At 51.0% G+C, this 53,998-nt stretch overlaps 1 protein-coding gene across 1 annotated transcript; it reads right to left on the bottom strand.

Annotated features, from left to right (window-relative positions):
- Positions 1-12,338: 12,338 nt before the first annotated feature.
- On the bottom strand, positions 12,339-20,992 carry UPK3A (uroplakin 3A). Its single transcript, XM_040234556.1, has 6 exons — positions 20,886-20,992; positions 19,761-19,916; positions 18,703-18,982; positions 17,084-17,166; positions 14,658-14,790; positions 12,339-12,705 (listed from the first exon to the last, which is right to left on the bottom strand). Exons 1-6 carry the CDS (start codon positions 20,935-20,937, stop codon positions 12,546-12,548), a joined length of 864 nt encoding a protein of 287 aa, XP_040090490.1. The 5' UTR covers positions 20,938-20,992; the 3' UTR covers positions 12,339-12,545.
- Positions 20,993-53,998: the final 33,006 nt, after the last annotated feature.

A 53,998-nucleotide genomic window follows, 5' to 3' on the forward strand; every position in this document is an offset into this window, starting at 1 on the left:
GATGGTGATTGCAGCCATGAAATTAAAAGATGCTTACTCCTTGGAAGAAAAGTTATGACCAACCTAGATAGTATATTCAAAAGCAGAGACATTACTTTGGTGACTAAGGTCCAGCTAGTCAAGGCTATGGTTTTTCCTGTGGTCATGTATGGATGTGAGAGTTGGACTGTGAATAAGGCTGAGCGCCGAAGAATTGATGCGTTTGAACTGTGGTGTTGGAGAAGACTCTTGAGGGTCCCTTGGACTGCAAGGAGATCCAACCAGTCCATTCTGAAGGAGATCAACCCTGGGATTTCTTTGGAAGGAATGGTGCTAAAGCTGAAGCTTCAGTACTTTGGCCACCTCATGCGAAGAGTTGACTCACTGGAAAAGACTCTGATGCTGGGAGGGATCGGGGGCAGGAGGGGAAGGGGACGACCCAGGATGAGATGGCTGGATGGCATCATGGACTCGATGGACGTGAGTCTGAGTGAACTCCGGGAGATGGTGATGGACAGGGAGGCCTGGCGTGCTGTGATTCATGGGGTCGCAAAGAGTCGGACACGGCTGAGCGACTGAACTGGACTGAACTGCCCTTAAGGTCCCAGGCCCCAGCTTGGATCTTATAAACAGGACCTTGTGGGCTGGATGTGTCAGAGGTCAGACCCAAGGTTCAGTGGGGTCCTGGGCAGGGCGTGACAGGGTGGTGGAGCTGGAATAATCAGTTCAGCTCCAGGCAAGGCACAGGGTGGAAGTTCAACCCTCCACCAAAAAGCTCAGCCAGGAAGCCTTACCTGACTTCCCCTTGGCTTGGGGCTTCCTGTTGGCTTGACAGGTAAAAAGTCCTCCAGCAGTGCAGGAGACACAGGAGATGTGGGTGTGATCCCTGGGCTGGGAAGATGGCCTGGGGAAGGGAATGACAGCTCACTCCAGTTTCAGTGTTTTTGCCTGGAGAATCTCGTTGACAGAGGAGCCTGGCTGGCTATAGTCCATGGGGTCACAAGGAAGGCACAAGAAGCCTTACAAGGACAAAGCCAGCAGAAGGGACACCTTGGGAACCTTGCCTTCTCCTCCCCTCCCCCGTATCCAGGGGACACGCAGCTTCTCTCAAGCTGTGGAAAATCATCCGGAGGCCCTGCTGCCCGGCAGCTCTGCACACATTCAGGGCAGATAAGGCAGTGGCGGGACAGGGAGGCAAGAGGGAGGCAAGGGGCCGGCACGGCGCTGAGTGAGCACAGTGTCACGTGATGTGGGCCCTGTGGGGTGCGGGACTCCGCATCCGGCCTTCCTCATTCAGCATACACTGAACACAGGAGTGAACACATGTGCATGTGAAACCACGACGCAGCTCCCCGAGCCCCTAGACTGACCCCACTCATCTGCGTGCTAATGGTGCTCTCCTGGGCACACAGTAGGGGCTGCCCGATGGCACACCAGTGTGTCTGCAATGCACACGCTTTTGCGTGAGTGTGTACACTATTGTGAACCGTGAACTTCCAGATGTTCAAGCTGGTTTTAGAACAGGCAGAGGAACCAGAGTTCAAATTGCCAGCATCCACTGGATCATGGAAAAAGCAAGAGAGTTCCAGATAAACATCTACTTCTGCTTTATTGACTATGCCAAAGCTTTTGACTGTGTAGATCACAAGAAACTGTGGACAATTCTTCAAGAGATGGGAATACCAGACCACCTGACCTGCCTCTTGAGAAATCTGTATGCAGGTCAGGAAGCAACAGTTAGAACTGGACATGGAACAACAGACTGGTTTCAAATAGGAAAAGGAGTACATCAAGGCTGTATATTATCACCCTGCTTGTTTAACTTCTATGCAGAGTACATCATGAGAAATGCTAGGCTGGAAGAAGCACAAGCTGGAATCAAGATTGCTGGGAGAAATATCAATAACCTCAGATATGCAGATGATACCACCCTTATGGCAGAAGGTGAAGAGGAACTAAAGACTCTCTTGATGAAACTGAAAGAGGAGAGTGAAAAAGTTGGCTTAAAGCTCAACATTCAGAAAGCAAAGATCATGGCATCTGGTCCCATCGCTTCATGGGAAATAGATGGGGAAACAGTGGAAACAGTGTCAGACTTTATTTTCTTGGGCTCCAAAATCACTGCAGGTGGTGATTGCAGCCATGAAATTAAAAGATGCTTACTCCTTGGAAGGAACCTATGCTATGACCAACCTAGATAGCATTTTAAAAAGCAGAGACACTACTTTGCCAACAAAGGTCCATCTAGTCAAGGCTATGGTTTTTCTAGTAGTCATGTATAGATGTGAGAGTTGGACTGTGAAGAAAGCTGAGCGCTGAAGAATTGATGCTTTTGAACTGTGCTGTTGGAGACTCTTAGGAGATCAGTCCTGGGTATTCTTTGGAAGGACTGATGCTAAAGCTGAAATTCCAATGCTTTGGCCACCTCATGCGAAGAGGTGACTCATTGGAAAAGAGCTTGATGCTGGGAGGAGAAGGGGACGACAAAGGATGAGATGGCTGGATGGCATCACCAACTCAATGGACATGAGTTTGAGTGAACTCTGGGAGTTGGTGATGGACAGGGAGGCCTGGCATGCTGCGATTCATGGGGTCGCAAACAGCCAGACACGACTGAGCGACTGAACTGAACTGAACTGAACTGTGGTCCATGTGATTAGATTGGTTAGTGTTCTCTGATGGTGATTTTCATTCTGTCTGCCTTCTGATAAGAGGCTTATGGAAGCTTCCTGATAGGCGAGACTGACTGACAGGGAAACTGGGTCTTGTTCTGATGGGCGGGGCCACGCTCAGTAAATCGTCTGAGCATTCTGGTGGCCTGTGGTGGTTTTGATTCCCATTTCCCAGTGAGAACATTGAGCATCCTTACAGGTCATTATTTGCTGTTCACACATTTTCTTTGATGAAACCTGTTCAGATATTTTGCTCAGTTTTAGAAAACTGGGTTGTTCATCTTATTATTGAATCACGAGTTCTTAGCATATTCTTGATGGGGTCCTTAGCTGGATATGTGTTTTGCAAGTTGCTCCCAGACTGTGTCTCATTCTTTCACATTCATGGTAGTGTCTGTCTCTAACCCAGCTCCCCTTTTCTTTACAGCCTCCCCCCTACTCTGACACGGAGTTTACCGCCTGTTTCCCTTCTACATCGTCAGCTCCATGAGGGCAGGGCTGTTTTCCTGCTGTGTCCTCAGCTCCTAGGACAGTGGGTGTTCGTGCCGTCCCCCTGGCTTTATTGCTCAAACTACCGCACAATTGCACTCATCTCACATGCTAGTAAAGTAATGCTCAAAATTCTCCAAGCCAGGCTTCAGCAATACATGAACCGTGAACTTCCACATGTTCAAGATGTTCCAGATGTTCAGGCTGGTTTTAGAAAAGGCAGAGGAACCAGAGATCAAATTGCCAACACCAGCTGGATCATCCAAAAAGCAAGAGAGTTCCAGAAAAACATCGATTTCTGCTTTATTGATTATGCCAAAGCCTTTGACTGTGTGGATCACAATAAACTGTGGAAAATTCTGAAAGAGATGGGAATACCAGACCACCTGACCTGCGTCTTGAGAAACCTATATGCAGGTCAGGAAGCAACAGTTAGAACTGGACATGGAACAACAGACTGGTTCCAAATAGGAAAAGGAGTCTGTCAAGGCTATATATTGTCACCCTGCTTATTTAACTTCTGTGCAGAGTACATCATGAGAAACACTGGGCTGGAAGAAGCACAAGCTGGAATCAAGATTGCTGGGAGAAATATCAATCACCTCAGATATGCAGATGACACCACCCTTATGGCAGAAAGTGAAGAGGAACTAAAAAGCCTCTTGGTGAAAGCGAAAGAGGAGGCTGAAAAAGTTGGCTTAAAGCTCAACATTCAGAAAACAAATATCATGGCTTCTGGTCCTATCACTTCATGGGAAATCCAACTGCTTCCCTGGTGGCTCAGAGGTTAAAGTGTCTGCCTCCAATGCGGGAGACCCGGGTTCAATCCCTGGGTCAGGAAGATCCCCTGGAGAAGGAAATGGCAACCCACTCCAGTATTCTTGCCTGGAGAATCCCATGGACTGAGGAGCCTGGTGGGCTGCAGTCCACGGGGTCACAGAGTCAGACACGACTGAGTGACTTTACTTACTTAGATGGGGAAACAGTTTCAGACTTTATTTTGGGGGGCTCCAAAATCACTGCAGATGGTGATTGCAACCATGAAATTAAAAGATGCTTGCTCCTTGGAAGAAAAGTTATGACCAACCGAGATAGCATATTAAAAAGCAGAGACATTTCTTTGCCAACAAAGGTCCATCTAGTCAAGGCTATGGTTTTTCCAGTGGTCATGTGTGGATGTGAGAGTTGGACTGTGAAGAAAGCTGAGTGCCGAAGAATTGATGCTTTTGAAGTGTGGTGTTGGAGAAGACTCTTTAGAGTCCCTTGGACCGCAAGGAGATCCAACCAGTCCTTTCTAAAGGAGATTAGTCCTGGGTGTTCTTTGGAAGGACTGATGCTGAAGCTGAAACTCCAATACTTTGGCCACCTCATGCGAAGAGTTGACTCATTGGAAAAGACCCTGATGCTGGGAGGGATCGGAGGCAGGAGGAGAAGGGGACGACCGAGGATGAGATGGCTGGATGGCATCACTGACACAATGGACATGAGTTTGAGTGAACTCCGGGAGTTGGTGATGGACAGGGGGGCCTGGTGTGCTGCGATTCAAGGGGTCGCAAAGAGTCGGACACGACTGATCGACTGAACTGAACCGAACTGAGGAAGCAAGACCCTTGACTGCTGAGTGGGGAGCAGCCTGTTGCAAATTTTCCAGGCCTGTGGGGATGAGGCCTGAGCTGGAGCCGGGGTACAATGGGAGGATGGAATGGCAGAAAAGGGGGGCCAGGGAGACTTTTCCATGGCGTTTCTGCTAAGCTCCCCTCCTCCCTTCTCCTGCCAGCAAAGCCATCCAGCCAGACACACATACCCCGCCTGCTGCCCCGGGCTAGCATCGCAGTCCTACCTGCTAGTCTACCCAGACACAGGTATAGCACCTGGAGTTTCTACGGGAAGCTAATGTAGGGGGAGGTGTGGGGAGGATTCAAAAGGCTCGTGGTTGTTCAGTGGCTAAGTCATGTCCAACTGTTGGCCTCTTTTCCATTTGAATGTCTACAGCAAGCATGTGTCATAAGGCAATGTGCCCCCAGGCTGAGGGTGTGTGCAGGATGTTACCTATGCAGGGTGTGGTCCAGAGGCACAGACATGCATTGTTTGTTGTTGTTTAGTTGCTAAGTCCTGTCAGACTCTTTGCCACCCATGGGCTGTAGCCCACCAGGCCTCCCTGTCTATCACCAACTCCCGGAGTTTATTCAAACTCGTGTCCATTGAGTCGGTGATGCCATCCAACCATCTCATCCTCTTTCGTCCCCTTCTCCTCCTGCCCCCGATCCCTCCCAGCATCAGGGTCTTTTCCAATGAGTCAGCTCTTCGCATGAGGTGGCCAAATTACTGGAGTTTCAGCTTCAACATCATTCCTTCCAAAGGACACCCAGGGCTGATCTCCTTTAGAAAGGACTGGTTGGATCTCCTTGCAGTCCAAGGGACTCTCAAGAGTCTTCTCCAACACCACACTTCAAAAGCATCAATTCTTTGGCACTCAGCTTTCTTTATAGTCCAACTCTCATATCCATACATGACTATTGGAAAAACCATAGCTTTGACTAGATGGACCTTTGTTGGCAAAGTAAAGTCTCTGCTTTTTAATATACTGTCTAGGTTGGTCATAACTTTACTTCCCAAGGAGTAAGCGTCTTTTAATTTCATGGCTGCAATCACCATCTGCAGTGATTTGGACCCCCCAAAAATAAAGTCTGACACTGTTTCCACTGTTTCCCCATCTATTTCCCATGAAGTGATGGGACCAGATGCCATGATCTTAGCTTTCTGAATGTTGAGCTTTAAGCCAACTATTCACTCTCCTCTTTCACTTTCATCAAGAGGCTTTTTAGTTCCTCTTCACTTTCTGCCATAAGGGTGGTGTCATCTGCATATCTGAGGTTATTGATATTTCTCCCAGCAATCTGGATTCCAGCTTGTGCCTCTTCCAGCCCAGCGTTTCTCATGATGTACTCTGCATAGAAGTTAAATAAGCAGGGTGACAATATACAGCCTTGACGGACTCCTTTTCCCTTGTCTAACTGAATGAAACTGTGAGCCATGCCGTGTAGGGCCACCCAAGATGGACGGGTCATGGTGGAGAGTTCTGACAAAACGTGGTCTGCTGGAGAAGGGAATGGCAAACCACTTCAGCATTCTTGCCTTGAGAACCCCCTGAACAGCATGAAAGAGCCAGTGTCTTTGGGGAGGAGTAAAATTGCTTCACCATGTTGCTCTAGTTTCTGCTGTACAATCAAGGGAACGTCCAGATGTACGCACACATCCCGTCCCTCTTGGACTTCTCTCCCTTATCCCATGCCACCCCTCTAGGTCATCACAGAGCGCCTAGTTGAGCTCCCTGTGCTATACATCGGCTTCCCACTAGCTAGCTATTTCACACACGGGAGTGTGTATCTGTCAATCCTAAGCTTTGTCTCACCCTCCCCTTCCCCCTCTGGGTCCACATGTCTGTTCCCTATGCCTGTACCATTTTTCTAGATGCCCCATACACGCGTTAATATACAGTGTTCTCTTTCTGACTTACTTCTCTTGGTGTGACAATCCCCAGGTTTACCCACGTGTCTGCAAATGACCCCGTTTCAGTCCTCTTTCTGGCTGAGTACTGTTTCGCTGTGTGTGCGCTCCATGGCTCCCTTACCCCTTCCTCTGGTGGACATTTAGGCTGTGTCCATGTCCTGTCCATCGTAAATACCGCTAGTGTAAATATAAGGGTGCATATGTCATTTTGAATTACGATTTTCTCAAGATACAAGCCCAGTAGTGGGATTGCTGGCTCATACGATAGTTCTGCTTTTAGTTTTTAAGGAACTTCCATACTCTTCACAGTGGTCGTATCAATTTACATTCCCACCAAGAATACATGAGTGTTCCCTTTGCTCCACACCTTCTCTTGCTTTTATTGTTTGTAGATTTTTTGATGATGGCCATTCTGACTGGTGTGAGATAATACCACTTTGTAGTTTTGATTTGCATTTCTCTAATAATTACAGACAGTAAAGGATCTGCCTTCAGAGCAGTAGACTTGGGTTCAACCCCTGAGTCAGGAAGATCCCCTAGAGAAGGGAATGGCTACCCATTCCAGTATTCCTGCCGGAAGAATTCCTTGGACGGAGGATCCTGGCAGGCTACGGTCCATGGGGTTGCAAAAACCAGCTAGCACTTTCGCTTTCAATAGTTAATGATGTTGAGCTTCTTTTCTTTTGCCTCTTGGCCAACTGAATGTCTTTGGAGCGAAGTTGATTTAGATTCTCTGCCCATTGTTTAATTGGGTTGTCTGTTTTTTTGATATTGAGCTCCATGAGCTGTTTGTACAGAATAGCCAACATTTAAAAGCCTGACCGTACCAAGTGCTGCCAAGGAACTCTCACCCCAGCGGGTGGGAATGTGAAGGTGTACAGCCACGGCACACCTATCAGAGTGGCTAAAATTTAAAAAAGATATTCACACCAAGCGCTGGTGAGGATGTGCAGAAACTGGTCACCCGTACACTGCTGCTGGCACCGTAAAATGGTTTCCGGCTCCTCTGGAAGATAGTTTGGTGATTTCTTTCCAAAGTAAACATGCACTTCCCATACAATCCAGCAACAGCACTTAGGTCTTCATCCCAGAAAAATTAACGTTATGTTCAAGTAAGAGCCTGACATAAATGTTCGGAGCAACTGTATTCACAGCAGCTAAAAACTGGAAACAAACAAGCTGTGCTTCAAGTGGGAGAACAGAAGCACCAACTCTGATCTGTTTACATCACGGGACAGGATTCAGCAATAGAAAGGAATGTGCTGTTTATACCTGCAACAACCTGGACAGACCTCAAGTGAATTATGCTGCTGCAAAAAAGAAAAAAAATTTTTTTTCCAAAAGGGTATATGCACTATGATTTCACTTATACAGTATTTTTTAGAAGACAAACTTGTGGAGTTGGAGAGAATAAATCAGTGATTACTAGCGGTTTGGGGGGAGGTTATGAATGGGGTAGCAGGAGAAAGCCTTGTGGTGATGGAGGTGCTCTTTATCTTCTTTTTTTTCTTTTTTAAACATTTTATTTACTCCACGCATTTGCTTCTCGGCTGTGCTGGGTCTTTGCTGCTGCACGCGGGCTTTCTGCCTCACTGGCAGGCAGGGGCTGCTCTCTTGTTGCGGTGCTCAGGCTTCGCACTTGCGGAGCATGAGCTCCCGGGCGCGAGGGCTCAGCAGTCGTGGTCCCTGAATTTAGTTGCCCAGAGGCAGGTGGGCTCTTCCTAGACCAGGGATTGAACCCTGCACTGAGAGGTGGATTCTTAACCTCTGGACCACCAGGGAAGTTCTGTATCTTTTTTTTCCCCCTAATAGGGGCTTCTCTGATAGCTCAGTTGGTGAATAATCCACCTGCAATGCAGGAGACCTGGGTTTGATCCCTGGGTTGGGAAGACCCTCTAGAGAAGGGAAAGGCTACGCACTCCAGTATTCTGGCCTGGAGAGTTCCACGGACTATACAATCCAATGGGTCGCGAAGAGTCAGACACGACTGCGCGACTTTTGCCTTCTTTCTGATTTACAATATTCACAGCTCTGTACACTGCTTGTGGTAAGAGTGGCACAGATCCACACAGGGGATAACATCGCACAGAGCACGCGCACAGACACATACGTGCTTGTGAAACTGGGCTGCTGTGAATCAACTCTGTGGATTTCCCCAATATCAACTTCCTGGTTTTGATATAATGATGCTATTGTTATACAAGATATTCACACTGGGGCTAACTGGGAGAAGGGTCCACAGCTATCCCCTGTATTTCTGTGGCTTTGGGGCAACTTCCTGTGAATCTCTAAGGGTTTCAAAGTAAAAAGGCTTTTCGTGGTTCCACCCCTAGGGATTTACCCAGGAGAAGTGAAACAAGTGTCCATGCAGGAACTTGTACACAAATCTTCATCACGGCTTTAGTCATAACAGTCCCAAACTGGGACAACCAGACGGCACATCAACAGGTGAAGGATGGATCCGCAAACTGTAGAATATTCACACAGTGGAGTCCTCTCAGCAGTTAACAGGAGCCAAATGCTAGTACAAGCTGCAATATGGTGCATCTCAAAATAATGTTTGGGGTGTTTATTTAATTATTTTGGCCGCATTTCTTAGTTGTGGCATGTGAGACCTTCCAGCTGCATCATGCTAACTCTTAGTTGGCATGTAGGATCTATTTCCGTGACCAGGGATAGAACCCAGGTCTCCTGCATAGGTAACGTGGAGTCTCAGCCACGGGGCCACCAGAGAAGTCCTTCAGAATAATTATTCTGAGGGGAGCAAAGCCAGACAACGAGAGACCTTTCTATGTGGTTCCATTTATATGAAATTATAGAATGTGCTATAGAAACTTTAGCATCAGAAAGCACAATCAGTTGGTGGGGGAGTGGCAAGGAGGGACAGGAGAGAGGCTGTACAAAAAAGCAGGAGACTTCCGGGGGGGTGTCCGTCATCTTGATCGCGGTGGTGGTATCACGGGTTCTGGGGAGGGGCTGGAAGGAGACCGAAAGAAGCACTCCCAAGAAACTTGCAGGGGACCAGACTGAGCCTCACCAAAGAGCAGCTTAGCCCCTTCTCTCTTGTCAAGCAGACTATATGCGCCACTGCTTGCCAAATTTAGAATTATTCAGTTAAAAATGGAGAAACAAGAAATATATATGGCATTCCAGGAATTTTTTTACTCTTTAATGAGCACCTATCTATCAGGGACAGGGCATGGAACATGACCTCTGGCCTCGGGAGCTCTGGGTTAGAGACAGGACGAAACTGAGAAAAAGCACCGCCTCCTCCAAGAAGCCCTCCTGGCTATGCTTGCCCTGGTTGGGTGGGGAGGGGCATCCCACCTCTGGTTCTTACAGCATAGCCTGACCTGTGTGTCCAAGGTCAGACCATGCTCTGTCCAGGGTCTCCCCTCTGACAACTCCTCTGTGCATTTCTATTCTGACCAGATGGGTGACTCCAAGCTTTCCTAAGCTTGGGGCTCAGGGTTTGGGTGGATTTAATTGAATGACATTCCCTTGGGATTGATTATATTTCAGAAAAAATCACCTATTTTGGAGCAACCTTCCGAAGCAGCCTGGCTTTCTATGCACATAGGCAGTCAGAGAAGCGCAGAGAGGGTATATCCGTGCCCCCAGTCACACAGCCTGTCTACAGCGGTCGGAGGGGAAGCCACATCTGTGCAGAGGAGGAAGACTCAGCGCGGAAGCCCTGGCCTCTCAGTTATGGGAGGATGGGCTCCTTCAGAATCTGAGATGTGAGCCAGAAAAGTCACTTCTGTGGGTATGTATCATTAAACGTTTCTGGGAAGTCTGAGTCCAGCCCAGAACCCAGGCACCAAGCCCAGCCTCTCCTGCCCACCCCCACCCCCCAGCTTGGATTGTTCTGCTGATTAGTTAGAACTGGCTAGAAGCTGGCACAGAGAAGGCAATGGCAACCCATTCCAGCACTCTTGCCTGGAAAATCCTATGGACGGAGGAGCCTGGTGGGCTGCCATCTATGGGGTCGCACAGAGTCGGATATGACTGAAGCGACTTAGCAGCAGCAGCAGCAGCAGAAGCTGGCAAATGCTTGACCTCTGCCCTTGAATCCAAGCTCACTGCCCCAATCCCCAGCTCCCCAAAGATGGCTTACCCCTTTTCCACGGGGGCCTCCTGCCTTGTCAGCTATGGACCCCTCTGGTGCCTCTGGACACGTCTAGCATCCGTGGCCCTGGAGGACGGTCCACTGTCCTGAGAGCACCCCGTCAGCGCAAGGGTGCTTTCTCACGGTGTCAGGTAGCTTCTTGCTTTAACCAAACCTGCTATGACAGAATTCTTCTTCTCTTTTTTGGCCACCCCGTGGCACATGGAATCTTAGTTCCTCGCCTAGGCATCAAACCCCTGCCCGCTGCATTGGAAGCAGAGAGTCTTAACCACTGCACTGCCAGGGAAGTCCCCTGACCAACCTCTTCTTCCAGTGATGGGAAGTAGGGCTGGCTTGTTTTGCAGACCCCAGAAAGGGAATCAGTCTTGCTACCTGGCTCAGAAGACAGCACTGAGTCATCTGAGTGGAGACCAGAGACTGGGAGGGCCCGTCCGCCCCCCAGAAGGATTCGGTGCCCCTCCCCCGTGTCACCTCTGGGGAGCTCCTCAGAGAAAGCTGTGAAGGGACCCAGGTGTGCACGGCCCTTAAGTTAACTGTCTACATCAGCCCATTTGCAGATGAGGAAGCTGAGCTCCAGAGACAAAGAGCTGACCGGGGGCAGAGGGGAATGTGATGATAGGATGAGCCGCCCATAGAGGTGCACCCTGGGCCCAGGCTGGTTTCCAGGACCTCAAAGCCAGCAAACCCCAAACAGCATCTAATAACCACACGTGTACCCCGTCTGGTGTGTGTGCGCGCTTAGTTGCTCAGTCCTGTCTGACTCTCTGAGACGCCTTGGTTGCAGCCCGCCAGGCTCCTCTGCATGGAATTCTCCAGGCAAGAATACTGGAGGGGGTTGCCACTTCCTCATCCAGGGGCTCTTCCTGACCCAGGGATCGAACCCGCGTCTCCTGCATTGGCAGGCAGATTCTTTACCCCTGAGCCACCAGGGAAGCCTGTAACACCCGCCCCAGCTGGGCCAAACCTCCCTGTGTCACGTGACCTGGCCCTCGAGGAAGGGAGGGAGGGAGCGGGCGAGGATGGGGAAAATTATTAATCCAGTGACCTGCTCGTGTCTGGGGAGAATTTTCTTTCTTTCTTTCTTTCTTTTTTAATTTAGACTTATTTATTTTAATTGGAGGCTAATTACTTTACAATATTGTATTGGTTCTGCCAGACATCAACATGAACCCACCATGGGCATACACGTCTTCCCCATCCTGAACCCCCCTCCCACCTTGGGGAGAATTTTCTGAGTGACGGCATGAGTCTGCTTGCCCAGGTTCCCTGGAGGACCACCCCTGGCCCGCCCGGGGCCCACCACTTACGCCAGTCGGTGTGGATGGGGTCTGACCATAGGGTCTGGTCCTGTACCAAGCCCAAGGACATATCAACCGGGATGTACTTGAACCTGTCATAGGCCGGCCCCTAAAGCTCCCGTGAACCCATCCATGGGGGCGCTGATTTCCCATCTTCCAGAGAAGGTATGCCACCAGCCCTGATCTCCTTACCCTCTGCACCCTCGCCTTGACTGAAAGCCCTGCCCCCACCCCCTGGAGAAACAACGCAACCCCTCAAAATGACAGCAACTCATTCATTCACTCAGCATCTCAGTCATTCATTGAACTCAAAATCTTGGGAAGGTTTTATTAAGCGCTTTCCTGTAGTTGGATCCATAGGTCTGTGTTTGTCGCCTTGGGTGGGGTCCGGATGTGAACACTGTTCCCCACAAACCCCCGGGCAAGGCCCTTGGAGGGACTGTGGCTGCCCAGAAGAGGCACCCGGGCTCAGTCCTGGAGCTTGCTGGCATACACCTCGGCCCTGTCCAGGGGTGGCCCCCGGTTCACAGACGTGTATGAAGGCTCCGAGGTCCCCAGGGACTTCGGGACAGCCTCCTGTGTGATCTGGGAGTCGTGGCTTGTTGCCCTGTCAGCATCGCCCCTGTCCCTGACAGAGGAGATGAACAAAGCCGGGGTTAGGGGCGCAGAGCTAACCACCCCCCTCAACTGGGCAGGGACCTTTCTACTTAGACGTGGCTCTCACAGAGGTCACCTTAGGCCTGCATTCAAAAGACCAGTCTTTCTGGACTGTTTCCTGTTTGCCAGGCCCTGTGTTAAGGAAAGTGTAACTCTTTTGGAACTGGGTGGACAATTTACAAGTCTTACTGAGCTGGACAAATGTCCCCAAAGAGCTAAGATTCTATGGGAGACAGATCACAGCACACAATGACCAGGCAGGGTGGACAAGTCTGGTGAGGGAAGCCACTGGAGGGCTTCCTGGAGGAGGAGGCAGTTAGTCTGGCCTTGAAGAGAGTGGAAGCACAGAAAGGCATCGCAGGCATTTGATAGGAAGGCCTGGGGTGTTGTCTGGGGCAAGAATGGGGACCTGTGGGCAGCTGGAACTGGGATGCAGGAGCTAGGAGAGACCAGTGGAAGAACCAGATGGAAGTCAGATAACAGGACCATGGTTAGGATGCTGTCCAAAGGGAGGGAGGGAGGTGACCACATCCCACCTGCTCCCAGATCTGGTCAGACGGACCAGTCCCTTGGTGGCTAGTCTCATCTACTATTTGTTTTTATTAACCTAAATGTCAGAGAGCAATCTGATTTCCAAGGTCACTGCCGTCTCCCTACTCTGTCCTTTACCCACCCCACGTCTTTAAATCTGCCTGTCTGATTTCTACTTTTCCACTTAATTTCACCCACTCCAAGAAGCTTTTCCATCCACCTTCTCCACTCACACTGGGACAAGCATCCCCCCTCTCCTTCTTTAAAGCTGCCTGGGTCTCCTGCCTCTCTTGCTGAGATGCGCACCCCACATGAATTTTCAATTCATCTCAGTCCTGATAAGAATTTGTTCCTGCTGTCCCTTCCTCTAGGAAGCCCACCCTGATACTCCAGGGAGGATCTGCACTGCTCTCCTCTGGATTCCCACAGCACCTGCACCCATGGGTGCCTTGACTCACTCCCTGCTCCATCCTGTGACTGCATGCCTGTCTTCCCATCAGGCAGCTCTGTTAGCTGCTCCAGACACCCCAGGGGACCCCTCCAGTCTTAACCTAAATAGATGCACATCAGAGTTGTCAGTGGACTCAGGTGACTTGGGAGCTCCGGACCAGCTCTGTTTTAATGGGTTCTGTGACCTTGGGCCTCTGTTCCCACCACAGACCTCAGTGTCCCCATCTTGATAACAAAAGCTAAGACCTGTTTAGTACTTGGATTCCGTCCTGACACTGGAAAAGACCCTGATGCTGGGAAAGATTGAGGGCAGGAGGAGAAGGGGCCACAGGGGATGAGATGGTTGGGTGGCATCATCATCTCAATGGACATGAATTTAAGCAAACTCCGGGAGAAGGTGAAGGACAGGGAGGCCTGGCGTGCTGCAGCCCATGGGGTCACAGAGGGCAGGACACGCCTGAGCGACTGAACAACACCGCCTGAGGGCCCAGTAGGCCGTATAGTAGAAGGACTATTTCACTTATCCCTTGCACCTCCATGGGGCAGACAATATTGATCAGAATCTCCATTTTCCAGAAGAGGACACTGAGGCATAGAAGGATAAGATATCGGGTTGGCCAAAAAGTTTGTTCGGGTTTTTCCATAAGATGATACGAAAAGCCCGAACGAACTTTTCGGCCAGCCCAATCCTTGCCCAAGATGCACCGCTGTGTCGCAGCTGGGGATGGTCCTACCCACAGGGCCTTGGCTCTAAGCCCCTCTTACCCAGCTGAAGACTTGAGTTGGGCCTCCCCGGGACCCTTCTCCCATCTCACTGGACCCCCCCACCCTACCCAGAGCAGAAGGCAGCTTTACTCCCAGGATCTCCCCACCTCGGAAGAGTTCCCGTGGGGTGTGTCCCCAAGCACCGCACCCCCCACCCCCCAGCTGGCAGATACTCACACGAGGCTGAGGACGATGGCGCCAGCAAAGCCGACGAGCAGGAAGAAGGGCAGGGAGCCCAGAATGGACGTGATGACGATCATACCCCCGCTCCGCCGGCCCGGCCACGTGTCTATCGCCGAGTATGGGGTGACTATGGGAGGCAGGCGGTCACTCCCTGGACACGGCATCGCCCAGCCTCCTCCCAGGGATTGGGGGTGCCTGCCGTGGCGGCCAAAAATCTCAGGGATGAAGCAAGGCCAGGCCAGTGCCTCCCCCTGGGTCTGAGGCGGAATTAGATTTGCCTCCGTATTCCACTCCCTGGCTTTGTCTTGCGTGTGTCTAGGCTTCTTATCACTGCCTTTTTGTATGATTTTAAATGATAAACGGTCTCAAGTCTTCCAGTGAAGACAGGATACAGATTATAAACAAAATACAGGCAGAGCAAAGAAAGCTGATCGCTGAAGAATTGACTCTTTTGAACTGTGGTGTTGGAGAAGACTCTTGAGAGTCCCGTGGACTGCAAGGAGATCCAACCAGTCCATCCTAAAGGAGACCAGTCCTGGGTGTTCACTGGAAGGAGTGATGCCAAAGGTGAAGCTCCAATACTTTGGCCACCTGATGCAAAGAACTGACTCATTTGAAAAGACCCTGATGGTGGGAAAGATTGAGGGCAGTAGGAGAAGGGGATGACAGAGGATGAGATGGCTGGATGGTATTACCGACTCGATGGTCATGAGTTTGAGTAAACTCTGGGAGACAGTGAAGGACAGGGAAGCCTGGTGTGCTGCAGTCCATGGGGTCACAAAGAGTCGGACATGACTGAGCGACTGAACTGAACTGGGAGGTCCCTAATTTAATGAAGCCAGGGGACCGTGGCCTCCCTCTGCTCTGACCAATGCCACCCATTGGAACTAAGTGGACAAATCATCATAGGTCCTCCTGTGAGCTGGCCACTTCCCGTCCAGTGTCCCAGGTAGATCCCACGAGACCCTGTTTTGCAGATCGCTTAGTGCAGCTTAGGGAGATTGCGTGCCTGTTCAACGGGACTCGGACTCCGGCCTCAAGCCGTAGGTCTGTCTGGTCCCCAAGGGCACGCTCTCCACGTGGACTGATCCGTTAGAGCGCAGGGCCTGAGGCTTTCATCTGGACTGCTCAAAGGAGCCCTGCTGGGGAAGCGGGGCAAGGATAGTCCTTCCCATTTCTCAGATGGGAAAACTGAGGTCCTGAAGGGCTCACACAGCAGTGAGGCTCAGCGGCTGGGATTGAACTTGGGACTCTTGGTCCCAGGGCAGTGTTGATCCAGTGGGACCACAGAGCATGGCCGTGTCACCGGAGGATGGGACGGAACCACCCAGTCACACCCAGGCCTGCCCATCTGCACCCTCACTGGCCCTGTGATCTCAGGCGACCTCGCCATGCCCTAATTGACCCACAAGATCACTGTGAGTGGCAAGGGGGTTCTTTGGTGTTTTTGGTTGTGCCATGCAGCATGTGGGATCTTAGTTCCCCGAAAAGGGATTGATTCTGGGCTCCCAGCAGTGAAAGCGCGGAGTTCTAACCACTGGCCCGCCAGGGAAGTCCTGGGAGGTCTAAAATTAGGGTCACGGGTCGTCAAAATTATTCTGGGAAATCGCTTCTGTTGCCCCTAAGCTTCAACAGATAAGGTTCTGAATTTATAAACCTCAGATCTGTGTTGAGAACACGGCTGGAGGCTTGAGGACAGACAGGCAGGATCATGGGCAGATGCTTGGGCCTGCAAGACACCCACATTAGAAGAACCACAGGGCTCTCCAGGAGAATGGCACCCTGCTGCCTCCAGGGTTGCTGCCCCTGTGGCTGAGATGCCTCCGGAACCATCTTACGTGATAATGATGCTGTCGTTGGCAGGGTTCAACAAGGGGGTGGGTTAGGGTCTGAATGCACGATAACCTCCCTGCCCTTTAAAGGCAAATGCATCATCAGGGCTGAAGATGCCCACTGATTCTGTCTCCAGTTATGCCTGTCCAGCTGACCAGTGCATGCTTAGTCGCTCAGTCCTATGTGACTCTTTGAGACCCCTTGGACTGTTGCCCACCAGGCTTCTCTGTCCATGGAACTCTCCAGGCAAGAATACTGGAGTGGGTTGCCATTTCCTCCTCCAAGGGATCTTCCTGACCCAGGGATCGAACCCACATCTCCTGCATTGGCAGGCAGATTCTTTACCCCTGAGCCACCAGGGAAGCCCGTAACACTCGCACCAGCTGGGCCAAACACCCGAGAGTCCTCCACCTTCCTGTGTCACATGACCTGGCCCTCAAGGAAGGGAGGGAGGGAGCGGGTGAGGATGGGGAAAATTATTAATCCAGTGACCTGCCCGTGTCTGGGGAGAATTTTCTGAGTGACAGCTTGAGTCTGCTTGCCCAGGTTCCCTTGAGGACCACCCCCGGCCCACCCCCACCACTTACGCCGGTTGGTGCGGATGGGGTCTGACCATAGGGTCTGGTCCTGTACCAAGCCCGAGGACATATTGACCAGGACATACTTGAACCTGGAAAGAAGTGGAGCGGGGATGACTTCTATCCATCCTGTGAGCCTTGGCCATGGGGAGGGGGCGGGATTGGGGGTTTGGGGGCAGAACTGGGACTTGTGGGAGATGAAAATCCAGGTGGCCACGATGGGTGGGGTGGCAGGGGGGTATTCTGGCAGCAGGCTGCTGCTGGACTTTGCGTCGGCATCACCTTCCCCCTGGGCGGCTTTCCCAGCTCAGACACCTCCTCCATGAAGCCCTCAGAGCCTGCGCTCTCCCTCTGGGAGCCCCTCTGTTTCTTTGTCACTATATCACACTCATAGCTGACTTGCGGAGTATTGACCCGTTTGTCCTCCTGCATTTTTGCCTTCCTCTATTCCTAGCCTGGTCCTTGGTCTCACAAAAGTGACTGAAAAAAAAAAAAAAAAAAAACAAGGAAATGCTTTCTGTTGCAACACCGCTGCCCTCTGACAAGGGCTAACTTTATAGGCAGAAAAATCCCAATCAAGTGTTGCAAATCATAAAGGAAGATCAGGTGACCAGTACAGAATACCCATAGCCTTAGGCCTTCTTCACCTTCCGTTAAAAAGGATGAATGTTCTGAGATCAAAGAAATCAACAGCCTCTAGTTTGACACGTAAAAAAAAAGAAGACGACCCTTAAAATCTTCATACCATCCAGGATTTTGCTTAATCCCCTGCTTCGACAGGTTTGAAGATGGGAATTGCAGAGGCTGGGATGAGTCCCCTAGGTAGGGTAGGCTCAAGCAGGAGGGAGAGGTTTTCTCCCATGAAGAACAAGGTCAGAGGTAAGAGTCGAGGGCGGGAGTGAGGACATCAGGACTCAAGTCCTGCCTGCTGGCCGAGGTGAGGGGAGGAGAGGGCTGTGTGAGAGGGTGGAGGTGAGTGACGGCCTGGGTCCAGATGTGGCCCAGAGGCTACACAGACCCCCGTCCAGGTGTCTCCATGGGAACTGGAGTGGGTGTAGTCAAGGCTTGGCACTGGGTAAGCCCCCCGGGCCTAGGTCACCGTTGAGCCCCCAACTCAGCCCCGAGAAGATGCTCAGGACACAGGTGTGAAAATGAAGCGGGGGCCCTCGGCTCTGGGGTGGGCCACGATAGGGCACACTGCAGAGCAAGGAGAAGCCTTCACACCAAACCCCAGCTTTTGCCACAGTGACCCCTTCCGCTTCTGGACCACTGTGCCTTCCCTGTCAGACAAACTGCTACACGGGTGATGGGCCAGGATCAGGTGTGCACTCTGTGGGGCCCGGTGCAAAAGGGAAAATGTGGCCCCTTGTTTAAACATTAAGGCTTTCAAGATGGTGATGGCAGAGTGTTAAGCCAAGAGGGAGTCCCTCCGAGCACAGGGCCCTGTGCACGGTCGCCCGCCCAGGAAGCCAGGAATCCTTCATGGTACCCACGACGGTCCTGGCACGTGGTAGGCTCTGAAGGAATGTGGCCTCTGATGCTTCACCCAGCTCTAGGCAGCCCTCTTCCCCCACATCAAGTCGGGGCTGGGGCTCACCTGCCGTCTTCCAGCAGCTGCTCACACTCACCTGTATTCCGTAGCTGCGGACAAGGGTGGGTTGCAGAGGCCCTGGAAGTTTGGGTCCGACAGGCAGGTCCCGTTGGTGCCCACCCTGATCAGGTAGGCATTCAGGATCTCCGAAGCCCGGGATACATCCCAGACAGCATCCAAGCTGGGCGAGTCGCTGCACGGGGTCAGGTCAAAGGCCGCAGTCTTGTAGGGCCCTGTCCTCCCCCCCTTGGTCTGCTGGAATGTCGAGCTGAGAGGGGTCTTGGTGTGGTCCTGCACAGAGGCGTTCCTGAAGCTAGCTGTGGAGGCAGTGCCGGGCTGAGTCACTCACTCAGTCATTCAACAAACGTCCCTAAGCATCCTCTCTGCGCCAGTGCCAAGCTGGGTCTTGGGATCTCTTCCTTACTTGCTGGGTGATCTTGGACCACTCACCGTATCTCTCTAGACCCTTTGTGAGACGGGAGGAAAACACCCCGCAGTGCCCACAGACTGGGACTGGGCATAGGTAGGCAGTCAGTAAAATCAGGGCCCTACACGAACCACTATAAATGGCTGAAAGCTAAGAGGCAGTCATCGGGTTCCTCCTCTCGGACCCCAGGGTCTCTGCCAGTGAACAGGTGGGGCTGGCCCAGAGCCAGCACACCTCCCAAACACCGATCTTGCACCACCTCGGGAAGCCTCGGGAAGGACTTGAGCTCAAGGACCAGAGACCCTGATTCGCTGTTCAGCTCAGGAGCTCCCACGAGTCACTCTGCCTTTCTGGGCCCCTGTGTCGGGCATCCTAACAGACACCTTGCAGGCAGGTTGTGATGATCAGCTCTAAGGTCTGCGAAGCCCCAGGCAGGATGTAAGTGCTCCGTGATCGACACTGTTATCTCCCCCTCTAGACTCGATGTCCCTCCAGGTCAGATGTCCCCAGCCCAGGGCTGGCACAGAGCAGATACCAGAGGTGTCAGTGAGGCACCTGGGGTGGTTTGATTGCATGGATGGAGCACCCCTTGCCTTGGCTCCTCCCCTCCTGCCCACAGACAGGTCAAAGCCACCTTCCGAGCAGCCCGAGGGCAGCAGAGCCCTTACCCGAGTCGATCAGCACATAGAGGTAGACCTCGTAGGTGCCGTGGAGGGCCACTGAGCTGTCAAACGTGCAGAGGGGCTTCTCCAAGGCCACCGTGGTGAGGGTGGGGTTGTTGGTGGCAAAGGTCACACTAGCCAGTTGGGGCTGGAGGTTCACACCTGGAGGAGGCAGCAAGGATGGGAGCTGACCCCCGGCAGAACTGCCCATACCCACAGGCAACCATTTGCATGCCCACACGCGCACGCCTGCGGCCAGTGAGCACCCGCTGGTGCCAGGCACTGGCTTTCCCTCTCCCACAGGCCATCTCAGGAGCTTGTCTCAGACGCGGGGAGAGCCCCTGTTCCCCTCCCCCCACCCAGCCATCCTGAGCAGAAACCGGGCAATCCGGCTGAACTGCTGCCCTCTCGCTACCCCCAACAGAAATCTGGTCGCCAAGAACCCCACGGCCCCTCCCACGCATCTCGCTGGTTTGAGTCCACTTTCTTCACCTGGACCCTAGTAACCAGCCCTCCCCCACTCTCTGCTCTCTGACCTGCAAAGCTGACTGCAACCCCTTACTGCTGGGCCCCTTGGGGGCTCCCCACTGCTCTCCAAAGCGATCCAGCCTCTCTGAAGGGGCAGTGAGGCCCTGAAGCTCTGGGCCTTACCTCATGGGTCCCCAGCCTGACTGTATGCTCATCCCCTGACCTCACGCTCCAGCCACACCGATGGACAATGAGCGGGAGGTTCCCAGGGTAGACCCTGACAGCCGCCTCCTCCCATGCTGCTCCTTCACCTAAAAATGTGCTTCCCCTCCCGAGTCAAAGCATCACCATGACTCTAGTCCAGACCCTCCCCTGCTCTCCAGCAGCTCCTGTGTCTTCTAACAGCCAGCACAGAGCCCTTGAATTCCCATCAGAGAAAGCTTAGTAATCAATGTTACCTATTAGTAGTCCTATCTGGGTCCCCAGAGCCTGCACAGGGCCTGGCGCAGAGCAGGGCACCCAGGCCTATTCCTGGAGTAAGTCAAGTTCCCATCCAGATGCCTTTCAGGACCCTTCAGGAGAATCAGGGGATGCAGGACACGCCCCGTCCACGGTGGGCACAGACCCTCCCCCCCCTCGCCCCGCTTCTCATTCTTCGCTTACCGGAGCCAAGTCGCAGGCAGCCCAGGGCCAGCACTACCCAGAGCGGAGGCATCGCCTGGGAGAAGCTGCGACAGGACGGGAAGGTGGTCCAGGGGGCGATCTTGGACCGCGCCTGTCCCGCCGCGCGCACCTGTCGGCCCTGAGCCAAGGGCACGCCCCGCCTCCACCCGAGCCAGCCAATCCTCAGCCTCCTCGCAGGGTATTTGCATAAACCCGGCCCGGGCCTCCCAAATCTATCCCCACTGAACCTCCCCCAACCCCACAACCCCTCCCCGCCCCACCCGCCCCATCCGCCCCACCCGCCTTGCGTCCCCTGACCAAAGCGCTTTGTACTGAGGATGGAGCGGTGTTTTCAGGGCGTTTCTCACCTAATGAGACCTTGAGGGCAAACCAGCCCCTCTCTGAGCCTCAGTTTCCATACTGTAAAGAGCCCCGTAATTCCTCCATGGAATTCTCTCTATGGAAACCCCACTCTGTGCCACTCACTGGGCTCTTGTGAAGGTGAAACAGGTTAACGGGGTGAAAGTGGTGTCGTGGAAACTTTGAAGTCCTGGGTGCGTGAGCTGTCCGGAGACCTCTGGTATGACTCTTTCAGTTCACAGGTGCAGGGCCAAGGTCTGGGGAGGCCAGGGACTTGCCAAGGCTGCCGGTGGGCCTGAGGCTGACGGAGCACAGGAGTCCTCCCACCCAGCCCAGGGCTGTTTCGAAAGGAATGGAGCAGAGTTTTAAGGCCTGCTTCGTGGGGGGCCTTTGACAGTAGTGTTGGGGACATCACGTGGACCAGTGTTCCCTCTAGAGTCAGGAATCGTGCACGTCTCCCAGTACACCCTAAACATTAGATTTTACATTTAAGAAATAAAAGTAAAAGAATGGAGGAAAATGTAAGTTGGAATCCAACAGGAACTAGTGATCTGTGTATGATATTGATGACATAACCACTTGAAAAAAAGGCTGTATCTGAGGGACTTTGTCTGCCTGCGATCCCTTGGTGGAGAATCCTCTAAGGACAAAGAGACTCTGGTCCTTGCTTGTGAGGCAGTGGTGGGGTGGGAGGCAGGACATTTGGGAAGCAACTTTGGGGTCCCCTGGGACTGGTGTTGTCAGGACCTGGGTTCTCACCTTAGGATGAGGGAAATTTGGAGTAGGGGGAAGGAGAAGAACTCTGTGGTGTTCTCAATTAGTAATTGTGTTATGACACAGTAACAAAATGACTCCCGAGCTCTGTCTCCTGAGAGGGCCCAGAAGGAATGACAGCCAGCTACAAGGAACTTTCCTAGACCCCAAACTCCACCCCCCAGTGAATGGCACCGGGGACCCTGGAGACATGGCTACTCCAGGACTGAGACAGGGAAAGTCCAGAGGAGCCTAGAAAGCAAAGATGCGCTTGAAGAATGATGGGAAAGGACAGAAGGATCTTGAAAGGGCTCCCAGTGGCCAGACTGGGAGGGGGACTTGAGCACAAAATCAATAATAAAAGCAACATATTTAGTCCATTGAATAAAATACAAATCCATGAGTACTGATACTTTCAAAAGTATTTTAAGACTTTTCTTTTGGTGGGGCTGGGGGGTGCTGTGCCACATGTGGGATCTTAGTTCCCTGACCAGGGATCAAACTTGTACCCCCTGCACCGGAAGCATGGCGTCTTAAACGCTGGACCATCAGGGAAATCCTAAAAAGTGTTTTAAGGAGAAGGGAAAATTCTTCTTCAAAGAAGAACACCAGTGAATAAAAGGAGAGGGAATGACAAAACCAAAAATCACTATTTTACAGCCATCCTGGTAATAAGTGATTCAAGAAAGAATCATCTCAAAAGATGTTAAGGAATTTCTTGGTAGTTCAGTGGTTAGAACTCTGAGCTCTCATTGTTGAGGGCCCTAAGTTTCAATGCCTGGTTAGGGAACTAAGATCCCACAAACTACGCAGCATGGCCAAAAAGAAAAAACAGATTTTAAAACCATAGGGTACAATATTTTTAAGGAGAAAGAAATGCAGAAATCTAAGGACACCAGCTTAACAAAATATAAGACCTAATGTCACCAATAAGACTTCCCTGGTAGCTCACCTGGTAAAGAATCCACCTGCAATGCAGGAGACCCTGGTTCGATTCCTGGGTTGGGAAGATCCCCTGGAGAAGGGAAAGGCTCCCCACTCCAGTGTTCTGGCCTGGAGAGTCCCATGGACTGGATAGTCCATGGGGTTGCCAAGAGTTGGACACGACTGAGCGCCTTCCACTTTCACTAATGTCACCAGTACGGGAGGGACTGACCTCATGTGCTTGTTGGCATCATGGCTTTGGGAAGGGCTCAGCATCAGCTTGGGATTTCCTGACCAGAAAGTCCAACTGAAGTCAAATCTACAGCAAACAATCAGACATATTCAAATTGAGGGACTTTCTGCAAACCAACTGGTCTGGATGCTCTGAAAATGTCATAAAAGGCAAAAGCAAAAACAAAACAGCAAAGCAGAAGGCTGAGAATTACTGTAGCTTGAAAGAGACCTAACAGCTAAGTGAACTGAGTGATCATTGATGAACTCCTGAGTCAAAACGAAGACATTCTGGGACTTCCCTGGCAGTTCAGTGGTTAAGGCACCAAGCTCCCACTGGGAGGGGCACGAGCTTCCTGTTGGGGTGGGGGGTACTAGAAGCCCACATGTTGAGTGAGGGCGGCAGAACAAAAGCACACACACACACACACACAACCCTAGAAACAGGCTCTAATGAGCACTACGGCAGTTAGCACAACAAGGAGAGAAGCTTGAGTGACGGCATGTGTATTGGATAATGATATTGATCAGACACTAATTTCCCGGATTGTGGTTCTGTAGAGGGAGACACAGGCTTCCCCAGTAGCGCAGCTGATAAAGAATCTGCCTGCAATGCAGGCGACCCCCGTTCGATTCCTGGGTCAGGAAGATCCCCTGGAGAAGGGATAGGCTACCCACTCCAGTATTCATGGGCCTCCCTGGTGGCTCAGACGGTAAAGAATCTGCCTGCAATGCGGGAGACCTGGGTTCGATCCCTGGGTTGGGAAGATCCTCTGGAGGAGGAAATGGCAACCCAGTCCAGTATTCTGGCCTGGAGAATCCCCATGGACAGAGGAGCCTGGTGGGGTACAGCCCATGGGGTCACAAAGAGTCTTGACTGAGCGACTGAGCACCCAGCACAGAGGGAGACACGTGCTGGGTTCTTGTGGGCGAAGTGCCACGATAGCTGAAACACACATATTTAAGGAGAAACAGAAAGGAATAGACAGAGCAAATGTAGTGTGCCATCAGCAGCTGGTCACTACAGATATTGACTGCACTCTTCCTGAAATGCTTCTACAGATTTGAAATTTTTCAAAGGGCAAGTGTTGGGAGAAAAAGATTCTCTTCTCGGGGCGCAAACGCATCGTCCCTCTCCTGATGTCTCAGCTTCTCTGTAAAACGGGGCGGGGGTTTGATGGCCTCTCAGCTCTGACCTGCCAAGAAGTGGGAGAACAGATCCTTATCTCCAGGGAACAGAAAACGCCTGAGATAAAGAACTGTTGAGCAAAGGGTGGGGTGTTCCTCCAGGAATTTTTATGGACTGACATTTCTTGTCCAGCTAAGGTGTGTGGACGGAGTTTGTCAGAGGCCAGCAGAGCGGAAGTTGAAACCCAGAAACCCCCGTGAGAAAGAGAGAAGGCCCAGGAACCCACTGCGTTCTCCGAGACACTGCAGTTTCTTATGAAAAAGATGATCCAAGAGTCCCTGCCTGGTCTCTTGCCTTGCCCAAATATGGAGAAAATATTCGGGGGGAAAAGTTAAAATAATAATCTGCTAAGGCTCAAAAATGTTCTGCAAAGAAAAAACGTTTTGGATTTATAAACAAGTTTCCACTTCAAAGATGCTGACTTTTGTCTGGCAGACTCTGAAGAGGGAAAAAGTTCAGGAGATTTGAGTCATGGTGGCAGATTTGCCTGGGAGACACTCACGCTGGTGTCAGTGGAGGGAAACTGGTGACAAAGAGGACTGGACACCTGCCAGCATTCTCCTGCTATAGCCCAAGTGCCCACGTGGACGTCCCCCCCAAATTTTTTTTGGCAAATACCAATTTTTTAAAAATTTCTCCTTTGAAGAGTGAAACATATGGAACCTCTCAGAAAGCAAAAACACAATTTGACTGTAAGAGCAATTCAGAGATATTATCCAAACATTTTGTATTACAAGGACCTAGAATTGTTTTACATAATGGAAATTTGTAGTTTTTCAAGAATTTGTCAATGTTTTTAAAGTATTAAACCATCATGCCAATTATTTAAAGTATTCTTTATAAAATCTTTCAAGACTAAAAAAAAAAAAAAATCTGATTTTGATCAGGCCAGTTCCAGGACCCCGAGTCTTCCGTCTGACAATTGTTTTACTTCAAGTTTTATTGAGATAATTGGCATACTGGGATTCTCCAGTGGCTTGGCAGTAAAGACTCTGCCTGCCATGCAGGAGATGTGGGTTTGATCCCTGAGTCGGGAAGATCCCCTGGAGGAGGGCATGGCAACCCACTCTGGTATTCTTGCCTGGAAAATGCAAATGGGTAGAGGAGCCTGGTGGGCTACAGTCTATGGGGTTACAAAGAGCCGGACACGACTTAGCAACTAAACATGCTGTAGGTTACAACCCTGCTGCTGCTGCTGCTGCTGCTGCTAAGTCGCTTCAGTCGTGTCCGACTCTGTGCGACCCCATGGACGGCAGCCCACCAGGCTCCCCTGTCCCTGGGACTCTCCAGGCGAGAACACTGGAGTGGGTTGCCATTTCCTTTTCCAATGCACGAAAGTAAAAAGTGAAAATGAAGTCGCTCAGTCATGTCCGACTTCATGACCCCATGGACTGCAGCCTACCAGGCTTCTCCATCCATAGGATTTTCTAGGCAAGAGTACTGGAGTGGGTTGCCATTGCCTTCTCCGAGGTTACACTAGGTTACAACCCTAGTACTTACGTATCTTATAACTGGAAGTTGGTGGCTTTTGACTGCCTTCATTCATCCATCTCCCACTTGCCCTATTTCCCACCTCTGGGAACTACAAATTTGATCTCTTTTTCTATGAGTTTTTTGGTTGTTTATTTAGCTTTTTTTTTTAGGTATCATTGACTCCAGCACTATGTTAGTTCCACCTGTCTTTAAATCTGTCCGTGTATCACAATCCATCAGACCATCTTTCTGAACCCTGGCCTAGACTACGTGCTTGCTGGGACGCCGTGGAGCAGGAAGTCGTGTGATGTGAAAGGTTATACAAACCCAGCCCTGTACAGGCCTCCTCTGAATCTCAAACACGGGGAATTTATACGCTGCAAATTCTTGACCCAGAAATGTTTCTCCAAAGGGCCAGAGAGGCCGGAATTGGTTTTCACTACTCTTTTCTTTGATGTCAGAGAAGTGAAGGGTCATCCTCACCACCGCCCCAGCAAGCACTTGGTCTTGGCTGCCTCTGTGGGGTTCTGGAAGACAAGTTTCTCCATGCAGGGAGATTCACTCACTTTCAAAGCAGTTCACCCATCTACCACTAGCTCCAAGTTGCTCTCAGCAGCCCTGTCCCTCTCTCCAACTCCATGCCCCCACTTGCAACCCCACCCCCTGCAGAGCATCCCCAGGGGGGCCCTGAAGGGCCGTGGCTCTGGTCCTCAGAGGCAATGCCTGTTCTAGTCAAAGCTTTAGTTCTTTTTCAGTAAACCAGGAGGACTCAAGGTGCCCGCCAGCATTGCAGAGGCATGAAGTGCGGTCTGGGGTGAACATGACTGGGGAGCTGGGCGGTGTTGGGGCTAGACCCTCCAGCCCTTTGTGCTCGCCCAGCCCCGTCAGGTGAGACTTGCCTCCTCGAGGGCACTGATGGCCTCCCTTTCGGTCTCATGCACGCAGGACCCTGTGTGTGTGTCTTAGTTGCTTCAGTTCAGTTCAGTCGCTCAGTCGTGTCCGACTCTTTGCGACCCCATGGACTATAGACTACCAGGCTCCTGCATCCATGGAATTTTCCAGGCAAGGGTACTGGAGTGGGTTGCCATTTCCTTCTCCAGGATCCAGCCTTACTCTACAGGTATTTACTGAGTGCCTACTATGTGCTGGCACGCCAGTGTCCCTTGTGGCTCAATCCATCTCTCCTTGCTGGTCTTGCCTCCCTGCCAGCACACGGCGCTACCTTGCTAAAGTGTCAGTCACCCAGTTGTGTCCAGCTCTGCGACCCCGTGGACTGTAGCGTCTGTCCATGGAATTCTCCAGGCAGCAGCACTGGAGTGGGGTGCCATTTCCTTCTCCATACTCTGCTAAGGCTGCCACAACAAATAGCACAGGCTGGGGTGGGGTGGGATGCGGGACTTCGAGGACAGAAACTCAGTTTCACACAGCTCGGGAGCCTGGAGTCTGCGACCAGGGGGCCAGCAGGACTGGTTGCTTCTGAGCTCCTCTGCTCCGCTCGCAGGGGACCACCTGTGTCCTCATGCGGCCCCCCTCTGCCCGTCCGGGTCCTAAGCTCCGCTTCTTCTAGGGGTGTCTGTCACGCTGACTTAGGGCCCACCCTAATGACCTCATCTAACCTTCCCACCTCTTTAAACGCCCTGCCCAGTTCCAGTCACATTCTGAGATACTAGGGCTTATGTGATATATGAAAGTTGCTCAGTCGTGCCCGACTCTGCGACCCCATGGAATATTCAGTCCTTGGAATTCTCCAGGCCAGAATACTGGAGTGGGGAGCCTTTCCCTTCTCCAGGGGCTCTTCCCAACCCAGGAATCGAACCAGGGTCTCCTGCATTGCAGGTGGATTCTTTACCAACTGAGCTCTTAGGAGTCCAATGAATGGTGAGTCCTGTGACACACACTTGGTTCTGTCTATGCCCTCCTGCCTGGGCTAGTAATATAATAACAATTGCCCTTACATATCAGGGACTCTACTGAGCATTTTACGCATTGATCACATCCAATCTGGAAGCAGGTACGAATATTACCCCCTCCCCCATTTTACAGATGATGAAACTGAGGCTCAAAGAGGTTGCCTAACTGCCCACTAGACCATAAGCTCTTTCACTCTAGCAGTGCCTGACACTCCTGTGCAGGAGAGATGGACATGCCCAGTGGCCCCCAGGTAGGAAGTAGGGAGCGAATTTTAAAGCCATGCCATCACAGGGCCCCAGCTTTGATGGCCTAACCACTGCACAGGCCCGCCTCTTCCTTTGTCTCCTCTTACTCAGAAACCAGAGTGATGTTTCTAAAGTGCAAATCTGATGTCACTTCCTCATGTAAAACGCTTCTGCAGTTTTGCCCTTGGCCCTCTGCAGGATAAAGCCCCTGCTTCTTACCCTGGCCTCCAAGGCCCTTGCATGGCCAGTGAGCTCCCTTCCACCTCTCGGCCTTCCCTTTCCCCCCGCAGCCCAAGCACCAGCCCCACCGGACCCTGGCAAGTCCCCAAGCTCCCCAAGCACTCTCCTGCCCTGTGTGACTCCAAAGATGAGGGCTTTGGCTGTGATATCAACAACTGATGCTTCCTCAAGGCTGATCTTAACTGCTGCCCTCAGATCGCTGTTCAAAGGCCTTTGCACCTGCTGTGCCCACTGCCTCGTCACTGTGCTCCCCGCTTCTCCGTGGAGACCTGGCCCGAATCCCTCCTCCTCCAGGAAGTCTTCCTTCCATGGCACATGACGTAGCTACTAGGATGACATCATGCCAGTGCTGTGTCTTGCTCCCTCGAGCCCCAGACTAAGAGCCCCTCCTGGACTGCGATAGAATCTTCTTTGTTACAGTGACTCCCAGGCCCTAGACAGGTTACGTGCCCATCAGTGTTTGATGAGTGAATAAGTGAAAGAATTTTCAAATGCACTTCACTGTACAGCAGAGACTGGTACAATACTGTCAATGAATTATTGTTGTTGTTTGGTTGCTAAATCATGCCTGACTCTGTGACTCCAAGGACTGTAGCCCGCCAGGCTCCTCTGTCCATGGGATTTTCCAGGCAAGAATACTGGAGTGGGTTGCCATTTCCTTCTCCAGGGGATCTTCCTGACCCAGGGATTGAACCCTCGTCTCCTGTATTGGCAGGCAGATTCTTCAGCCCTGAGAGACCTGGGAAGCCCTTCAATCAACTATTGTTCCATTTAAAAAGAAAGAAAAAGAAAAAAGAATAAAGGCAGCAAGGAGGGTGGCTGGAAACCAGCATTATCACTTCTTAGCATTTGACATAACCTGGTTTTATTTTTTATTTAATGAAAAGCAAACTTTTAAATGTAAAAAAAAAAATTCTTTAATGAATGTAAGTAGAAGAGCGTGGCTCTTCCAAGGTGCCAAGTTCATCTTGGTTCACACCGGACACCCTTGGGAAGGAGCCGTGGCAACGTGGGGTGGCTGGGGTCAGCAGAGGCAGCGGGGCACTGATGAAGACTGAGCCACCAGGATGTTGCTGGTGGGCTGGGGGTCAGGTGTGGATAAGAGGGGGAATCAAGGGTGGCCTCAGGCGCTGGCGAGTGGGGCCACTCTCTAGGTGCGGTGAGTGGGCCTCTCACTGTGGTGGCTTCTTGTGGGCCCCGGTAGCTGTGGGGCACGGGCTTAGCTGTTCTGTGACACGTGGAATCTTAGTTCCCAGACCAGAGAACAAACCCGTGTCCCCTGCATTGGCAGAAGGATTCTTTTTTTTTTTTTTTTTAAATGTATTCATTTTAAGTGGAGGCTAATTACTTTACAATATTGTGGTGCTTTTTGCCACACACTGACATGACTCAGCCTTGGGTGTACATGTGTCCCCCATCCTGAACCCCCTCCCACACCCCTCCCCATCCCATCCCTCAGGGTCATCCCAGTGCACCAGCCCTGAGCACTCTGTCTCATGCATTGACCCTGGACTGGTGATCTGTTTCACATATGGTAATATACATTTTTCAATGCTATTCTCTCAAATCATCCCACCCTTGCCTTCTCCCACAGAGTCCAAAAGTCTGTTCTTTACATCTGTGTCTCTTTTGCTGTCTCTCATATGGGGTCATCATCGTTACCATCTTTCTAAATTCCATAGATATGCGTTAATATACTGTATTGGTGTTTTTCTTCTGACTTACTTCACTCTGTATAATAGGCTCCAGTTTCATCCCAGCAGATGGATTCTTAACCCCTGGACCGCCAGGGAAGCCCTTCAGCTGAGGCTCTAGAGCACAGAGAGGGCAAGTGCCTGGGCCAAGGCACCCAGCCCCACAGACACAGAGACAGACTCGGGTCATCCTCCCACCCTGGCTGGTTTCCACTTCAAGATCCGTGAGGCCGGTTCCCTGATGAGGGACCCATTCCTGGCCTCCGGGGGAGGATTATAGAGCGAGTGTCAGCTTTTCCCACCCGAGGGTGGCAGGAAGTGGGAGCAGGACTGATTTACACCCTGAGTGTAACCGGTGTCGCCCCAAGCTGCCAGCTAGATGCCGAGTTCCCTCTTGGGCACAGGGGTCTGAGGGCAATCAGCCCCACAGGCCCTGAATGAGCTCCCAGAGCCCTGGTGTCACCAGCCAGTCCTGCGAGGCAGAGGAAGGTCAGGGGAGCTCTGGCCCGACCCCAGCCTCCCCCACTGCTGGGGAAAGGTGAAGCTTCTCCGGTTGAGAGGTGGCAGACTGGTTTGTCCATCCCTGGAATGAAGCCCGGCTTAGACATGAATCTCTCCTTATCTGTGTCATCGGGAGGCTGGGAGGCGTGCGGGTCCTGGCCCGCCCAGCCCTGAAAGGCCCCTGTCGGCTCAGAGGAATTGTTCGCTCTCTGTAACAGGAGCCACGGGTGACCCAGTCACCCCGGACTGGCCCCTCACCCTGGCCAACCTTGTGGATCAGAGCCCAGATGGTGAGCGCAGGAGGAGGGGCACTGGACAGCTCCCAAGTTCAAGTTCGCCCCCCTCATCACTTTTCTGCAGCCCTGCAGTGGCTTGGGGAGGTGGCTGGCCTCATCCCCACTTTACAGATGAGAAAACAGGGCATACAGTGACTTCCCTGTCTCCCACCCTGCATCCTGGCTCTGTGTACACGGTGCCACATGAAGTGTGTGTTTCAGGGGTCCTTGGGGATGGGAGCTATGGATACAGGGTCCAGCAGAGCAGCCCCAGGCCCTGCAGAACATCCGGGCATGGGAGCCTGTACTCCAGGCCTCCGTCTGATTTGACTGCAGCTCACCCACCTCCCCTATCCATCTCAGGACATCTTGGCCAGCTGGGAGGGGCTTGCATGTATGTCCAGATCACCCCCTTGGGGTCTGGTCAGGGGACTACCCAGGTGGTGCCAGTGGTAAAGAACCCGCCTGCCAGTGCAAGAGACGTAAGAGATGAGGGTTCGATCCCTGGGTCAGGTAGGTCCCCTGGAGGAGGGCATGGTGGCCCACTCCAGTGTTCTTGCCTGGAGAAGCCCATGCACAGAGGAGCCTGGCGAGCTATCGTCCATGGGGTCGCAAACAGTCAGCCATGACAGCAACTAAGTACGCATGCACACATGGGGACACCGAGGCCTGGAAGGAGCAGCTGGGGACCACCCAGCCTGGCCCCCGCAGGGTTGTCTCAGAAGCACGTGGCCTTGCCCCATTTCCACTCCCATCTCTACCAACATGCAGGCACCCAGGCCCCTTCCCTGTGTCTCCCAGCACAGATGCAAAGCAGCTCTGACTTGATCTTTTCTGATGCTGCCCTTCGGGTTCCAGTCCCGGAATCTGAACACCCTGCCAGTAACCTCAGTTCTCAAGTGAGTTCTCTATTTCATGTTCTTATCCTAACCAACCCTTCAACGGCCACTGCCCTAAACATCTGACAAACTAGGTCACGTGACTCCGTGAATTTCTGGGGGGTGGGGGGCTCTTGGACAGTTCCTGCGGAGGCTGGGAGGCATTCAGATTAAACCCCCAGATCTGCTGGGGGAGTTGCAGAGTCAGACACGACTGAACGACAAACACTTTCACTTTTTCCCATGGCCTTGGGCATGTTGATTGTTATTTTCACTGTGTCCTATTTGAAAATGATCATAATCTCTTCTTCCTGGATCTGCTCTAAGGAGTAAATAAGCGAATGTATGTAAGAAGGACTCAGGGGTAACGATTAAATGACATGGCACACATCACGTGCTGCGCTTAGTCGCTCAGTCGTGTCCAGCTCTTTGCCACCCCATGGACTCTAGCCCATCAGGCTCCTCTGTCCATGGGGATTCTCCGCAGGCGAGAATACTGGAGTGGGATGCCGTGCCCTCCTCCAGAGGATCTTCCCAACCCAGGGAGTGAGCCCAGGTCTACCACACCCAAGGTGGATTCTTTACCATCTGAGCGACCAGGGGAGCCCTACATATCATGAAAGGGAAGTTGCTCAGTCGTGTCCAACTCTTTGCGACCCCATGGACTGTAGCCTACCGGGATCCTCCGTCCCCGGGATTTTCCAGGCAGGAGTACTGGAGTGGTTTGCCGTTTCCCTTCTACATATCATGAGTTTGATAAATAAATCAGTGCATCCTGGCATCTCCTAGTTTAGCAGTCTCACTCCAGACAACCCCACTGAGGGGCTTAGAGCACCAACGGGAAGGGAGCCCATCAGTGCAGCCCCTGGAGGTCAGCAGGGCACCAGTGAGATGGAAAGACGGAGAGGGAGTCGGGAGGGACACACGGAGAGAGTCTGGCCTGTGCCTGGTCCATGCCTGAGGGCTGAAGGCACCTTGGAGCACTGATACCCCAAGTGTGTCCTCCCCAGCTTTTGAGCTCAGCTTATAAGCCTTACATTCTAAGGCATGATGCTAACAAATGTGAACACTGAGAAGAGATGTGTTTTTTTGTTATGGAAAATTTAAAACCAGCACAGCAGTGCAGAAAATAGAATGTACTTATCACTTGGCTTCTACAGTGATTGACATTTTGCCAATTTTGTTTCATCCATCCTCTGACTTACAATAATCTTTTTATCATGGAAAATTGTAAATATATTACAAAAGTCAAGCAGTGGAACCATGACTCTCCCACCTTCAACAATTATTCGCTCTTTCATCAGTGACCTGGTCTATACTTACACCATTTGCCCCTCCCCTGAAATGATTATGAAGCAAATCCAAATTTATGATTAAAGGAAGTTACAAAATATGGGATTATTATTCTATCAAGTTCTTTCCTTGAGTTGGAAAATGTCTTCAAACAAATGTATTCCTTATTAATATAATAATGAGTGATAAAAGAACACAAGGTCATCTTCCCGGGGATATTTTCTTTCATGGATCTCCATTTCTTTAACATGATTTAACTTTTTATTTTATATCAGGGTATAGCCCATTAACAATGCTGGGATAGTTTCAGGTGGACAGCAAAGGGACTCAGGTGTTCCTGTACATGTATGCATTCTCCCCATCCCGGCTGCCACCGAACACTGAGCAGAGTTCCCTGTGCTGTATAACAGGTCCTTGTTGGCTACCCATTTGACTTCTTTCTTTGGCTGGGTCGGTTCTTGGTTGCAGCGCGCGGGGTCTCCGCCGTTGCCTCGTGGGGGAGCCTTCGCTGCAGCGCAGACGCTCTCTAGTTGTGGTGCTCAGGCACAGTAGTCCTGGCTCGCAGGCTTAGTTGCTCCGCTGGCATGTGGGAGTTGCATTCTCCGACCAGGGGTGAAACCTGCGTCCCTTGCATTACAAGGCAGACTCTCAACCACTGGACCACCGGGAAGTCCCTCTCCACTTTAAGTACAGCAGTGTGTTCATATGGATCCCAAGCTCCCTACCTATCCATCCTTCCCTCTTTCTTGGGGATACTATGGTAACTTCTTATCTCGTGCATCACTGTGGAGTCACGGTATTTCATAGATCCAATGTGTTTTAATTAAGTACAGTCAATTTACTTCTTTTAGTGCTCAAATTGCCAGACCTTCAGCCAATGGGAGGCCCTTTAAGTAAGCTCTGTGGCCTTTTGATACGACTCGAGCGATCCTTAAAAACTTCCTTGCCCCCATGACACCTCACAATGGCCCAGGTTTACCAGATGGCTCCTGGCCCACTCGTGGGGACAAGGAAGATATGTTTATATCATCGTTAATAATATCATGTGTCAATATCTCCAATGCAGTTCTGACATTAGAGCATTCCCACATTATTTGACTCTACAATTGTTATTTATGTTCCTATTGGAAAATCCTGACTCCTAACACATGAACATATATACTTAGTTGTTTTTGCTTATAATACAATAAAATACATCCAAAAGAACTCTGCCAGATTCATACTGGGGCGGGGGGGAGAATACTACAGAATCAAGTCCTGGATTTTATAAGAAGTTCCTTTTTATGCATCCATTTGTGATGGTTAATTATATACGTCAACTTGGCTGGACCACAGTGGCCAGATATTTGGTCAACATCAGATGTTTCTGTGAAAGTGTGTTTTGGATGAGATTAGCTTTTAAACTGAATGGACTTTCTTCGCTGTCCACCTGAAACTATCACAACATTGTTAATTGGCTATACCTGATACAAACCAGTTAAAAAAAAATAAATCGAATGGACTTTGAGTAAAGCCGATTTCCTCCTATAAGGTGGGTGGGCCTCATCCAATCAGTCAAAGGCCTGAAGGGAACAAAAGACTGACCTCCCTCTGCTGAGCAAAGAGGAATTCTGCCTCCAGGTGGCCTTTGGACTTGAACTGCAGCTCTTCTCTGTCACTGTTCTGCAGGCTCCAGTCTACCAGCTACCCTGGAGATTTTGGACTTGCCAAGCCTCCAGGATCACATGAGCCAGTTTATTAAAACAAATCAACGTCCCAGGCAAGTACTAACCTGGTCCGACCCTGTTTAGCTTCTGCAGTAATTAACATGCATTGCAGCTCAACTATACTTCAATAAAGAATAAACTAAGCTAAATTAAACAATAAGACAAAATAAACTCTCTCTCCACACACACACACACATACACACAGTGGTTCTATTTCTCTGGAGACCCCCGTGGAGTCCAGAAATGACAATATACATCCTCCAATGTACAGGGCAGCCCCACACAGCAAGAATGACCCGGCCCCAAAGACCACTCTGCTGAGCTGGAGAAACTAAGGCACGTGTCACTCACACGTGGCCCACACAAGCATGGGTGGGGTGGGGCCCGGACCTCCACCACCAAGCACCTAGGAAAGCTGCGTGGGTCTCCCAGCTCCCGTATTTATCCACCTGAAAACCATTTCTCTAGATTAGGAGTGACCCAGGCCCATCCCAGCCTGAAGACTCCGGGTCTGCCGTCTTAGGAGAAGGAAACAGCGACAGTGTGGACAGGGCTCCAGGGGCTTTGGGAGCTCAAGGGAGGCGCCTGGCTCAGAGGACTTCCTGGAGGCGGTGGTAGCTCAACTGGGTCTCGTAGGGGAAAGGGGCCGTGAAGCGCACAAGCGGGTTTTTGGCGCGGCGGCGACTGTAGGGGATGGAGCGGAGCCCGCAGAGAAGCGCTGGGCCTGCGGAGCGCTGGGCCTGCGGAGCGCGGGCCCCCGTCCCCTCCCCGCTGTTCAGCGGGGCCGCGCGCCGGGGTCGGGCGCCCTCTGGCGGCGCCTCGCGCGCGGTTCGGACCGGGGAGGAGCGGAGTGATGAACGCGCTGGGAACGGCAGGACCGCGCCAGGCCCGGGGAGCCCAGTTCTACTGGAATCAGAAGAAACAGGAGGAAAGTATTTTAGTATATCACTTTGGTATGTTTGTCTCTATACTAACGCTCTAAAGAAAGCTGAGCGCCGAAGAATTGATGTTTTGGACTGTGGTGTTGGAGAAGACTCCTGAGAGTCCCTGGGACTGCAAGGAGATCCAGCCAGTCCATTCTAAAGGAGATCAGTCCTGAATATTCATTGGAAGGACTGATGCTGAAGCTGAAGCTCCAATACTTTGGCCACCTGATGCGAAGAACTGACTCCTTGGAAAAGACCCTGATGCTGGGAAAGATTGAAGGCAGGAGGAGAAGGGGAGGACAGAGGATGAGATGGTTGGATGGCATCACTGACTCGATGGACATGAGTTTGGATAAACTCTGGGAGTTGGTGATAGACAACGAGGCCTGTTGTGCTGCAGTCTATGGGGTCGCAAAGAGACAGACGCAACTGAGCGACTTAACAGATACTAACGCAGTTGTAAAATCGTTTTATGATGAAGAAATATTTACATATTGAGGTTTGGAGAAGTCATTCTGGCATATACTTGACTTATTAATAACTTGAAATATATGCTGTCTTGGCTCTCTCTCTTGAGCTAACCTGATCAACTCCCCCTTGGGTCCTCCTATTTATGGTACTCCCTCTGTGTGGCAGCAGGAGAGACCCAGTGTGGACATGTGTGTCCAGACATCCCATCTCATTCCTCAGCACTTAAAAGAAAGTGAGCCCTGGGACTTTCCTGGAGGTCCAGTGGTCAAGACTTCGTGCTTTCACTGCAGATGGCACAGGTTTGATCCCTGGTCTGGGAACTAAGATCTCACATGACTCGCTGCCAAAAATTAAGCCATAAAATTTTTTAAAAAAAGAAAAGACAGTATATACAAGAGATCCTCCTGTCTTCCTGAAGTCAAGGAAAAGTGCTCTGAGCTTCCCAGAATCCCTTTTCTTAGTGGTTCGGTGCACAGATATAGTAAGGGGTGAGGGTGAAAGAGTTCTCCAACGCCCTGAGGCTCCTGGGGTCCCACAGTTCCCACAGAGTGGATTTGGTTGAATCACAGGAGCACAGAGCTTTGGGAAGATTCTGGGTCCCAGGACACAGCTTCATGGGGTCATGTTTCTGATCTTGGGAATTAGCAGTCCCAAGGAGGAAGCTGTGGAGAGGAAGTGAACCCTTGAGGAGTACTGGAATATTTCCGAAAGCACTGAGCCTTCCTTCCCCCTTAGAGATGGGGAGACTGAGGCCGGGGAGAGGGGAAGAGATGTGGCCAAAGCCACGCAGGCCAGTTCTGCAAAAATTTACCCAGAGCTGGACCAGTCAAAGCACAGAGCCGCCTGAGCAAGGCCAGCCTCAGTGTCCCTCAGGAAGAGGGGCGAAGGCGTGCGGGCAGAGCTCGGTTCACAGCGGCTCCCGGCCGCCTGGCTCCTGACTTGGTGTCACAGACACAGAAATAAGGACCGAAGGAGTCCAGCACCATCCCCACCACCCTCCTCCCCTCCCCTGTTGGACAGTCCCTGCTTAGGATCTTCTGTAAAATGGGGTGATGATGCAGCCTTTCAGGGTGTGATGTCTGTCCGGAGCCGGCCCTGTTCTAGGATGAAGTCCAAAGTCTGGTATTTGAGGCTCTTCTTAACTCTCCCAGCAAACGTCAGCTGCAGTCAGAATGAGCAGGGCCTCGTGGGGCCACCTGACAAGGCCCTTAAGGAACAAATCTGTGTCTGCCTTGCTTAAAACCCACTCCCAGCTCTCTGGCGATTCTGCGATCTCCATGGATGCAGGGTGGAGAAAACCAAAATCCAGCAAGTGGGTCCAGGTCCAGCTGAGGAGCCCTTACTGGGTCCAGAGGGGCCTCAGGACCTCCAGTCCAGCTGATGGGAAAGCCACACGCAGCTGGTCAGTCCTGTTTTCAAGTAAAGTCTGAAATACAGATTTTAAAATATTTACTTGTTGCTGCCTGTGGGCTTTCTCTAGTTGCAGGGAGGGCGCCGCCCTCTAGCTGTGGTGCGCGGGCTGCTTGCTGAGGTGGCTTCCCTTGCTGCACTGCAGAGACTCCAGGTACATGGGCTTCCGTAGTTCAGCCACGGACTCAGTAATTGCGGTGCACGGGCTTAGTTGCTCTGAGGCTTGTGGGATCTTAATTCCTTAACCAGGGATCAAACCCACATCCCCTACATGGGAAGGCAGACTCTTAAACATCGGACCACCAGGGAAGTCCCACTCAGTATTAACATTTTGAGCTCCACCCATGTAGTTCCATGTATTGAATTTGTTCCTTTTAACTGCCGAGCAGTATCCCATTATCAGTTCAGTTCAGTCCCTCAGTGTGTCTGACTCTTTGCGACCCCATGGACTGCAGCACACCAGGCCTCCCTGTCTGTCACCAACTCCAAGAGTTTGCACAAACTCATGTCCATCGAGTTGATGATGCCATCCAACCATCTCATCCTCTGTCATCCCCTTCTCCTCCTGCCCTCAATCTTTCCCAGCATCAGGGTCTTTTCAAATGAGTCAACTCTTTTGCATCAGGTGGCCAAAGTATTGGAGTTTCAGCTTCAGCATCAGTCCTTCCAATGAATATTCAGGACTGATTTCCTTTAGGATGGACTGGTTGGATCTCCTTGCAGTCCAAGGGACTCTCAAGAGTCTTCTCCAACACCACACTTCAAAAGTGTCAGTTCTGATGGAAGCACTAAATTCCATCACCGCAGTGGACAGTTTGTGGAGCTGCTCACCTGTGGGGGACTTTGGACTGTTTTCCCCTTTTGTCCTCTTGTTCTTCAGTCACTCAGTTATGTCTGACTCTTTTAGGCCCTGTGGACAATATAGCACACCAGGCTTCCCTGTCCGTCACCAGCTTCCGGAACTTGCTCAAACTCACATCCACTGAGTCGACGATGCCATCCAAGCATCTCATCCTCTGCCGCCCTCTTCTCCTGCCCTCAATCTTTCCCAGCGTCAGGGTCTTTTGTTCTCTTGGCTGTCATGTAAAGCTTCCTTGAACATTCATGTGCAAGTCTCTGTATGTATGTGTGGTTCTGTTTCTCTTGACTAAGTCCTAGGAATGGAATGGTTGGGTCATGTGGAAGGAGTATGTTTAACTTCTTAAGGAACTGCCCGCTGTTTTCCAAATTACAGTCCCATCAGCCATGTATGAGGGTTCCTATTTTTCCACATCCCTGACAACACTTGGGATGATCAGTTTTTTTTTTAAGGGAGTCTTTGGTATTTATTTTCTTGATTTTTTAGGTGTTTGGCTGTGCTGGGTCTTGGTTGTGGCATACAGGATCTTTAGCGTGGCATGTGAACTCGGTTGCAGCAGATGGGATCTAGTTTCATGACCTGGGATCAAACCCAGGACCCATGAAGTCTTAACCACTGGACCACCAGGGAAGTCCCCAAACAGTCAGTCTTTAGTTCTGGCCGTCCAGACACGGGCGCGGTGCTGCTTCCTCATGAGATCTCACTCCCTAAACCCTCCCTTAGCCCTCACGCTGTTGCGCTTTTCTTCATGGGCTCCTTTGTCAGCCCTGTATATTCTCTGGTGAAAGGTTTATTCGAATCTTTTGCCCGTTAAGTGAAAATTGGGTTGTCTGTCTTCTTACTCTCTAGCCATAAGGGTTCTTTTTATATTCGAGATCACACAGTTTCAATGGAGGCAGTATTGCCCCCGAGGGGGTGAAAATTGGTTTTGGGGATGTGAAAAAAACCATACTCTTTTACTGTGGAAAGCATGAACATATGTACCGCACAGAAGCAGTATCTGTGCTATTAAAATTTCATGGGAGCAATTAGGGAGGAAAATGCCCGAAAAGACTCCATGGTGGAGAGAGGGGTGAAAAAAGGCTGAGAATCAGTGTTGTAGATACAAGTCCTTTGTTGGATATCTTGCAAAGAGGAAAATTTGTAAATTTGGAATAAGTCCAATCTATCAGTTGTGCATTCTAGGGCTTCCCAGGCAGCGCTAGTGGTAAGAACCCGCCTGCCAACGCCGATGCATCAGAGTGTGCTATTCTGTAACGGAAGTGTTTGCCTGAGTCACTCAAGGTCACTAAGATTTTCTCTCATGTTTTCTCCTAGAAGTTTCATAGTTTTAACTATTCCATTTAGGTCTATGATCCATCTCACTTTGACCTAAAGAGATCAAAGTAAAAAAAAAAATTCTTGGCATCTGGACGTCCAAACTGATCCAACAGGGCTTGTGGAAGCACTTCTCTGTCCCTGATGAATTGCTTTGCTTTCCAACCTCTGTCAAAAGTCAGCTGACCAGGAGCTCCGTGGTGGCTCATTGGTAAAGAAGCCACCTGCCAATGCAGGAGACATGGGTTCGATCCCTGATCCGGGAGGATCCCACCTGCTGCAGAGCAACTAAGCCCAGGAGCCCCAACTACTGAGCCCGTGCTCTAGAGCCAGGGAGCTGCAGCCCTGAGGCCTGTGTGCCCTAGAGCCTGTGCTCAGCAACAAGAGAGCTGTACTCTCTGCAGCGAGGGAGAAGCCAGCAGAGCCCAGAATAAATAAGTAAATGATTTTTTTTTTTTTAAATCAGTTGATTGTAGATGTGTGAGTCTATTTCTGGACTTTCCGTCCTGTTCCAACTAACTCAAATATCTTTAGTATATTGTGCAGACCAAAGAGAAGCCGGTCTTCGCTCGGCCTGCTCTGGGCCCTGCCCGTCTCTCTGTGTCTCTCACGCAGGCCTCCTTGGCTGCCTTAGCCAGGCACCTCCTGACTCAGCGCCGCAGTTGCGCCTGCGTCCTGGCCCCACACGCTCTACCCTGAGATGGCCTCCTGGTCCGTGTCACCTTCTCTGAGAGGGAGGCCCCTGCTCGCAGGCAGCCCTGGCCCTTCTCCATGGCATCACACTATTGGTTTGGTTTTAGGAAAACTCAGTGAAGTCTGCGGACTTCCCTGGTAGCTCAGTTGGTAAAGACTCTGCCCGCAATGCGGGAGACCTGGGTTCGATCCCTGGGTTCGATCCCTGGGTTGGGAAGATGCCCTAGAGTAAGGAAAGGCTACCCACTCTAGTATTCTGGCCTTCCATGGACTGTATGGTCCAGGGTTTCGCAAAGAGTCGGACACTACTGAGTGACTTTCACTTTCACTTTCAGTGAGGTCTGCCGGCATCAGATCACACAGGCTGTGCAGACAATGATGAAGATTTGGGGTTTTGTTCCATGTGAGATGGAAGCAGGAGTGGAGGAATCAGACCTCAGTTTTGGGAACGTCGCTTGGGGTGCTTCGTGGAGGTGGTCTGAAGGGAGCAGCGTGGAGGCCCTTTGCAGCACGTGGACCCCGCCAGCCGTGGTCCCGTCATCAGAGCCATCCCTCCCTTTGACAGCAGCACCCACAGGAGGAAGGGAGCCCTGGTCACCCTCCCTCCCGGCTCTCGGGTGCTGAGAATCGGGGAAGGTAGGAGCTGGGTGTCCTGAGGAGGGGTGGTGGGTGGCTAGTGACCCCTGATGCCTGCTGGAGTAGCAGCACCCCTGTGGCGCTCCCCTGGGGTCAGGCCCTTTGGCCATCAGCTCCCCTCTGGCCAGCAGGGGCTCGCAGACTCCTCTGATGGTGGCACAGCAGCTCATCCACAGCCTGGTCCACTCCTGCGCCTGCCGACTCAGTGTGTACTTACTGAGCACCTACAAAGTGCCGGCTCGGGGCCAGGTGGTGGGGTATCCCAGCACCTGATGGTGGGCAGACGTCCCTGCTCTCAGGGCCCCAGGCTGTTGGGAGAGTGAGAGAGCAGTCAAGGAGGCACCCCCTGAATGGGTCGCTGTGAACTGGGGGGTTGCTCCAAAGGATAAGACTGGGGCAGGGCGGACACAGGGGTCCCAGAGATCAGATGAGACACAACTTGGACCTGCTTCGGGGATTCCTGGGGGCTTCCCTGGGGACTGATGGCTGGACTGCATGGGAAGGTGCAAAGAAGTTCCAGGAGGAGGAAAAGGCAGACCAGTAGTTTCCTCGGAGGGAAGGAGGAGGACTCACGGGGGCCTCTGAAGGGCTGATGGGGAGGCAAGGGTGGGGCCCCAAGAGCTGGGGAAGGGAGAGGCTGCGGGGTGAAGGCAAGGGCTCCGGCTGCACTTCATCTGGGCCACCAAGCCCTGCACCATGACCTCTTCGTGACCTTCGGACTCTGTCCTCTCTCCTTCCTCATTCCCACCAGACAGCCCCAGCCCAGGGCTCCCGGCCCCTCCCCTGACCTCCTGCAGCAGCCTCCTTCCCCTCACCGGCCTCTCTGACTCCGGTCCCCACGGGTTCTCGGTGGCCCTTCTTGCACGCTCACAGCTGAGATCACACCGTTACCTGGGACTCCCTGGACTCTCGGGGTAGCTCTGGGAGGGCAGGAACCACGTGCGACCCACCCGTTCCTGGGTCCTCAGAGAGCGCTGGGGACAAAGTTGCAGATACTACTGTGGTTTGAGGCGTTTCTGTGATCTGAAACCTGCAACCATACTGAGAGAAACGATCATTTAAGATAGAAGCTTGTGACAACGAAGAGGTGATATTTTTCCCCCACTCAAGTCCACCGATCTCCTGAATTCTGTCTACCGACCCCAGGGTGAAGGGCTGGCGCTCCGTCCATAACGAGGCGTAAGTCAGTGCACTCGGAGCAGGGCAGCCTCACCAAGAAAGAAGGAGAGGGAGCTGTGGCCACACATTCAGCAGGGCCACCTGGAGGGCGGGAGGACAGACTGGGCCAGGAAGACAGTTCACGGCCAGCCGGCCGGCCTGGAAGAGCCAAAGGACTGGAGCTTCAGCTTCAGCGTCAGTCCTTCCAGTGAACACCCAGGACTGGTCTCCTTTAGGATGGACTGGTTGGATCTCCTTGCAGTCCAAGGGACTCTCAAGAGTCTTCTCCAGCACCACAGTTCAAAAGCATCCATTCTTTGGTGCTCAGCTTTCTTTATAGTCCAACTCTCACAACCATACATGACCACTGGAAAAACCACAGCCTTGACTAGACGGACCTTTTGTTAGCAAAGTGATGTCTCTGCTTTTTAATATACTGTCTAGGTTGGTCATAGCTTTTCTTCCAAGGAGCAAGAGTTTTTGAATTTCATGGCTGCAGTCACGTGCTAGCGCCTCCACTGAGTTCGAGGGTCAGAGGGCATTCTAGGCAGACGGCACCCCATGGTTGACCCCAGGGCGGGTCCCACCTCTCTGGACCTCCGTCCCCACTCTGTGTGGTGGGCAGGCTGGTCCCCAGGCCTCTCAGGGCCCGCCGTTCATCTCTGGTAAGGAGGACTCTGACGGCCAACTTGCCATTGAAATGTCCCTCTTGGTTAGTGACGCTTGTGGTGAACCTGCCCTCAGACCCTCAGATGAGCAAAGACAGAAATGCCTCTCAACTGGCTCTGGGAGGAAGGGGCGGGTTCTGGCTCCTGTGCCCGGCAGGCTGGGCTTCCCTGAGTGTCCTGCAGCCCTGCTCTCCTCTGTGTGGTCTCCGTTCTCTGCTCTCATCACTGCACAGACAACCCGAGCCCTGGGGTCAGCTCAGCTGGACCAGCCCTAAACCAATCACTGCCGCCAGGGAGATGCTATGTTCTGATGGGCAGGCCAGGTCAAGTGCTCACTTGACATGGACCAAAACAGGGGCTGGTGGGTCCCAGGCAGATTCGAGGACCAAGGTAAGAAGATGATGGAGTCCATCAGAAGGATGTTTTGTCCACAAAAGTAGCAGAAACCATTCCAAGAGGTTGAACTGTGGCCCCTCAGTGGCCCCCATGGATATGTCCACCCAGAACCTGTGAACGTGCATGACTTTATGGGGCAAAGTCTTTGCGGATATAATGAAATCAAGGCTCCTGACATGAGAGCAACCTGGGTTTAGGGTGGAGACTGAATCCAATGTCAAATGCTCTTATAACAGGGAGGCAGGACTTCTCTGCTGGTCCTGTGGTTAGAAATCCACCTGCCAGTGCAGAGGACACAGGTTGGATCCCCAGAAGATCCCACGTGGCTGGCGCACCAGTTACTGAGCCCGTGCTCGAGAGCCTGTGCTCCGCAACAAGGGAAGCCACCGCAAGCAAAAGCCGCCACTGCACAGCTAGAGTGACCCAGCCCCAAGCCGGGCCTGGAGCCCCAGGTGCTGGAAGGGGCAGGAAGAAGTCCTCCGTTCAGAGGGAACGCAGCCCTACCGGTGCTTGGGTTCCTATTTCTGGCCTCTGGAACCATGAGGGAATCCATTTCTGTTGCAAGCCAGCCGGTTTGTGGTCATTTGTGACAGCAAGCACAGGAAACTAACACATCCACCCCAGTCCATGTGACGCCCCTTGCAATCTCCAAGGGTTGAGTCTACATGGAGGTGGGCCTCCAACATGCCCAAACTTTGTCTCTGATCCAGCCCCTCACCTGCCACTCCTAGGATGGACCACTGCCCCCAACATTCCCATCAGAAAAGGACAGAAGTGGGTGTGAATAGCTGTTGGGCTCTAGACACTCTGCAATGAGGCTTTGTAAAGTAGGTATTAGGTAAGTACATCAGTACAACTGAAGGGAGACCCAGACACACACACACTGCCTCTTTGCAAGGCTCAGGGAAATAGATCCCACTGTGTGCTGTGCTCTGACCCTGTAAATAAGCCACTTAGTATCTTTGAGCCTCAGTTTTCTCACCTGTAAAATGGGGGTGGTGAAATTGCAGTCCTGCAGTGAGATTGAGGGTTAAATGAGCTGGATACAATGAACTTGGCACAGTGCTAGGTGTTTAAAAAGAGCTGTTTTGGGACTTACCTGGCCGTCCAGTGGTTAAGACTCCACGCTTCAAGGGGCAAGGGTTCAATCCCTGTCAGGGAACCAGGATCCCACACACACAGTTCAGTTCAGTTCAGTTGCTCAGTCGTGTCCAACTCTTTGTGACCCCAAGGACAGCAGCATGCCAGGCTTCTGTGTCCATTACTAACTCCTGAAGCTTAGTCAAACTCATGTCCATTGAGTCGGTGATGCCACCCAACCATCTCATCCTCTGTTGTCCCCTTCTCCTCCCACCTTCAATCTTTCCCAGCATCAGGGTCTTTTCAAATGAGTCAGTCCTTTGTATCAGGTGGCCAAAGTATTGGAGCTTCAGCTTTAGCATCAGTCCTTCCAATGTATTCAGGACTGATTTCCTTTAGGATGGACTGGTTGGATCTCCTTGCAGTCCAAGGGACTCTCAAGAGTCTTCTCCAACACCACACTTCAAAAGCATCAGTTCTTCAGCACTCAGCTTTCTTTATAGTCCAACTCTCACATCCATACGTGACTACTGGAAAAACCATAGCTTTCACAAGATGGACCTTTGTTGGCAAAGTAATGTTTCTGCTTTATAATATGCTATCTGGGGTGGTCAAAGATTTTCTTTCAAGGAGCAAGTGTCTTTTAATTTCATGGCTGCAGTCACCATCTGCAGTGATTTTGGAGCCCAAGGAAATAAAGTCTCTCACTGTTTCCCCATCTATTTGCCATGAAGTGATGAGACTGGATGTCATGATCTTAGCTTTCTGAATGTTGAGTTTTAAGCCAACTTTTGTTACTCTCTTCTTTCACTTTCATCAAGAGGCTCTTTAGTTCTTCTTCACTTTCGGCCATAAGGGTGGTGTCATCTGCATATCTGAGGTTATTGATATTTCTCCCAGCAATCTTGATTCCAGCTTGTGCTTCTTCCAGCCCAGCGTTTCTCATGATGTACTCTGCATATAAGTTAAATAAGCAGGGTGACAATATACAGCCTTGATGTGCTCCTTTTCCTATTTGGAACCAGTCTATTGTCCCATGTCCAGTTCTAACTGTTGCTTCCTGACCTGCATATAGGTTTCTCAAGACGCAGGTCAGGTGGTCTGGTATTCCCATCTCTTTCAGAATTTCCCACAGTTTGTTGTGATCCATACAGTCAAAGGCTTTGGCGAAGTTACTAAAGTAGAAGTAGATGTTTTTCTGGAACTCTCTTGCTTTTTCGATGATCCAATGGATGTTGGCAATTTGATCTCTGGTTCCTCTGCCTTTTCTAAATCCAGCTTGAACATCTGGAAGTTCATGGTTCACATATTGTTGAAGCCTGGCTTGGAGAATTTTGAGCATTATTTTGCAAGAATGTGAGATGAGTGCAATTGTGTGGTCGTTTGAACATTCTTTGGCATTGCCTTTCTGTGGGATGGGAGTGAAAACTGACATTTTCCAGTCCTGTGGCCACTGCTGAGTTTTCCAAATTTGCTGGCATATTGAATGCAGCACTTTCGCAGCATCATCTTTGAGGATTTGAAATAGCTCAACTGGAATTCCATCACCTCCACTAGCTTTGTTCATAGTGATGCTTCTTAAGGCCCACTTGACTTTGCATTCTGGAATGTCTGGCTCTGGGTGAGTGATCACACCATTGTGGTTATCTGGGTCATGAAGATATTTTTTGTATTGTTCTTCTGTGTATTCTTGCCACCTCTTCTTAATATCTTCTGCTTCTGTTAGGACCATACCACTCTGTCCTTTATCGAGCCCATCTTTGCATGAAATGTTCCCTTGGTATCTCTAATTTTCTTGAAGAGATCTCTAGTCTTTCCCATTCTATTGTTTTCCTCTATTTCTTTGTGTTGGTCACTGAGGAAGGCTTTCTTATCTCTCCTTGCTATTCTTGGGAACTCTGCATTCAAATGGGCATATCTTTTCTCCTTTGCCTTTGGCTTCTCTTCTTTTCTCAGCTATTTGGAAGGCCTCCTCAGACAGCCATTTTTCCTTTTTGCATTTCTTTTTCTTGGGGATGGTCTTGATCCCTGCCTCCTGTACAGTGTCCTGAACCTCCATCTATAGTTCTTCAGGCACGCTATGAGATCTAATGCCTTGAATGTATTTGTGACTTCCATTGTATACTCGTAAGAGATTTGATTTAGGTCATACCTGAATGGTCTAGTGGTTTCCCCTATTTTCTTCCATTTAAGCCTGAATTTGGCAATAAGGAGTTCATGATCTGAGCCACAGGCAGCTCCCGGTCTTGTTTTTGCTGACCGTATGGAGCTTCTCCATCTTTGGCTGCAAAGAATATAATCAACCTGATTTGAGTGTTGACCATGCAGTGTCCTCTCTCCTTCCTCCACCCAGCTCCACCCCTGGTGGACAGCGACACAGGCTGTGGGTCACCGGGGACGACAGGGCCGTTTGAAGGCATTTGTTGGCCTCAGTGTAATTCTTGCTTTTGGATGCTCTGTCCACACAGTCCAAAACATTAAGGTAGCCTTATAAAATGTAGTCTTTTTTCAAAAACAGATTCTGAAAGGATTTTAAAATAATTTTTCACTTGAATTGACTTGCTTCCTTGACCCTGCCTTTGATGACCTTGGAGCAGATGCGTGACCTCTCTGGGCCTCCTGGCTCCTCCATGAAAGAGCGATAATGGTGTTCCTGAGTCGCGGGGTCCAATGTCAGCATTTGTAAAGTCATGAAACAGTGCTCTGCACATAGCAGACACGTGCAGGCACGTCGGCTACATAAGATAAAATACCGGCAATGTTTCATTTCTGATTTCTCATCAGTGACTCTGAATGCTCAGGATTCTTGTTACTTGAGTGTCCTCGATGTAGTGAAACTAGAGAAACTTTCATAATTACCAAATCAAAAATAATGATGATGTAATGCCACATCCTAGAGGGATTTGTTGTTGCTGTTGTTCAGGCGCTCAGTGTTGTCCGACTCTTTGCAGCCCCATGGACTGCAGCACGCCAGGCCTCCCTGTCCACCACCAACTCCCAGAGCTTGCTCAAACTCGTGTCCATTGAGTCAGTGACGCCATCCACCATCTCATCCTCTGTCACTCCCTTCTCCTCCTTCCCTCAATCTTTCCCAGCATCAGGGTCTTTTCCAATGAGTCGGCTCTTTGCCTGTAGGTATTTAATGAAGCATTATTTATTTATTTGGCTGTGTTGGGTCTTCTTTGCAGCGCCTGGGCTTAGTTGCCCTCAGGCATGGGGGATCTTAGTCCCTGACCAGGCATCAAACCTGTGTTCCCTGCATTGTAAGGCAGATTCTTAACCAGTGGACCACCAGGGAAGTCCCAGTAAAGCATCTTTTAAAGTTCACCTTTTTTTTTTTTTCTATTTGCAGTAGTACACAGTGTTGGTTGTTAATACAAGTTCTATCACCCCAAGGGACAAAGGCTGCATTCATAGACAAGGGAAGTGACCTCCAGGCAGGAGCTCTGAGAGTCTGGAAGAGCGGGGGAAAGGAGGACAGGCTCTCTAGCTCTCTGCCGGGCCCACCCAAGCTGTCCTCCGATCATGTCCGGGCTGGACAGACCCCAGGGGACATATAGTTCAGCCTCCATTGACGGACGGGAACCTGGTACTCTGGAGCAAAAGGGACTTGCACAGGTACAAAGTGTGTGGTCCCAGGTCTCCCTCCGGATGAACAAATTTCTTTCCCTATTTCAACCCCTTCCACATCCAGCACAGCCCACGACACCTCCCACATCCCTATCCCAGGTACAATTGTTCTTCCCAGGAACAACCCACTGCCTGGCAGTTGAAGAAAGGCTTCTCCTTTCCAAACTTGTCATCTAACGTGCACTCTCGAAGAGGCCTTCCCGCCCCAAACCACAAAAAAAGGACTCACTAATGCCAGATGGTGTGTGGGTTGCTGTCTCTCCCTTCCTGGCTCCAGGGTTCCAGTCCAGACTCCAGGTCCAACTTGCTTTGTGACTTTAAGCGTGACTCAGCCTCTCTGGGTTTCACGTGTCTTACTTAACATGGAACAGAACACCAGTTGCCTTTCAGGGCTGAGGATAATCCTTGTCCACATTCATGAAGCTTCGGACATCAGGCAGCTTCTCAAGTAATGTTAGTTAGGTATCTCCCCAACCCCCAACCGTCTCTAGCACTTCCTCTTTCAAAATCACTGAATTCCTTTCTTTTCCCCAGCGAGTCGGTGCCTAATAATAATTTTAAGGTTATCCCTTCTGGGGGAATTTTAACAGAGATCTATTTTTAAAAAGTGGAGTGCTAAAGTTGGAGTTTCTGCCAACAGATGAGGATGAGAGACTATTTTGTGTGCGAGATAGATGGTGGAAAGGGGGCCAGAGGATAGGAGAGGAGGTGGTTGGACCTTTCCAGGTCACCTCTCTGTCTTGGTAGCAGGTGAGAAGCACCCAGCATTGGAGGAGCTGTTGCAGTCTTGATCTGGGGACGGTTGGGTTTAAATTTCCTGATGGAAAAAAAAAAGGTGGAGGAACTGGAGTTCCAAGAACCTGAGTCACAAGAAGGGAGAAGTCAGGCTAGGAAGCTGCTGACAACACACTCACATGACTGAAAAAATTTTAACAGATTCTCAGGGGTGACTAACAGAGCCTTTGAACCTGCCCCTTGGGCCTTCTGTTCATCCACCCGAGGAGAGGTTATTTATTCCTGATCTACCTCCAGAAATATTGTCTTTTCTTCTTGGGGACTAAGCAGAAAAGATGAACAATTGGTTCCAACTATGAAGCAACAGTTAGAACTGGACATGGAACAACAACCTGGTTCCATATAGGAAAAGGAGCACGTCAAGGCTGTATATTCTCACCCTGCTTATTTAACTTATATGCAGAGTACATCATAAGAAACGCTGGGCTGGAAGAAGCACAAGCTGGAATCAAGATTGCTGGGAGAAATATCAATAATCTCAGATATGTAGATGACACCACCCTTATGGCCAAAAGTGAAGAGGAACTAAAGAGCCTCTTGATGAAAGCGAAAGAGGAGAGTGAAAAAGTTGGCTTAAAGCTCAACATTCAGAAAACGAAGATCATGGCATCCGATCCCATCACTTCATGGCGAATAGATGGGAAAACAGTGGAAACAGCGGCTGACTTTATTTTTCTGGGCTCCAAAATCACTGTAGATGGTGATTGCAGCCATGAAATTAAAAGACGCTTACTCCTTGGAAGGAACGTTATGACCAACCTAGACAGTGTATTAAAAAACAGACATTACTTTGTCAACAAAGGTCTGTCTAGTCAAGGCTATGGTTTTTTCAGTAGTCATGTATGGAAGTGAGAGTTGGACTATAAAGAAAGCTGAGCGGTGAAGAATTGATGCTTTTGAAGTGTGGTGTTGGAGAAGACTCTTGAGAGTCCCTTGGACTGCAAGGAGATCCAACCAGTCCATCCTAAAGGAAATCAGTCCTGAATATTCATTGGAAGGACTGATGTCGAAGCTGAAACTCCAGTACTTTGGCCACCTGATGCGAAAAGCTGACTCATTTGAAAAGACCCTGATGCTGGGAAAGACTGAGGGCAGGAGGAGATGGGGATGACAGAGAATGAGATAGTTGGATGGCATCACCGACTCAATGGACACAGGTTTGGGTGGACTCCGGGAGTTAGTCATGGACAGGGAGACCCCTGCGGTTCATGGGGTTGCAAAGAGTTGGACATGACTGAGCGACTGAACTGAACTGAACTGATAGACTCACAGAACATTGGAAATCCAGGAAGGTGCTTAGAGATCACCCGGTCCCATGGGCCATTATATGGAAAATAAATGATGCTCAGAGAATAGAACGTTGGCGGCCAGGGGCCAGCATCAGGACTGCTGGCTTCTCTGATGACCAGTCCCTGAGAGAAGAGTTCTCTGGGTGCATTTGTCCCTGACACTGACAGGCTCTTTGAATCAGATCAGCCCCAAATATTGAGAGAGAAAAACATGAACCACCAATGCCATCATCCCTTGTATACACAGGATGGCGTTCGGGTCTATGGGCACAGATGTCAGGGAACGAAGCAACTGACCTAAGAAAGCAGACCGCTTGTGGTTGATTTTCCTCTGCACTTTGCTTGATTGCTGCTCTAATGTTGTTTGCAAAATAAACCTTGGGGAAGGAAATGCTTGAGTAGAAAGTTTATGATTCCCTTCATCTCAGGTTTGCCCACTGCATTGGTTTCCTGTGGCTAACAACAAACAACAGGTTAAAAGTAAGACTGGGGGCGGTGGGGAGGAGATGGGTTAAAAGCAAGGTGCAGGGAAGGCTGTGCTCTTTTCTGGAATCTCTGGCAGAGAATCTGTTTCCTGTCCTTTTCTAGCTTCTAGAAGTTGCCTGCGTCCCTTGACTCGTGGTCTCTACCTTCACCTTCAAGACCAGCAGCACTGCACTTATGTGATCACTTTTGTGTTGTCACCTTCCTGACTACAGCCAGGAAACCTCCAATTTTAAGAACATACGTGGGGACTTCTCCGGTGGTCCAGTGGCTAAGACTCTTAATGCAGGAGACCTGAGCTCAATCCCTGGTCAGGGAACTAGATCTCTCACGCTGCAACTAAGAGTTCAACTGCCACGACTAAAAGGTCCCATGTGCCACAACTAAGACCCAGGACAGCTGAATAAATTAATAATAATAATAATAATAAAATGTGTGTGATTGCATTGGGTAAACATGGGTAATTCGGGATACTTTCTCCATCTCAAGATCCTTAACCTAATCACATTTGGGAAGGGTCTTTTTTTTTTAACCATGTAAGGTAATATATATTTACAAATTCCAGGGATTAGGGTTGGGCATCTTTGGGGACCATTGTTCTCCCTACATGTTCTTTTTCCCCCTCAGTGGTATCTCTAAAAATACACCCAATTCTTTGCAGAAAAGAACATTTTCATTGTCATGGAAAATACGGCTACACCAAAATTCTTTCAAAGACTTTAAATCTTTTTATCTTTAATTCTATTTAACATTCTGCATATATACAGAAAAGTGTCTAACTCATCGAGTTACAGTATGAGTTTTATAAACTGACCGCACCAATGTAAGCAGAATGCCCATCAAGAAGCAGAACATGCCCTGGGAGCCCAGGAACCTGGCTCATGCCCACTTCAAGTCCAAGGTATTAGTCAACATTTGTTGACATTAAAAAATTTCCTATGTGGGCAATACTTGGAGTATGATTGAATGAAAAGGAAAGAACCCAAGGGCTGTTCATTTCTTCATTCGATGAGTATTTTCTGGCACCTCTCCTGGGCTGGATGCCAGGGAAAATGCGATGAGCTGATTGGAAGAGGGTCCTATGGCACAGAAGCAATAGAGGCAACTCTGTGTGTGTGTGTGTGTGTGTGTGTGTGTGTATATGTGTGTGGTGGGGGTGAGGGGGTGGGAAGGAAGTTTGAAAAAGAGATAAAAATACAAATGCATTGGCCAGGCCTAATCAGAAGGCTTCCCAGAGAATGTAGGCCCTGAAGGTAAAACACAGAGAAGAAAGGATTTCCAGCAAGGCGGGGGCACAAACGAAGGAGTGTCAGTGGGGTCGGGTGGAGTCAGGGGAAACAAAGAAAGAGATGACCATTGGACTTGCCAGCCTATGAGCCCTTGCTCAGTCATTTCCGTGTCCCATTTCATTTTTTAAAGACTTTCTCACGAACATTTTATTTCTTTAATATTTTGGCTGCGCTGGGTCTTGGTCGTGGTGCTCGGGGGGCTTCTCCTGCTGCAGAACACGAGCCCTAGAACATGGGATCAGTATTTGCGACACGTGGGCATCACTGCCCTGTGGAGTGTGAGGTCCTAGCTCCCTGACCAGGGAAGTCCCCCCACTTCCCATTTTACCAGCCCCAAATCCCGGCAGTCTGGACTCAGCACCAGAACCGTAGTGCTCAGGCCAGTGTCTTTCTTTCAAAGATGGGGAAGCAGGTCTGGGGGAGAAGATATACACACACACACACACACACACGCACACACACACACACGGCCGATCATTGGCTTCATCAGTTCTCTCCCTCCACATGCCTCTACAGAGCCTCCCAAACCCCCCGCTGTCCATGCCTGGTGCGGGCACACAGGGGTCAGACCCCTGCCCTGCCAAAGTAGCCGCAAGGCCTGAAGCAGGACCCAGAACACCCACTTGTCCCGCACCCCGCAGTCCCTCACTGCCTCCTCCTCCCCCTGCTCCCTGCCAGGCCTCTCAGTCATTCTTCATGTGCTCAGTTCACGGGCATCTACTCCGTGGTGGGCCACGTTCCAGGCACAGGGAGTACAGCGGTGCAGAAGACATGCCCCTCCCTCAGTGGGGACGTCAGACAGTACACAGAACACAGAGCTCTATAATGTAGTGTCAGCAGAGGTAAGAGATGTGTGTGAAGAAAAATGAAGCAGGAGAGGGACTTCCCTGGTCGTCTAGTGGCTGAGACTCTCAGCTCCCAACGCAGGGGACCTGGGATGGATCTCTGGTCAGGGAACTAGATCCCACATGCCGCAACCAAGAGTTTGAATGCCCCAACTGAAGATGCTGCATGGTGCAACAGAGACTGACGATCCCGCGTGCTGCAACCGAGATCCAGGGAAGCCAAATAGATAAATAAGAAACAAGCAAACAGGATGAAGCGGTTGAGGGGAGGGAAGGTGGTCTTTGAAGTTAGGTGGTTGGGGAAGCTCTTTGAGGAGGTGACACTGGGACCCAAATAAGATGAAGAAGCTTGAGTTACAAGGCTCGGGGACAGTTACAAGGATGGTCTGTGGACAGAGATTGGCATGACCGCAGGGGGACGTCCTTGGAGATTTAGCGAGTGGGGAAATGCCAGTTTCTCCCTCTCCATGTCCATCTCCCTAGTCTGCAGAAATGGGTCAAGGGGTGAGATCAGGGAAGGGCCTCTAGCTGCTTCCCTCCCAGATCTTCCTCTCAGTAGAGGCCAGCACGGGGACCGATGCCCACTGGACCTTGGTCTTTATCAGGATCACAAGTCCAGCTGATCTCAACTCCCTGCCCCCAACCCCCTCAGTTCAGTTCAGTTCAGTCGCTCAGTCATGTCCGACTCTTTGCGACCCCATGGACCACAGCACGCCAGGCCTCTCTGTCCATCACCAACTCCTGGAGTTTACCCAAACTCATGTCCATTGAGTAGGTGATACCATCCAACCATCTCATCCTCTGTCCTCCCCTTCTCCTCCTGCCTTCAATCTTTCCCAGCATCAAGGTCTTTTCAAATGAGTCAGCTCTTCGCATCAGGTGGCCAAAATATTGGAGCCTCAGCTTCAGCATCAGTCCTTCCAATGAACACTCAGGACTGATCTCCTTTAGGATGGACTGGATGGATCTCCTTGCAGACCAAGGGACTCTCAAGAGTCTTCTCCAACCCCCTTGTACCTAGTTAACACTCAAGAGACACCCCATCGCACTGCTGAGGAAGCAGGCTTTCTCAGTACCCTGCACTGTGGCAGGCGAAGGAGGCTGCGGCGGCAGGAAGGGCTTTTCCACTGTCGCTCACCCCCCAACGTGAGACCTGTTTCTGGGGGAGGGGTGACCCCTTTCTGGGTTCTGAAGAGGAAGTTGGCAGCGGAAACCGTACTGACAACTTGATTGAGAGAGAAGGGTGACAACGGGGAGGGCAAGTGACAAATTCAGTCTCTCACGGGGCAGCGCGTAGGGTGTGAAGCCGGCCGGGTTGGTCGCCCGCGGCAGGTCACAGGCGGGCGACCTGGGGCGTGGCCTGAGACGGGGGCGTGATCTGGGCGTGTCTGGGGTGGGGCCTGGGAGCCAGGGGCGGGGCCTCTGTGATCAGGGGGCGGGGCCTGAGGGACGGTGGCGGGATCTGGATGGTTGGGGTGTGGTCTAGGGGCGGGCT

The sequence above is a fragment of the Oryx dammah genome, unplaced genomic scaffold, assembly GCF_014754425.2.
Source record: "Oryx dammah isolate SB20612 unplaced genomic scaffold, SCBI_Odam_1.1 HiC_scaffold_29, whole genome shotgun sequence".
Classification (NCBI taxonomy): Eukaryota; Metazoa; Chordata; class Mammalia; order Artiodactyla; family Bovidae; genus Oryx; species Oryx dammah.

What these genes read in the sequence shown, in the direction of transcription:
- UPK3A (XM_040234556.1), bottom strand. Translation starts at nt 20,937, where the DNA reads ATGCCTCCGCTCTGGGTAGTGCTGGCCCTGGGCTGCCTGCGACTTGGC. An exon ending in CTATGTGCTGATCGACTCGG is followed by an intron (nt 18,983 to 19,760) that starts GTAAGGGCTCTG and finishes CTGCCTCCACAG; the next exon opens with CTAGCTTCAGGAACGCCTCT. An exon ending in TCCGCAGCTACGGAATACAG is followed by an intron (nt 17,167 to 18,702) that starts GTGAGTGTGAGC and finishes ACTTCTTTCCAG; the next exon opens with GTTCAAGTATGTCCTGGTCA.